Raw genomic sequence first — 72,089 nt, 5'->3', positions numbered from 1 at the left:
GAATAAGCATTACTACAGCTGGGGAATGACCATGGCACAGAAGGGTTTGATCAGTTCCCAGAAGCAACACTCAAAGCTCCAGTTCAAGGCCAGAAATCCTTTACTCTCATGCTTCTCAACTTTAAGAACAAAGCATAACTTGGTAATGGTAAAAAGCCACTTTATGGCTTAACTCTTCATGTTAACACAGTCACAAACTAGATGGTATCAAAAATCCAAAGAACCTATAGCCTCATGCTGTAAAGAAAAGTTCCTGGTTTACAGAGAATTGAGGACACTCTCTCCTGTCACATTAGGCATGAAAGAGAAGAATCAGGTACCTGCTGCATGACCAGCGAGTTTCTCAAGTTCCCGTGCATTGCGTGCTAAAGAAATGACCACAAAGGCAACACTGCAGTCTCACATCAGTGTGGGATTGCTCTGACATGAAAGCCAATTGAAAGGGCCCCTGGTTCCGATCTACCTACCCTGTTGTAAATCCAGAATTACTCTGGCTACGTCAGCAGAATTATGTTGGTATCAAAATAGCATAAAGGGAGAATGAACTTTTGAGGTTACAGACTAAAATTTGGGCCTACGTTTTGCTGAAGATCTACTTCCGTTTTACTCTGAGGGCTTTAGTAAAACTCAAGCCACACGATGGGCTTTTGCTGGCTCTCTGCACTAATGGAGAGCAGAGAGTTTTACAGCATGCAGAGCTGCAGAGCCAGATTTCCCTGAAGTTCTCAAAGCATTGCGTGCCTGTTAGATGCTGTGCTTTGTTAAAGGCTGTCCCATACTTAACTGCCAGTGAGTTGAGGACCAGTGAAAATCTTGCCATGACTGTGTATCCTGCGTGCTTTGAAATCCAGTCCTGTGGCATGTGGGATGGGGAAAAAAACCCTTGTCTTGGTTTTACTGTTATTTTCTGATTCCAAGCTCAAATAGAAGAGGGAAAGGTCACAGTTTTCATTTATCAGCAGTTTATATAAAAGTGTTTGGTTTTTCATTTAAATAACAGGGGAAGGTGTCTCCCAGCTGGGCCAAGAATAAAACAGTAGTAGGGCTGACAGCAGTGCCACAGACCACCTACACTAACACACCAGCAAACCCAGACTAACCTTGTCCTGGCTTTGGTATTGTCACTGTAGTCGTCCCACTCGGAAAGCTTTTGCCAGCTGAATTAAAAATAAGAGCTAAGTTTTGTGACTCCTCCTTGTGTTTTGCACCCTGAAGTTAGGAGGAGCAAACTGCTTGGTTTCAACAGGTAGTGGCTGCAAAATATGCTTGGAGTTGTGGTCCCACCTTTGTGCTATGTTTGCTCTCTGGAAGGGTTATTAGGGCTGTTGGAGAGTCCTGCACTGGCCCCTCAGGGCTTGAGAGTTCAATTGCATGGGAAGAAGTGTTCGGCAGAAAGAACAGGCTTCAGCCTGGAGGCCGTTATCAAACTTGTGCCTAAAACATCCCCAGGATCTGAAATACGGAAACTCCCTGGTCAAACGAGTGCCTCAGACTACCTGCAGACCCCTCGCAAAGAGGGCTATGGGTGTGCGAATCAAAGAAAGAGTGGTCTTTCAAAGACTGCGCTGAGCTTTGAAAGGGGCCCTTGGTGAGAAGTGAAATCTGTCAGGCTGGTCAGCAACCGCTTTTGTGAGACTTCAGGAAAAGCTGGTTTTGATGACATTTTGTGAATGCTTGTGTGTGAGATGTAGGGATAACCTCACTCATTCCCCACAGCCATCAGTTAGGAACAACTTTTACTTGTAGTCGTGGGTTGGATTTGAGCTGGTATGCTAGAGGTCAGACGCTGTCACTGCGATCCCTTTAAGTCATCCTCTGTCCCTCTGTTCCCAGCCATCGTGAGGCTGCCTGTCAGCAGGGAGCATAAAACAGATTGTGACACAGGGCAGTGATTTTTTTAACAATCCTATTATGAAAGACAGAGTGCTCCCATTTCCTTTGCAGCTTTTATCAAGACTTAAATTGCTGCCAAGGGAGAAGGGGGGGAAAAAACATCACTGCTTTTATTTTATTTTTAATTTTTTTAGGAAAAGATTTTGCTTAGTTACTAAATTCCTCCCTAAGACTCCTCCAAGCAGAGATCCAACAGTATCCCTATTAAATTATATAGAGCGAGTCCAGTCCTTGGCTGTCAGCGGGACCCATCAGTCCTAATTTATCGCCCCAGGAAACACAGTACAATTATGGTAATAAATAATAATAGGATTCAGTACATGACAACATGAATGATGGAGCCTCTCAGAACTCATTTACATTGCTTTGTGTTGCAATCACCCTGCTTCTAATGTAATGCCAAGCAAATGAGCCTTTTTGAATATTGTGCAATCTATTGCAAGTCAACTGGCACAAAACTCACTCAATAAATCATGTTCAAACACATGCCTCTAATGACAGGTAAATCAACAATGAAGTAATTGCATTTAATGTATTGAAATACTGGACAAAAACAGTGACCTCAAAGTGACTTTTTGTAGAAGGTTTGATATAGTTGCAATGGCAAATGGGTCTTTTTTTATCAGGCACTTCTTGCTCAGATGCACATGTGAGAATTAATGATACTATTTCCTTCACACACCTTGATTTACTGGCTGCTTTCTGTACCAGCCCTGCGCCTGGTGCTAGCAGCGCTGGCTGCTGGGAGTTTGCTGGTGCAACCATTGCGTTGCAGGTCTGGGGACTAAATCCTGGGCTCAGTTACATACTCTCTGAGGATCAATTTACTTGATAATCAGTGACGCATTAGGTTCTCTGATGCTGCAGAGTGGTGTGACTCCATCAAAGGCAATTCAGCTCTACCAATGTATAGCGGTGGGGTTCTGGTCTGTTGCTCTCAATTGACTTTGTTCAGTTTCCCCAGTTTCCGTGTTCCATTTATTTCAATAGAAAAGGAGAAAGACAGGTTGGACTGTGGAGCAGAGGCTTCTGTGGTACCTCCTATCAGCCCATCATGTGGTTTCAGATGTGGTGGGGTGGGTTTTTTCTTGTGTTTTTGGTTTTGTTTGGGTTTGTTTTTTTTTTCTGGGTGGCTGGAGGATGGAGGAATATGTGTATTCAGGTTCTGCTTAAACCAGAAGGTTGTTTTTGCTTTGGTGGCAAGGACGTTAGACTTACATTTCCGATCCTTAATGGGATGTTTCAGTAAAGAATTTAGACTTGATTCCCAAGTGCCTCATGCAGACATTTACACCTCTGCAGACCTTGCTGGGACCATTTTCTACCGTGCTACACTGAGGGAAATGTGAGGGTATTTTCTGCTTCTTTGCAAGGTTGTTACTGACTGTAAGGATCATGGCAAAGATCAGTTGGGCTCAAAGGGTATTCTACATGTGCAACTAAAAGTACTCTAATGAAATAATATTGTTTCAGAGGACATTGCTCCAGAAAAACGTCAGTGCTCTAGCAGAGGTGTTTCTATTTTTGCTGCCGTTCCCACACCATGTTGCCTGCTCACATCCCAGCCGCTGACCTGGCGGGTTGCAACAGATCCTGAACTTCCACACGCTTGGCTCTTCAGCAGCCATCCGCGAACAAGCCGAGGGGCCAGGTGGCCAGGCTAGACTACGGGTGACTAGTGTGCAAGAAACCGAGCCAACAGTATGAAAAGAAGTGGTCTTAGCAAAACAGTTCCTCAGTTGTTGCCCCATAAAAACATGGTATCAGCAGAGGAAAGTTTTAAGACTATATTTGAAGGCTAATGAAGAAAAGACTTTGCAGATTTTGGCACTGACTTTACTCCCTTACCCGTCCCTTGCAAGGGAATTTTGGCAAGTGTCAAAGGTCTCCTTGGATTCTTCAGGCAATGGAAAGGTTTTACATATCCCCAGGCTTGACTGTCTCTGCTGATAGCTCCCATATGATATAAACTGATTAGCAAAATGTCTAGAGTCAGGACAAAAGAACTATTAACTAAGAAAAATACAAAAGAACAAGAAATTTCTGCAATTTTAGAAAATTGTTACCAGTTGTACTTACCATCCAGTTTGTTCCTCAGCAGTAGGAATGTCAGGATGCAATCACCCAGTTTTCCTAGACACAAGGACTCTAGGAGCTCAGTTATAAATACTTCTAGTGTTGATCTTGTGGTAGTTGTGTGGGGCTTTGTTTTGTTTTTTTCCTAACTGTTAGGATGGATTCCTGTCATCCTTAGAAGCATGGCAGGTATTTGGAAACAAGGCTTTCTGCAGCCGCAGTTCATTGCCAAGAGAGGTAAACCCCTCACACGCTGGTAGTCTGAAGTCAACATGGGTGTGGTGGTAGTTATTTTGTTTGGAGTTTTCTTAGATTGGGCTACAGTCTGGGAATCTGAGCTAAAGTTGTCCTGTAAACTTTTTTAAGTGTCAACCTAATTTTCTTGCTGTTTTTAAGGGCTACCACTGAAAAAAACCTGAGCTTTTTAGATGTAGTAGTGTGAGTATCAGTCTAGATCAAGCAGCTACGGACCAGATCTGGACCTCTGAAGTAATGGAGGATCGAGAGTTGGATCCTGGTTTTGGTCCAAGATTTTGCCCAGTATTTTGAAAAACTGGGTTTTTCACCAAACTGCTATACTCCGCTACATAGGACAGTTAGTGCATATGTGAACACATCTGTGCCGTTACATGTCTGTTCACACACACGCACGCAGCAGCTGGGTAGCGGCACGCAGATCCTGCAGTGTTTAGTTGCACAGATAGATTCTCTTTCCCTGCTCTCCCCCTCCCGCTGCCTTCCCCAAGCCCCCCAGTGTGAATTAATGTCAGCAGTTTGGCGGCAGGAAATAGACTCACTCCCCTTGTCATTTTATTACGCAGCTCCCAAGAGCCAATAATCAGGCTCTGGCTGTGAAAAGGCCCCAGCTTAGGCAGCTTGATTAATGACTGGGGGTCACTGCGCACCACCTTTCCCACTGGATCTCTGAAGCACACATACAGCCCAGCTGGAAATGAACAAGAGTCTGAAAGTGAGGAATAAAGAGTCTGAACAATCAGGAACTGAAAACAGCCCCAGCCAAGACAAAAGGGAGGAAATGCTGCTTTTGCAGGCGTCCTTCATCCAAGAGTTGGGGTTTTTTTCCCCCTGCAGTGAATTCAGCGGAGTTGCTGCATTAACTGCTCTGGAGACACGGAAGGGTGCAGCAGGATTTGGGAAATTTGGGATTTTGGCATAGGAATTGGGAAATGTGAATGCTCCTTTTCCTTTGCCGTCCCTCTACCATCCATTCTGTTTATACCCGCCTGCTAAAAAGGACTGTGTGTAGCTGGCAAACTGAAGTCCAGTGTTTATGAAACACCAGGAAATGGGGAGGACTAAAATGGGAAATGAAACTTGAAAAGGAATGAGTGCTGCGAGCAGTTGTCTCTTCTGCATCTCCAGACTCAGGCCCAGCCCACGCTGCCTTCCCTGGTTCCTGGGAACAGACAAGGAGGGAGGCTTGGATCCACACCTTGTTTTCCAGGAGCAGAGAGGCATTCCTCCTGCAGTACCTTTTCTTCCTAGGTCCCACTGTCACCCTTGGGAAAGGCTCTCCCCTGCAGTGCTTTCATAGCAGTGGCTGCTTCAAGCCAAGTTTGTCAGGTAGTTAAGCTCCCCTCTCTGCTCCATGCCAGCACCAGTCAGGAGGAGGCAAGACGTCCAGCCCCATGTTATTAATTCCGCTCCCCCCCGAGCAATGAAGTAACAAGCAAGCGCGTACTGTTCAGGGGTGATGTCATTGGTCTTCACAAGAGGCCCAGGGAGATGTTCTGCCTTGAGACATATTAACCCCCAAGCTTTTCACTTCACTTGGTCAATAATTACTCTCTGCTTTCTTCCCATGCATGGCTCTGCCTTGAAACCCAGCTGTGGTGCTCAGTACAGACGCCTTTCTGGTAAATAACCTTTAGGCATGGACCTAAGGTTGGGGCTATTTGCTCTCTTGCTTTTACATACTTCGTCCTCCAACATGAAGCCATAGGCCAGAAACTTCGTATCAGGCAGTGTGGTTGCTCAGGTGCAGCCCACGGAGAAGTGCATGCTGCAGCAAGCCTGCCCTGCAGAGGCAATCTGAAAGTGAAGAACAGAGGTGATTTGCAAAATGCAGAGACACTTCAGCATCCTCCAAAGTGTAAAATACTATTTTTGTCCTGTGAGTGCAAACTTGGAGCAGTTCCATAGAGATGAATTAAGTTCTTGGTGTCCCTGGAGTTACTACACGTGCACCAGGGTACCTGCAAGCAAAGTCTTGGACTCAAAGATCCTTTCTCTTACAATATACACATGCTTTGGTTCACCTCTAGGGCCTTGTCTGTGCCCAGAAGTTTTGTCTTTTTAAGAATAGTGGTCTTGAAACCACTCTAAATGCAGTAAACCATTGTGTGAACGTGAGGTTCAATTTCAGGCTATTTTAGGCTGAATTAAGAGATTAAGAGCACCACCACAGCCTTTGTACTGGTTTACTAAATCAGTTAAAAATTATCCTTTGACATGTCAGATGCATCATCGTCTTACTGTGACTTCAGCAGTTGCTCTTCTTCATATGCACAAATGCAAGTTAACATGCTTGAACTAGAACACTTTTCATTGAGATTTAACTTAATACAATTTAACTTTTCTTTGCTCTAATGACTTACAGTGGCTCTACTCGCAGTGAGGGTGTTGCTTGCACTGCATTTCAGTCTTTGCAAAAGAGATGTGAAATGTTGTTTTTGCCCTACTTTGCAGAATGAGGAGATACAGTGGAAGTGGGAGAAATCAGTCCAATAGCACTCAAGAAACTGGCAATAAAGAAGGCATGTCAGTCACTTGTAGGAACAGAGGGAGATTTTGCATTTAATTCACCTCAAATTTCAGTTGATTCTGTACAAGTGAGTAGTGATTTTTGATTCACTGCAGACAAGAAAAAACGCTGATTTTGCTGGCTGAGTCAGCTCCAAGAATCTGATTTGGGTATGGCAAATGTTATTCTTTTGTTGTTAAAATAAATAACAAAAACATGTTCATCAGAAGAAAAGGTGAAATTTTGCCCTTGACTGAACTGATCTTTCTATTTTGTGGGTATGTAATTTCCCACTGTGATAGGTGCTTCTATGTAAAACAAGGTGGGTTTGAGATGGCATGGGAGAGGAAAGGAGAATTGAACTGATGCAGTTGAAGTTTCCAAGACCTTACGGACTAGTAATAGAAAATCTGCTTCTATGAGCTCACCTTGTTCACACTCGCTCTCCTACCCCAAGTGCCTGCCTTTCCCAGCACTCTGTACTGCAGTGCTTTGTCCAGCCAGTTTTAAATGACTCGAGCAAAGTGGTTTGCACTGCTTCCCTTGAGAGAGTATTTTGCAGTCTAACAGAGCTCACCAATAGGAAAGATTTCCTGGTAATCAGTCTAAATTTTCCTTTGCTCGCTTTCATCCCGTTGCTAATTAGCTATAACCCATCGGCCCATTTCTCCTCAGTGAAATGGCCCTAGAAACCCACTTCCAGCATCTCACAGTTTCCCATTTCCTCGCCAGTTACCCATCCCTCTCTCTCCCCATCACTCACCATTTCCCTGGACAGGCTGGGCCAGTGCGTTCTTGGTGTTATCCAACTGGGACAAAAGGCACCCTGATTTCCAAAGCCAGCACCCACAGAGCAGGGAGGTCAGTCTCAGAATTTGCTGGAGCTTCAAAGAACTCGGGTCAAGATCCAGCAAACTCAATACCCGAGGAAATTAGGTTGCTAGGATCCAAAGATTGTTTATTATGCTCTCAACTTTAATTAGCTGTAAGTAACATCATGTCAGTGTTCTGCCACAAATGCTAAAGCTGTCAAGGCAATTTTACCGAGTCTGGCAGCTTAAATCAGAAACAAGAAAGTCAACATGTCAATAATGGATCTAGACATGATGGATATATTAAAGGGGAAACCTAAAAGTTCTGGACTTCATTATACTGACTTCAGCTCTGAAAATGTATGCCAGAGAAATCTGCACCTCATTGGAAAAGCCCCTTGGAGATATTGTTTTCAATTATGGGGCACTTCTCCTCACCTCCGTGCAGTTGGTTTCTGCAGCATATACCTTACAAAATAAATTAAGGAAAAGGGCAGGGGTGGAAATAACCCATTCAGGTTCAATTTCTACAAATATATCTATGGAGGTAGAGAGGCTATGGTGAATCTAAGGATGGGACTGTTACTCCTCTTTAAGAAGGAACTTTAAAACCCCCAAAGAAAATGCAATCATCCTTAACATAGACACATTCAGAGACAGGAGATGTTGGTCCTGGTGCGCGAAGCCCCTTTCCCCCATTCTGACATGGCAAAAGAGCTTTAAAGCGAGCCTAGGTTCCAGTCCCCGCCATTTAAGCTTTCTTAGCATAACTACTACAAACAGCACAACTGAAAATCAGGCCTCTTAATGCCTCCTCCAGCCCGTGCGTCCGAAGTGGTGCTCTGGTGTCTCTGAGCCAGAACTGCTCTGTAAGTGTTTTGGTGAGGCTTATTTTTCACGTGGATGTCATGCTTTTTTTAAAGCTTCCTTAGAAAGGGGCTGACATCTTGACCATTAGAGCAGTGCTGCTCTGATGCTGAAAACACAAAGGCAGGCAGAGGCCTCGCCTTTTCTCTGCGCTCCCTCCCATGCTATCTCAGCACACTGAGAAGAGGCGTCTATTTTCCTATAGAAGTTCTTGGGTGTGAGGCTGCAGTGGGGAGTCACGAGGATGAGATGACTGAACTGTGGCTGCAGGGGATGTGTGTGGGAGAGAGAGAAAGTGCAAGAACTAACTTCCTTTATATTTCATTAGTTAATAGTTGTTTATTTTCTGACATGTCCCATTTTAAGTGTATTTTGGCTTGTGTATTATACATATGTCTATTAAAATTAAGCAGATTTGCCACGGTCTGACAATGTTAATACTGCTCTGAAAATATAAACAGATGTTTTACGAGCTCTCAGGTTGTGGGTTAACCACAGCTGGCGTGTGTGCGTGTCAGGGGGCCTGCGCTCTCCAGTACCTGGTGGGAAAGTGTCCATGTGTCCTTAGGTGGGGCTGTCAGCAGAGAAGCAGAGAATGTCTTATTTTACACTAGCAGTGGTAATGGTTGATTCAATATTTGTTTTAAAATCTGGAAGTGTATAAGTTCTATAGAGTAAAAGACTGAAGAAATCCAAGCTTTTAGTAAAGCTGAACTGGCCTCTCAGTTCAGCAAAATATATGTGCACCTGCCAAATTTTGAGTAGCTGGATACCCTGTTTGCTCACATAATGATCGCGGCTCCTCTTCACACCCATGTGCTGGCATCAGGCACAGAGCATGGTGCTTTCAGAGCTGACCAGGGCAGTGTGTCTGCAGCCACCTCGGGCAGGGTGACAAGTGAATGACCTAAACTGGTTATACAAACAGGAGCAGCAGTCAAAGTAACCAGTGATGCCGCTCCCATGCTGACACGTGGCTTGTGGAGGCCCACTGATGCTTTAAATACTCTGTTCACAATTCCTCTTTCCATGCAACTGTAAACCAACTTGCACATACCTGTTTGTTACCTATCACGGACTCACTTGCTTTTGATCAGCCTTCTGTGAATTGTTGGTTTATTTTGTTACAGTTCCAAACTGGTAACCACACTTGATAAAGCTTTCTGGACCTAGTTACAGAACTGTCTATTCTACATTCCCATCACTAGAGATCTGGTCATTTTTCAAATGTTTTACATTTTTAAAATCTATTTTGCTTTTTGTTCTTTCATTGAAATACTTTGCTATTGTTTTTCTGATGGATTTCTGTTCTTACTCACTGCATTTGGTTTGGGGTTTGGTCTGAACTTTCTTCTCTCTCTATTGCCTGTTTTCCATCGGTTGATTTACAGCACGTTAACATCGTGTAGCTGAAGTGCTGCAGGAATCTGCTGGCCAGCTCGGCTGCGTGCGCGTGGTGCCATTTAGTGCTGTGTGGAGAAACTGGTTCGGGCCCTCAGTGTGACACAGCTCTAGTCTGTCTTTAACAGCCATCATTTTTTGAGGCTCAGCATCGTGCTTGTACAACTCCAGTGCTTCTAGTTTTAAGGCTGTCACTCCACATCATACTCCATGTGTGGTACAGAATTGCTTCTTGTTGTGTAACTCCCCCTTGCTCTGTTGGCCACTGCGCTACTGGACCTTTCTTTCTGCTGTCTTACAGAGGCTGCTCAAACTGACTTTGCAGCTGCTTTTCTTGAAGTTTAGCAGTACGCTAAGGCCATCACGGAATCAAAAATTTGGCCCCTTTGCTCAAGCTTGCTTTCTTTTCCATGTTTGGCTCTCCCAGATGTTGTTGGTCATTTCTGGGTTGTAATTAATAATAATAAATCAATGGAGTCTGTCAGGGCTGGTTATTTCCTGCCACCACTTGGATTAGAGGGCTATGTTTTTTTCCAGATTTTCTAACTGTTGGTCAAGGGAAGCTGTCATATGGGGACTGTTGGTTAATAATAAACCCCACCACATTTCCTCCCTGGGAAAGTAACATCTTCACATCTGCTTTTGGGTGGAAACATCTGTTCTATCCAAGCCTTGTCTGTCTTGAGAAGAGACAGGCATTCTGGGAAAGTGTTCCAGCTGGGCGGGTTTTTTCTTCTTTTTTTTTTTCTTCTTTTTCTTTTTTTTCCCCAGAAATCTTTCTGACATTGATATGCGCCAAGCAGCCAGCAGTATCCAAACATTTGCCAGGCATTTGTCTCTTACACAAAACTGTATGAGCAACCTAGGGAAAATCATGAAAGATGCAATATGACTGAAAAAAATAAAAGGCTGCTTCTTAAGGATGCAAATATTTAAGAAAGGTGTTATCAACAGTGTGAATACGCAGGAGCAAAGCAATCAGAGCTAATGGAGGCTTATCCTTAGCCTCTAACAACGAGTAATAATGAGTGAGTCCTGTTCTATAGCTGAGTTTCTATTAACATAGCAGCAAAATTAGGTAGGGAAGGGAAAACTACACAATACTTCTGAGCTACCCCTACTTCAGTAAGTAAATGACTATCAGATTATAGTGGCAGACATTACTGAGCTGGATATGCACATTCAGGTGACCGCAGCAAATATTTTGCTTTATCTTAATGGAGAAGCCAATGACTTTCTCATTGCAACATCCCTGAGACAGCTGCAGAGCATGTTGTGCATTGCAAGCAAGGAGGAGTGATGCTCCGCCTAAGCCGGGTTGCCGTACCACCTCTGTTTCAAGACACTAGCAACCCATTTATTTGAAATGCATAAATCTGAATTAATTCTCTCTGCTTCAGTGGGTTGACCCCATACCCTACGGTAGTCACAACAGTATTTGGCCCTGAGGCATCTAACCACAGAATAAAAATTGCCATTGCCAATGTTTGCAACCTGCTGTGGACTTCGATTTCTTCAGGAAAAGGAATGTATCTTGCATTGTGGTTGTAGAGTATCCACTGTAGTGGAGTCTCCAGCATGATTGAATCTCTGTGTGCCACGCCAATGCAAACAGGCGAAGTTTGACAGCAGTGTTGTGCCACAGCTGCCTCTTGAGTCCTTATCTTCTCAGTCCATAAACAGCACCTCTAGTGAGATGAGACAGGAGAGCTAACAGCTTGCTGGAGCACAGCTCACGCTGCCTGTCAGATTTTGCTTCGCTGGTGCTCCCACTTCTGGTTTCACTTCACAACCACTTCTACTTCCAAGCTCCACTTTTACAACTCGGGTTCAAAATATCACTTGCATGTGCTACTATCCCATTTGAGAGGCTTTCAGGTAATGACTAGAGCTATCAGGACTATGCAGAGCTCCTTCCTGCTGCCAGATGCTCTGCCCAGATCTTGCATTCCTTATCATCCTTGGAGGCCCTTGGGTTGTCAGCAGCAAAGCCTGTCTGTCCTTTCTCTCAGCTGGTGTTGGTGTGAGCCAGGGTGATGGTGGAGGAGAGGAACCTCTGGTGAGCCAAGACACTGTCCGTGGCTGCTGCTTCCTGGTCCTCTCACCCTGCTTGGAGTGGGAAGATAGCCAGTGGTGAAAGCAAGCAGCCGCAGATGTTTTCAGTAAGTCTTAGGCTCTCCTTCCTCACCCCATGGGCGCTTTCTGTGTTGCATGAACATTTGTTCCTTGTCGCTTGAGGGGAAGAGCACAGTGTGTATCAAAGCCAACAGTGCTCCAGCAGTGAAAATGTGAGGAGAGATGCTAAACAGCTCAGGAAAGGATTGCAAGCCTCAGAGTGATGAAACAGAGAACCACAGCAGTGTGGCTGCAGAGGATCTAGGCCAATTATTTATTTTCTTGTGGTCACTGTCACTCCTAAAAAAGCCAGCAGCAGGCTTGTCTGTGCCCCCAGTGTCACCCTGACTGGCTGGTGCGATCCTGAGTATGTGTCAGGCTCTGCGTTTGCTGAGAGAAATGTCACTGGGAGCTCCATGCCCTCAGGCCCAGTGCGAAGTGTGAGAAGTCAGCAGAAGCCCTGCCAGGCAATTGCCTGACTTTTTATTTTCTTTCCTCACCCATTTTTTTTTCCTGTTTGGATTGCAAAGGATTCCGGGTGACAGATTTTGTGCAAAGAAGGAAGAGCATAAATCGGGCAAGACTGGCAGTCTATGCCACCGCCCCTTGTGCACATAATGTCTGAATCTGGCCCAGCTGACGCTGGTCAAAAAGTCCTGCCAGCACAGATCCACGTTCAGAGCAGAGATGCTGTTGTACGCACAATTACCAAGGGCTGGACATAATGGGAAAGGAGAGCAGGGAGTAGCTGCTGTGCTAGGTTAGCTACGCAACACCGGCAGAGCAAGCAATTGCCTAGGGCAGCAAAATAGCAAAGCAGTGGCTGACTCATGGTAGATATTTTCGTTTGTACAATGCTTCACTTGAGCTGGGAGCCTGTGCTGCTGTTAGGATGTAAGACGCAAAAGTGACCAGCACAGGTAAAGATAATCACTTACCCAGAGTGGAAGGGAGGGAAAGGAGGGATGTACAGGATTTTAAGAAATGAATCCTGGAAGCTGTGGGGGAGAAACACCCTCGGTGCATCTCTGCAAGGCTTGTCTTGTTCACATGGTATGTAATCCTCTCACCTTTTCCTCTGGCTGCCCCAGGATGCTTCCCAACCCTGACAGATTAAACTTCATGCAGTGGCAAACTGCCGCATCGGTGTAGTCACCTGCACTGCAAACCAAGGGAAACTGAGGCATATTGAGATGGTCTGCTTTGTCGCAGCCATCCTGTGCGTCAAAGGCTATGCTGGAGGAGAGAGCTTGAACACCTTTCACCCTGTTCCTCTTCCTTCATCCCCAGCTCAAGCCATCATGTAGGTGCCGTGAAAAGGCTTACAGACCATTGCTATTTGTGAGGTTGTCTTTGAAACTGCAAAAAGATCATAGATTATGACAATGTTTTATGCATAACATCTATGTAAAATCCTTTCTGGGAGCTCTGGAAGGCCAGTCTGAGCGTTGCAGGTTTTGTACATCCCTTATTTGAAATTTTTGCAACCGTGTGAATTGTTCTCCTTCCAGCATGAAGCTCCGGGATGCAGTTTGTAACTAACACCTCTGGTGGGACCCACCGTCGCTCAGTGGAGGCAAGTGAGGCTGTGGTAGCTGGCACCTGCACTGGCCTGGCTCGCCTGCTGCGTCGCAGGAGGTAGAGGTGGAGAGCAGAATTGCTCCCATTGACCTCTGCCTGTCCAGTAAATGGTTTCTTCCTAATGCTTGCACACCAGGAGCTATGGACCTTGCTATTTACGGCCTCCACCGAGGTAGCCCGGCAGGGGCCGGGCAGAGTGGCCCAGCTGTGACACTCTGCAAACCCTTCCCTGCTCACGGCTCTCCATGGTGTGGTCAGAGGGGTCTTGTGGACCCCAGCCCGGCAGCGTGAGATGCGGCTGGACGGGTGCCGGGGCAGGGAGCACTGCCCCAGCCTGCAGCTGCCTCTGCTGCTTCTGACAGGGCTGCAAACCTTCTTGCGAGGTGGAAGACTGAGGAAGTGGTTTTGCCAGCTGGATAGGGATTTATGACTGCAGCGGCACTTTCCTCTTTCACTCTCCCCTCCTGTGCTCAGGCGGAATTAGTCAAGCCACGCGCACCCACTGCCAGGCCTTATGTGGATGAATTCACACATTAGAGAAGGATTTGTCTCCCTCTGCTCCCCCTCCGGCATCCTGCCACCTCCAGCCGCCCGTGTTACTGTTTACAAAGGAGTACAGCCCTGCGAATGAAGCCTGCCTTGGTCTCCGGCTCTCTCCAGCCATGTGTTGTACCCCATGAGCTGGCTTGTGGCATTTATTAGCAGGAGCAGGAAAGTGCTTGCCTCATCACAGAGAGCAGCTGGAGACAGAAAGGTTTTCAAAGGCATGTGACTGACCTCTACCTCGGCTGCCGGGGGCCTGGGTATTGCCGACTCAGTGGAATTTTTTTCTTCTTCTCTCCGTCTCTCTCTCCCTCTCTCGTTCCTTTCCGCAGTGTCCTGACCTTGTGAGGCCTTGGTCTCCCCCCTATCCATCTCCCAGCGTTCAGTCTCTCCTGTGAACTCATGCTGGGAGATTAATTGCCACTATCGCCCCTAATCCATCACACTTCCCAAAGATTGTTTTGACATCTAGTTAATTTTTGGCTGATGATTTATCAAATTCTTATTACCGTGCTCTGAAGGGGCTCATTTATTGTGTTGATTCATGGTAATGATAAAGGGGAACCTTTTTGAATTTTAACTACATTCCCTCATGTTCTTCCCAGCACAGCTAAAGAGGAAAAAGGGAAAAAATATAGCCGGGGACTCTTAATTCAGAGAGTAAAAGGGGAGGGGGGGAAAAAAGCCCTCTATCCTCCATTATTTGTTTGAGAGCCAAAAGTCCTAAAAGAGGTTAATATATATTAAGACATATTTTTAGAGTTCTGGTCTGGACTGTGTTTCAAGAGCATCTCCCCAAGGCTCTTTAAAACATTTATTGCCCTGTAATATTACCTAAATGTCTACTACCATTTTATTCAAATAGAAGTTAATGCTAAATGATGTCAGTCATGTACCAGTGGAAATGTAAAACATGTCTCTCTGCCAGTCCATATGGCAATTCCAGCTTTTAAAAGTACACAGAGAATTTTCTGCAACCCTTTATGTCATTCCCCCATCTTTGTTCCCACCTATTTTTAATTTGCTGCGCAGTTTTTAATAAGCCCAGATGGTAAAGGAAACACAGTAAATGGCCATTCTTTCTTTTTCTTTCCAGGCAGCTCTGGGAGTTAGAGTCCTTATATTGAGGGGAAGAAACACAGCAGGGGGTATATGTGGATTCGTGCATGGTTTTGGGAGATGCAGAGCTGTGGTAGTGGGCAGTGAGACAGTGTTACAGGAACTGCAGTGATCCTAGAAGGGTGTGTGCTAAAATGGGATTCATGCAGTTTCGGGCTGAGGACAGAGACAGGAAGAGTCACTTGGAAGACACTCCAAGGACCTAACAAACAGCCATTTCCGTCTGCCCATGCAGTAACCTCCTGCGTGGCCCAGTTTAAGTGGCCATTAGAAGAGGAAGGATGCTCTTGTGTTTAAAGCCCCGAGAGCCTGAGGCTTAGCTCCTGGTTCTGCTCTGGCCTTTCCCTTGTGACTGCAAGCGGTGATGTACGCTCTATGTGCTTTAGTTTCCTACTTCTGAACAGCAATAATAATCTTGCCTTTTATCCGTCTGTCTTCACTATTAAGCTTGCAAGTTCTTTGGGGTGGAGACTGTCTCTTCTCTGTACAGACACACTGGCTGACAACAGTCCTGGGCACTAATCCAGGATAACTGAAACAATGAACGAGAGATAAGGAAAGTAGAATCAAAATAGCAGGGAGAAAGCAAACAGTTCCTTTTTATCAATTCAGTTTTTAACTTTAGCAGACCTTTGGGGACCCTGTAGGATTCATTACCGCAGCGCAGAATTCATCACAGAAGAAGCCGTGAGCATCCAGCTAAGGGCTGAAGGAAGGGAGATGGCTGATATATTCTGTGCTGTAGTCAGGTTTAGCTGCAGGCCAAGGTTGTGCTGCATGTGGCAGAGCAGGCTCGCTGGGCTCTGCGCTGGGTTCTGCCGTCAATTTCCTGAGACAAATCAGTTTAGAGCTCTTGGGTATGTTGTTTTATCTGTCTGGGTATCTTTCTTACCAACAAATGAATATAGTAGTTTCCATCAAAAAGTGGTATTGTTAGATGTGAAAGTATGACAAAATGCCGTAAAAATACCTGGGTTTCTGTTTTCCTTAAAGAAGTTCCTGGAAGCTTAAAAAAACAAAACAAAAAAACAAACAAAAAAACCCACATTCTTCTGATGATCCATACGGGGTTCTTCTGGAAGCCAGGTCCCAGCAGTCAGTGTGGAGCACCTGAAGTCCTGCTGGAGCACCTGCGTCCTGCCACTGGTAGTCGTCTCCCAAGCTAATAAGACGTAGTGGGGTTTGGAGTAAAATTCCTCCAGGTTAGGCACACTGATGTGGCTGCAATAACCTTTGTAAACAGGCAGGGGCCTCAGACCAGCATTTTAACAGTCCTTCCCAATCATCCTGAGAGAAAGCAAAATGTTGTTCCAGCTCTGCCCAGAGAGTCACATTTTCCTTCCCTCCTCCTCCTCCGTCCTGGAGTGCACTGAGCAAAACCCAGCCCTTTTCTGTGCCGGTCAGCAGGTGCTCTGGCTTCGATCAGTCCTTGTGAGCTTTGCCAGGTGGCTGTGCCATATCTGTAACGTGTTTGACAGCACTGTGTGCTATGCTTTGTGGCTAAGTTTGAATGCTGCACTTAAAAACAAATCTGATCCATTTTAAAAATTCACGGTGGGGTTCTGTTTTAATTTGTTTCAATTTTTTTAGGGCTACTGCCATTTATTAATTTTGATCCCACTTGCATATTTTACATTTATTGTACGTTTGGGATTTTTCAGGTGTTCCATATTGCTTGCTCAGTTTCCCCTGCCTCTGCTTGGAAGAGGAGGTTGGTGGCTGAGTGTCAGAGGGAGGGAAGAACAGATGGAGGGAGAGCTGCTGAAGAGGAGATGGGGGTACCAGTGCAAAGGTGGAGGGCCTTAATAAGGGGACTAGACGCCTCTCTCAGAATCTGTTTGTTGCCTGTTATCATGCAACAAAGAATCAGGCCTGCCACAAGATTGAATATGGTACTAGTTTGGGGTTATTTTGTTGCCCTAGGCTGAAGACTGCTGATGGGCAGGAGCTCTTTCACAGACCTTCCTAGCTCTGGGGACAGTTTCGGGCAGAGAGACCAGGTGGGCACCTTGCAGCAATAACCACTGCACCCATCGCTTACCAGATCGCAGGAGGTATGTGGGTGCTGCACGGCCAGCACTGGAGCCAGGAGTAACACACCACGTCCCAAGAAGCAGGGTCTGCTGGCCCAGTCTGAGCTCTGGGAGCCTGAGCAAGGCTACAACTTGTACCACAGGGGCCTTACTGTGCTCTCAGTAGCACTTGTGTAAATCAGGAGTAACCGTGGCCAAACAGGAGCAGAATCCACAACTGGTGCAGAGCAGAATCAGTCCCATAACAACCAGTGCCACTGCAGTGCTGGAGTGAGCCTGAAGCAGGGTAGAAGCTCATGAGAGATTGTTCATTTACATCACGCCCTCTCCTTATCTTTTATTTTTCTTATTCTCTCTTCTTCTCCTCCCCTCTCTCCCCCTTCTTCCCTCCCCCTCGTACTCTGCGCCTCTCATTTTCCATCCCTTTAAATGAGGTCACCCTGACTGAATGAAGGACGCAGGGAGCGGGAGAGGTCACGCATTAGCACTGCTATAACTGCGCTGCTACTGAAACTAGGCAAGTCATCCATCACGGCCTCCGCTACTCCATTAGGCCCCGCATGAAATATGCCCTGCTCTGAATCGCACGGCCATACATCTCCCAGTCTAGACACCTTCCTGTTGTGTGAAGATCAATGCTGCGCGGTCATGCATCATGTGTCATCCAGTAGCCCTCACTCTAATAATCGTGTCTATTCTCTAGTCTGCAGTATAAATTATGGGTACTGTGAAAGTACTATATTATTCAGCAACCTTGGTCACTAATGGATTATTGGTTTAATGGCTGATAATGTGAGCTCCTTTTTTGGCTGGATCCTACCTTTATTTATTTATCTTTTTTCATGATTATTATTCTGAGTGATGACTGATGTGGATTCTTATCCAGAGGCTTTCACCCTTGCAAAGCAATTATAATAATAAAGCCCTTTGACCATGGGCCTATTGCCCTGGCTCTCGCTTAATAGAGATAGCTTTTACTAAAATAAAAGTCAAATATCTGTCTCTCTTTAGCAGCTGTCTCCCCTTCCTATCTTGTTTTAGCTACTTGAGCCCTTGTCCTGGATAGGGCCTCAAGCAAGAGACTGGCAGTAAAGACCCCAGGATCTTTATGGGTGATACTGCAAGAAACTGATTTCTGAAAGACATCTAATGCAAAGAACCTTCTCTGCCGGACTGCCACAATCCTTCCTCCCAGGCTCAGACACATTCCCATTTGGAGAATAAAGGCAATCCCACAGGGTCAAGCTGAGGGTCCCACCAGCTCAGCGTCCTGTCTCTGATAGCAGCCCACACTGGGTGCTCAGGGAAGTCACAACAACACATGCAGCATACCCTGCCGGCTCCTTGCAGTCAGCGGCCACAGTATTGAGGTCATTTTTCCCAGTTCTACCAGTAGCTTCTTATGTTGCACCTGACCATACCCTATATCGCACCCAATTGCCGACAGGGTGCTCAGATGGCAGAGGAGGAAGAAATCCCATGAGGAAAAGGCAGATGGAGAATGGCCAGTAAAGCCACAGGGCTGGGGCAGGGAGCGTGGGATAAGACCTGGCTGGCACATGAGCAGTCAGCACAGGCAGCCTTAATTGCCTGTAAAGAGTGCCGCATGTTGCTGTGCCGTGGCTTCCTCACGTGTCAGCTGCTAATTTGTTGCTGTTTGTTTGTACATGACAGTAATGTGTTTACCTCATTAGGGGATGTCAAAGTTCCCCAAATCTGTAGCTGGGAGATTACGGATTTCCTTTGCTGACACGCGGAGGAAGCGCAGCAGACGAACGAGCAGGGTTTTTGGCAGTGGGACTAAAGGCAAGCAAAGCGGAAGGATGCGTTAACCCTTAGAGCACTCAGTCCGACAGAAAAAGCACACCCTTCCCTGAGAAGGGTTCACTGCTATTTGTTCCCAAATCCAGAGCCTATGTATCAAACTGTGGCAGTTAAATACCCTTGGATACCATAGCAGGGACCATGATGTAAAACCTGTAAAACTTCTTAAAGCAAGGACATGAGAAAGAATGGGCATATAAAGAGAGGGGATTAGAAAACAGCCACTATATATCACACTTGGCTGCTCGAACCACAACCAGGCCCGCATGCAGCTACTCATTGAGCAGTGTCTTCCCATTAATTATGATTAAACTACCCTACAGTTAGTTGTTCCTTCATTTGTAAAATGCTCTATTTTCCAACCAGTTCTAATCTTGGCTGTAATTATCCTGACGGTAGAGGAGTCACTCCGGAGAGCCTTTTCTTCTCTCTCTGATGTATTTGAATCTAAACAGGATTTGTAGCTCTGTAGCTGTAGTTCCTGCCACTAAAAGGAGGTACAGCTGGGCTTGAGCACATCCAGCACCCCGTTGCTGTGGGAGGCTCTGGTGTCAAGACCAGCTGAGGCCCTGGATCTTGGTGACCTTGGCCTTCCCCTATTCGATGGCATTCATGCCTATCTAATTTACAGGATGGCTCTGAGAATTAATTAGTTAAATTTTTGCAGATTATTCTGAAAGTACTAGAGGCTACTGCTGCCTATGTTTTCTGCCAACGCATCACATTTACCACCTTCCATGTGAATGAATTCCTAGGATGCTGTCCAAACTGACAAGAGGAGCAGGAAATGCCTCCTGCGAGGGCAGAAGGAAGGTGTTAGGAAATTAAAGGAGCAATTCAAGAGCTGCAGCTTTTTCTTTCACTGTAAGAGAAAGCAATAGTCATGTCCCCCTCCCGCATCTCTACTCACCAAGATAAGCCAGGCCGTGTTTTCTCAGGCCCTGACGTGCTACGAAAGCCCAGCGTGCACATCAGTGCCACTGAGGCTGTCCCCCTTTCCGCGGTGTGGCTGCAGCCCCTAGGAGAAGGCTGGAGGGAGGGAGAGGAGCCCGAGGGATGGGGACAGGAGAAGGGTCTGCATTAGCTCGGTTGGGGTCACTTGCAGCACATGCTGGGAATTCCTCAGCAGCTGGTATCTCTGACAGACAGAAGGAGTATCTCAGGGAAGATCTCGGCAATCACTTTGACGGGGGCGGCTGGTTCCACTTCCTATGAGACATAACTCCGGCACCACATTTGACTCTGCTGATCAGATAGGAGCTGCATTACAAGGCAATATTGTGGTTTCCCTTAATGTCCTGCCAAACTACATTTATCTTCTCATTCCTTCCCCACCCTCCCTGAGAAACCCTGCTCAGGTCACAGCGTGGAGAGAAAGCCTTCCTTGTGAGGAGGAGGATGGAGCATTAATGCACAATCTGGGTTGATAAGCATGTTTTATATTAGTCAGGAATGAGGCAGAATAACTTAATTAGAGGTACTCTAACTGGTTCACTGTACAGAGGTCTTGACCTACAAGAGTGCATGTAAGAACACTAGAAGGCTGAAGCAGTGGTTGTAAAATCCTGGAAGACTTCTGACTACTATTTCCAAAAACATCAAAAATGTGGCTAAAAAAAGGTAATCTTTGGAATATGTAAATCCATAGTGAGGAGCAGGACAGTGTGATTGAATTGGCTGAGTGCTGTGTTTGAGTGTGGGAACGACATTTTAATTCCAGCTCTGCTGACAGAGGGTTCTCCAGCAGCTCATGACTGGCGAGTTGGGGTAGCTGAGTAGTGTAAGACAGAGCAGAAAACTCTTAGGCTCAACCTTGCTGGTGAAATGTGGAAGGAGGGCTTCCATCAGCTTGTAGACTAGAGGAATGGTTGTGCTTGGGACTTGGGAAAGGCACTGCAAGGAACAGCCCTGTGCAGGCAAAGGACATGATAGGAATAGCTGAGTCTGTCTTTTTTATCTCTTAAAATCAGTGAGGAATTGCAGCACTTTGTTCATGTGCCTAAGTAGTGCTATGAAGGTCTGCTCACAGTTATCCTGAATCATCTTGGTGTAGAGGAGAAACTACGTAAACAGCAACAGCCACATCAGACCCTGAGCAGCACCAGCCAAAAAATATTCCTGTGGCAGTTCCAAGTGCCATCAAGCATATGGCTAGCGAGGGCACTTTGTCATTTCTGCCTCGCAGGACTGAAATACTGTGCCGTCAGCTTCCATCTGCACCTCTGTCAATGGAGGAAGGCTTCCATCATACAACCTCTGTAGGCACCAAGGGAAAAAAAGTACCCATTTTCTCTCAAAATTGGTAAAAAAGCTGGGCTGTGGTTTTGATCAAAGCATCAAGCTACAAGCAGTAACAGCAGGTTTATAATGCACTTGCAGCCAGAAAGTGTTGTGACCATGGAGAGGTAGACTCAGCTCTGAAGGATTGCATACAGGCTTATGCTGATTTTAATTACACATAAAATCAGGTACCAACACATACATACCTCTGGATATGTGGAGGCACAAACACACACACAGTCATTATTACCACTCGATACCTTTATATAGCTGCATACCTGCCTAATAACCTTTGTCAGGCGTATTCATGGGTATAAATCGTACCGGTACAGGTGTGTGTGGAGAGGAGAGGAAAAAAAGCTGAAAAAGGAAATGTATTGACACCTCCCAGCTTTCTTCTATCTGCTGCTCCAGAGGTCTCTTTCTCTTGAAGTTGCTTCTTGCCACAGTGATATAGGGCTTGCAAGGCTTGTTGGGATCCTCTATCCATCTTCAGGAGGCCACAGTCAGAGAGAGAGAAAAGAAAGGAGGAACCCCAAAATTCCTAAGTGTATTTTTCCATTCACTTCATCCATAGCTGAGGCCCTCCACCTGCAGAAATCCTCAACCATCACATTTCTACTGCTCTGGCCGATAACGAAGATAATTGTTTCATCCACTTTGTCAAGCTGAAATGAAAAGAGGGCAAAGCAAAATGATGCCATCATAAATCATCAGGCTGAGACAGCAAAAAAAGGACAAGATAGTGACTTCATTAAGGGTTATGTATTGTGTCATTAAGTTGGCAGGGGTCACCTTTCATGTCACACAGCAGCCCCATGATGCATTGCTGGCTCCTCTTTCCAATAAAATTAAACGTAGATGTAAAACTGATTAGGCCGTGTTTGCTTCAGCCCAAGGCAAAGGAACTGTGCAGGGAATAATTGATACAAGATCGCGACTGATTTGTAATGGCAGCGATTTCTCTTCCTGGTCATTTCTTTGCTGACCTTGCCCATTAAAATAAGCCCAGCTGCCTTGAAAAGAGAGATGCTCATTCCACCCTTTCCCTCCCCCTGCCTGAGCCGCTTGCCTGGAATTCATTTCCTCACTTGCTTTCCTTGGGATTTCTCATTCAGCGTTACTGCAGGCTGACGACCACATGCTGCCTCTGGCTTAGTGTAAGAGTGGGGATAGCCCTTCGTATCTTCTTGGTGTCACTGGTGACACCATCCTCATGTGTCGGTGACACCCCCTGTTCCTGGTTTTGCCCTCCTGACTGACAGCGGATCATTACCTGCCTCTCAGCCTCCGCTCCCTTTTCTGTGTCCTGCTGCAGAGCAGGCAATGCTCTCCTGAGACCTTGGTTATAGAAACATCCCAGTGCACAGGGTTTTGGGGGTGTTTTGTGGAAAGATTTTGTGAGGGCTATCAAAACGTCTTCAAGACAGAACTGTGTTAGCTTCTGAAGGCCCGAAACGTAAGACCAAGTATCTTCTGACAGCACCAAATTGCAGTTCTGCGCTGCTCTGCGGTCCCTCTTTGCTACCCCCCATGCTCCTGGATGTGCTATACAGCTCTGAAATAGGGGGCTGTCAGATGGATGAGATAGGAGGGAAAATGTGGGCTGATGTAAATCCCTGTTAGAGGTTATTGCAAACCACAGGGCCACTTACCGTCTGAGATCGGGGCACCCTCGTGCTGTGTAGCAGGAGTATGTAAATGTGTGCCCTCAGAAACTTACATGCAGTGTCTCGGTGATGTTCTCATTCTGGAGAGACGCAGAGACCAATGCTGGGTCCATCATGCAGCTGTTTGGTCCTCGGATGCCCTTTATTTCTCCTTTCCTTCTCCTGCAGCATCTATCTAATAACACGGGGCCCACAACGGTGCTCTGCGTTTCAGAGGAGGCCTCCCTGGTGCACCATATATTACTGTGCCCGAGTAACCTCAGCAGATTTACGCTCCCGCTGTTTACAGTACTTTCCCAGGTAAGGTTAGAGAATATGAGATCAGGCCAGGGATGAAAGTGGAGGCAGTCACTGGGATTTTAACTTCGGCTTGCACTTTCCTTCAGGGAGTTTGAAAGAGGAAAAATACGATGCTCACCCAAAACACAGCGCCAGAACTAGGAAAGTGTTTGATGTGGGTGGCTTTCAGAGGGATTATTTATCCACTTAGAGCTAAATATGTGTTTACATGGTCTGATGGAGTGGAACTCTTACTTGCAACAACTGTGCCTCATTCTTGATGCCTTTTGGCCAAGACTTTCTTAAGTGGCTACTGGATTTGGGGCACTCCGCTTAAGAGAGGCCCTGAAAGGGCCCGAGTTTCTGAGCACAGTCACTAAACTTTGCTGGAAAACTGAGTGGCTGCTAAGATGCCTCAAGGTAGATGATTAAGAGAGTGGATTCCTCCCTCTGATCACAAGCTACTCCTGGAAATCCCAGCCCTGGTCCAGGATAAATCTTAGCCTGCGAGGCCACGTCCTCAGCTGCGGGATGTGCAGCTGCTCTGCGTATCGCGCCGTGGAGTGACGCCAGGTGATTCCAGCTGAGGACCTGGCCCACAGCACAGATAAGTGTGTGAGCTTTCAAAGAGCTGAGCCTCTACAAACATCTCTGAGATGAGCCCAGGCAGGGTTTCAAAGCTCTCCCTGCTCCTGTTTCCTTCACACTCAAATAGGTCAGGGAACCTCATAGCTATCAGGCAATTGGATTGATTGAACCGAGCGCTCGCAATAACGGCACTGGAAGAAAGCAGAGTAAATAACGAACATTGGATCCGCTTTGCAATGAAAAACTATTAGAGAGACAGAACCAGTAAAACAAACACAATTCCATGTGTCAATCCAAGACATATGGACTAAAAATACATATAGGGAGAGAGCGAGCATGCACAAGAGAGAGAATGCAAAAGCTTTATAAATGGCGAAGTGAAAAACACTCATTTCCCGTGCAATGACTAGTATGATGGAACAAAGGAGCTGAGACCTTCTCGCCATAAACAACCAATGAAAATATAAACATTTTCTGGGGTGCAGATGGCTGATGCTTTGATTTTATTTTTCTTTTCTGTACGTTTGACAGCTAAATTCAGTCATTTGTGAACAACGTGGCCATAAAATTGAGTAATAATGATTGGAGGTATCTTACTTTTGTTTTAATGGGCTCTAGAGTGATTCTGAGGAGCTGCTCCAGCCCTTGGAGGGGAGAGGGGGTAAGATGCTATGGCCAGATCCTCAGTTGCTGCTCACAAGCCTCACAGCAGCAGCATTACACCAGCTTACGCCAGCTGTGAATTGGGCCTGTAGGTTTTCTGCAGTACTGGCTCCAAACTCTAAATTAATGCTGTCCTCAGCTGCACTGCTTCAAATTTGATTGCAAAACCCTGTTGCTGACACAGACAGCTATCGGCGTAACATGACCCAGGACAGGCGGAGGGGTGGGCTTTCAGAGATTTTATCGGCTTTTCAACTTTTTTCCCTTGTTAATTATTTCAGCTATGTCAAACTTGAGCAGAGGATTTTTTCGGCAACCAGAAAGAGTTAGGCACTCCTTGCCAACCTTAATTATTTGTATAAAACTCTTACTGAGAAATTTTCAGAGGGGTAAAGCTACATCTGCAGCGATACACACTGCCAGTAACTGGAAGGGGCTCCAGCCATCTCTGCAGCAGAGTTTCAGTCTGTTTTCATCCACAGACTCACTATGAAACCTGGGTGAATCCAACAAATTCCCTGTACTTCACTTTACCTTTCTGTAGAAGATACTTATTTTACCTACATGAGCTGTTTTGAGATCCTCAGATTAAGGAAACACAAGGTGATATTGTTTGTTTTCTGAGCTTTTGCACACTGAGCAAAAAGTAAGTGTGTGTGTGTGTGTACCTCGTTATTGTTAAGGATACTAATTCTGGCTATAGAGGAGCTGAGTGGCAACAGCAACGTGGAATCTAAATATAGAGAACACATAACAGAAATACAAACTCCATTCTCAGAAATGTAAATTTTAATGAGATTATGTGTAATCCTTCTATTGACACTTCTGCCAGGGTAGCACAAAAGAATGAGGTTTGTCTGTATCCACCTCCCATATAGCTGAGGATTTTGGCCTCACGTTTAGGAATCTCCCCAAAATCACCTGGCCAAAGATTGCTCTGGCTGGAGGAGAGTGGATCCAAGGACTTTGCCTGGTATCGAAGGATTAGGTGGCTTGGAACTTGTTTAGGGATACAGCCTAAAATACACAGGCCAGTGTTGCACATCAGCTATTCAATGATGTGATATTAGATGATATTTAAAACTAAAGCTGGTTCTGGCAGTGAGATTTACTAGGCTGGAAAACTGAGTAAAGCATCATGAGCAGGAGTTTCAGCTGCTTTGCTGAAGATGGAAATTAACTGCTTTGCAAAAAAGGCAGGGGAAAAACCAAACATACAGTGTCATCCTATTTTGAGGGCTTGAACTGCTCCCAGGCTCCAGCCAGTCTCTACTAGGGTGAATGCTGTCCTAATACTGCAAATTGCTGCACGCTTTGATTAAGGCCTTTGCTTCATTCAACAGGAAAGTCTTGTGCTGAGCCCCAGGACAGGATCTGTACCCTCCCTCTAAGTGTTCAAAACCACCAAGCACCAAACCCAGTGGTTTCCCAGTGATAAGGCCTTGACCCACACTCCTGCGGTCCTTTCCAGTGCCCTCCATGAGCCATGCCAGGGCTTTGTGTAGTCCTTGCGGAAATCTCTCTCTGCCACTGAATAAGTGCTCCTTCGACTGAGCCAAGCACACTGATGCACAGAATTATGTTCCGTCCACACCTCTGACCTTCCAGCATTTAGAAAAGACATCTTCATAGATGAATACAAGCCCGGAGGGAGGCTGGGAACAGTGAGAAAGAGCAAAGTACATTTCTGCCACATTCTCACTAGTGTTTCTTCGCGGTCTCTTCTGCCGGTCGTACTCTTTTACTACCATTTGTAACAGAGCCAGAAGACAAGGAGGAGAAAAAATGGGGGGCTTATTAAGTAGATCAAATGTTAAGGTAACATTATGTGCCACACTACATTCTGCAAGCTGGTGAGAATAAAGTATTATTCAAGCGGTAGCTAGAGATGGCTTTGATGAGTTCTAATTACTGCTTTTTTCCATGGGCCTGTAAGATCCAGGTCTGTGTGGTTCAGGAGAGGTTGTTGCAACAGGGCTTTTCTACCATCCTTCCCTGAACAGGTAAAAGAAAAGACAAAAGCTCCACTTCTGAGTCCTGGTAAGACTTGCCCAGCCCAGAAAAGCTGGCAGCTCCTCTTCTCTGCCTCTTTGGGATGTGAGAATCTTCGGGTGCTGTGACATGATGTGATGTGACAGCTTCACCAGCAGCATATTCCTCTCGTTTACTGCCCAGCCGTAACCTAACTGCAGTTTGAAAAACATCTTCAGCAGCCCCTGCTCTGCAGCTGAGCTGCACGGTGTTTCTTCCCCTGTCTCACCGTACACCCTTCTCTAACTGGCCCTTACAGGCTGTTTTGAAGTGATGCTCTCTGCTGAAGATGCCCTGTCTGCAAGCGGTTTGGCCACTTGCTGCAAACTGCTGACAGCAGTTGGCTGGGAGCCGACCAGAGCTGGCGAGCCCCTGCCTTGTGTGCTCAGCGCACCCAGCTTGCCTTCCCACCCCTTTGTGTCTCTTTTTTTCTCACACTCACTGCATCTTGTTGTTTTTCTGCACCGTGTTCTGCTGGGGCTGGGTTGCCACGTTGCCCTCAGCTCGCTGTTTGTGAGATGGGGCTCGGGCTTAGCCAGTCTCCTCTCTGCCTCTGCTGTATTCCCAGCTAGCGATGCAAAGAGCAAACCTGCGAGCCTGTGCAATGAGTTGCCTGGGCTTAGCGGTGCAATGCTCGTGCATGGGGTGTTTTGCCAACAGTTCTTAGAAATTGCAGGGTATTTAATTTTAAAGGTGCCAGGGAGCACTAGGCACCAGCTTATCAAAAGCAGGAGGGGAAGATTAAATGATCCCTGCTCCCCATGTCAGGAAGTAGATATCCCCACAGAGAGGTCCACTGGATGCCACAACTCCTCCATTTACTTCTCCCCAGTTCATGCCACAGAGTCAGGATGGTGAGCTCTGATCCCGGGGTGATTTTTCTTAATGTCTTTATATAGATGAGTTAACTCAAAACCTTTCCAACATAAGCATGTTTTTCTGTTCCTTCATCCTGACCTTGGCATTTTCTTTCTCCACTCCAAGTTCTCTGCTGTCCTCTGGCCAGCTTTGCCTCTCATTTGTCAATGTTATTATTGAATTTTCAAATGCCAGTAGTGCACATAAATCAATGGCTGGCTTCTCCCCAGTGGCATATCCCTGCCACATGTGGTCATTCATTTTTTTTAATAAGTCCTCCTCTCCTTTCACCCATTTATAAAAATGCATCTTGTTCGCCTGCTGCCGTCCATCATTCGGTGAGTCCAGCTATTTGTTGCCCCTGAGTGCTTATTCATCAACGTTTTCAAAAGCAAAATCACTCTTCGCCTCCTGCTCTTATTGTGCCATCAATCTCGACTGGAGATCAATAAACCTCGCTTTTGCAATTTTTCCCCCCATCGTCCTGTGCTAGCTTTCCCAAAGTCTAGCCTTTGTATTTACATTTTTAACTGATCATCAGAAGTAGGACAATGACAGTGTCGACAAGCAGGATGCTTTCATTTGCTCCCAGTGTGGCAATAACTGGCCCAGTATCACGCATCTCACTTGGGGACCCCGAGAATTGAGTACTCATCTCTTTCTCTTTTTGCTTTGGCCTCAGGAGTTGTAAATGGGGAGAAGATGACCCCTGGCCACACAGTTCTTGCAGACATTAGCCCTGGGGACTAGAACTGGGTGAGTATTTTTCTTCTAGACATCATTTGAATGAAAAACAGCTTTTCACTGAGAACTGAAATTTCCATTGAAAAGTCTTTTTTGTTGTTGTTTTTCAGTAACAACAAACAAAACTAAAAAACTTTCTAAAAAAGTTTCCTCTTTCAAATATACACTTAAAAGGCTGACATTTATTTTTGAAACTGTTTCCAAGAAAACAGACTATTTTATTTTTTGACCAGAAATGTTTTCCAAAGCTGAGTATTTTCACGACTTTTGAAAAAGCTAAATGTTTCAGTTATCAGTTTTATCTTTTCATTGAAATTCTAAAAAAACCACCTCTCTGAAGCTGAAAAGACTTCCAGCAAAACTGATCAGCTTCTAAAATTTTCCGAGCTCTCCTGTGCCAGTAACGGGACTTTCTGACTTGCTGTAATCATAACAACCCATACCGAGCACAGAAGGACTTAGGATTCAGGCTCAGGCACCACAGAATGGTTGAGGTTGGAAGGGACCTCTGGAGGTCACCTTGTCCAACCCGCCTGCTCAAGCAGGGCCACCTAGAGCTGGTTGCACGGACCCTGTCCAGACGGCTTTTGAATATCACCAAGGAGGGAGACTCCACAACCTCTGTGGGCATCCTGTGCCAGTGCTTGGTCATGCTCACAGTCAAAAAAGTGTTTCCTAATGTTCAGACGGTGCCTCCTGTGTTTAGTTGGTGCCCATTGCCTCTTGTCCTGGAACTGGGCACCACTGAAAAGAGCCTGGCTCCATCTTCTTTGCACCCTCCCTTCAGATGTTTATACATGTTAATAAGATCCCCCCCGAGCCTTCTCTTCTCTAGGCTGAACAGTCCCGGCTCTCTCAGCCTTTCCTCATCGATGAGATGCTCCAGTCCCTTAATCATCTTCGTGGTGCTTTGTTGGACTCTCTCCAGTATGTCCGTGTCTGTCTTGTCATGGGGAGCCCAGAACTGGACACACTACTCCAGATGTGGCCTCACCAGTGCTGAGCCGAGGGGACGGATCACCTCCCTCGACCTGCTGGCAGTGCTTTGCTTAATGCCGTCCAGGATACCGTTAGCCGCCTTTGTGGCAAGGGCACCTTGCTGGCTCGTTGCTGGTTCAGCTTGGTGTCCACCAGGACCCCCAGCTCCTTTCCTGCCAAGCTGCTTTCCAGCTGGGTGGCCCCCAGCATATCCTAGTGCATGGGGTTATTCCTCCCTAGGTGCAGGACTTTGCATTTCCAACCCATTTCTTTCTGGGGCAGGGTAGCCTGGCCTCATTAACCCTTCCCTAATGAGACGGGGGAAGCGCCTGCCCCAAAGTTTTCCAACAGCAGAACCTGAGCAAAGGAGAGAGGCAGCAGATGGAAGCGTGTGCCAAGGCAATAAATTCAGGCCACAATCACTAACATTTTGTGGTTTGACACTTAATTGATTAACTAATTTGAGGCAACAAGATTTAGTGTAGCTGTAGATTAGTGTCGAAGGGATAATTACAGCTAAGCTCTCATTTCCAAACAGTGTGTCAGCTGCAGTTTCGAGCCAGCAGGACCAGCATTAAGGCTCTCGCCTTGCAGCCGATAGCAAAGGTTCCTGGAAGAGGTTCTCTATGGCTCAGCACCCAGGGATTGCAACGGAAAGGTCAGGCACTGACTTATCAGCATAGACAAAATCCCTTCCTATAATGTATGTGTTTATTCTCAAATTAAATATATTAATGTATTATTTGTTCTTAAAATGTCATTCAATAGATAGTAGGCTTACGTTTCCTGGCAGACCTTTGAAGCTTAAAGAGTAATGTAATAATAGTACATTAATCCATAAGCTACACAGTCTTCTCCCAGCAGACCTCGAACTCCAGAACTGGCTCTAAAGCACTGAATTTGCTGCATCTGTTTCTAGGAATTTCTGTGTAACAATAGTGGACTTGTTGGAGCCTGCTCTGCCAGTTCCAGCATGAAATGCAGCTTTTCTCCCACCCATCTGTTCAGCATTAACATTTGGGCACCTGTAAATGGTGTTTCTGGGGGCAAAGGCAGGTGTCCGTTCCTCTAATGATGCATATCTCTGTTCTGCTAACACAGGGGTGGGCTAGAGGCACCAAATCCTGTTCTCTGTGTCCCTGCTGAGAGCAGGTCTTTGGAGCCAAAGTTTGGTTTGGGCCAAGCCCCAGTTTAAGCTAAAGGAAATGCTGCATTTGGACTTTTCCCCAGGCTGAATTCTTGGCACAAGCAAATCATCTCTTGGGGAAAAAAAAAGTCTTGAAAGAATGTCTCCATCTTTTTCTCCAAATCATCCATCCATCTATCTGTTTGTCTGTCTAGAGATGATAGCTTGATAGCTATCTAAATGCCAAACCTGATGTTTTGGAGAGCTTGGAATCCATCTCTGAACTGCACTGATTTTAATTCTGCGAGTCTTAATACTTGATTGACAAATACAGCTAAACAATCCATCACAGTTGCCTTATCTAAAAAATGTAACCTTTTTTCTGTTTATGGAACATGCACATGTGGAACATGTTTTTCTTTTACTGTCTAGTTTTTCCAGTTTATTCAGTGCACTTTTTTTTTTTTATTTTGCACTGGTTTTGCTGGCTCTTCCCACCTTCACATGACATACCTTTCACCTCTGATTCCTGGAAAATATGGATTGCTTGCAAACAAGCTGCGACTGTGCGTGAAAGCAGATTTGAGAAAAGAGATCTTGGAAATATCCCAGCTGAAGGAAAGGTTGCACTTTCTGCCCGTATCTCCCTGAACATCAGAGACTGCACACGGAGCTAGGCGCTAACCACGCTAAAGTCTTCCTTTGAAGCCTGCATTCAGCCATGGCACAAGGGATGGAGAAACTGAGTGCTCGCTCCGGTGTCCTCAGGAGGGATTGTAGCATTTTATATTTATGCCATGTGGACAGTCTGGGTTTAGTCTGTGACTGGAGCTTCTAGGTGCTGCCAAAGTGACAGTAATAATTATTATGCGCGTCTTCTACCCTTTTAAGATAAATGTGAATCTTCTGTTGTTTCAGGCAACCTTGGTGGGCTGCTGACACAAGAATATCCAACAAAAATTGATGTTGATATATGCTCACCACTGTGAATGTTATCACTAACGGTGTTGGCAATTATTAAATTATAGTTATTGCTATAATGATAGTAAATGTAATGTTTGTTAATTACTAAGGCAAATTAACATCTTTTGCAATTTCACATTTGGGGAGAAGCTTAACAGACTGGTGATGCTGAAAGAGTCAATGGCACCGCAGGGAGCTGAGCTGGGAAGGATCCACGCAATTTCACTCGACTGCAACCCTATTTTCATCCCAACCCCACCCAAAACAACTCCTCTGCTCTTTAGAGGAGAGATTCAGCTCTGCTCGCAAATGGCAAATATGAAAATAAATAACTGCATAAATGAGTGAGCTTGGCAGGAGGGAAATTCCTCCCCCCTCAGCTTCCAGAACTTCCTTTCCTTCCCATCCTGCTGGCGAGGCGGAGCAGACCCAGGGCTCTGCGTGGCAGATAAGTGCCTCCCAAGCTGTTTGCTCCTCACAAGGGAAGAAGGCAACGTGGCACCATTCCCCTCCGAGAGCAGGGGAGGATTTCCTGGTGTAACCCTGGATCACAGAGCCATAAAGGTCACTGAGAGAACATGCTGGGATCCTTCTCTGCAGCTCTTGTAATGGTATTAGCAATGACTGTTTCTTACTCAATCATACTCCCAAAGGATTTTCAATAAACTTTTTATGTGCCATAACTGTTACATTAAATAAAGCTGAAAGTATTGAGTAAACTGACTGTAAATCACTTTAGATGCCTTGGAATTACATTAAGTGTGAGAATTATGGATCTTTTGCTGCTTGCAGAAACAGAGAGATGACAGAGCCAGAAATTTTTATGCTGCCAACCCTTCTGAAGGTTTTTTTAATTATTTTTTTATGCCATACAACAGGCTTCTCCTCCTGTAAATGGCTTGTTCAGGGACATGTTGGGAGCGAGTACCATCCCTGTGGTGCAGGATCCTATGGTGCTGGTGGATATTTTCCCTTCCTATCAAGCTGGGTTGGTTTTCTTAGTCTGGAAATGGTAATTAAATGCTGGGGTAGGGTTACTGTTAGCAGAGCTGAACAGGCTGCAAGTTTTATTGCATCAAGAGTGATTTTCTGTTGGTAGCCTGACAGCCAATACTTCATCAATACAAATATATATTTTGATATAAATAAATGCTGAGGAAACATCTTCTGTTCTCTACTCTTTAGGCACCCCAGATTTAGCTTAAATGTATGTTACATTTAATACCCTACAGAGAGACACACAATTTAATAAAAGCAGCCACAAGTGCTGTGCACTACAGAATAAATGAACTTCTCTCCTCCTTTTCCCATGTTTCCCCCCTCACACAATGTCCCGCTTACGTTTCACTGTCAATGACTGGGACCTAAGACAAGCTTTGGAACACGCACCAGATGCTTTGGAGCAAAGGCGGAGCAGAGGAGGGAGAACGGTCAGCCAGGTCTCAGCAGCTTCTCCATGGCCTGGCCTGGATCTTTCTTGCGGGGTGCGTCCTGCCATCGAGAGGCACTGGCTTTAGTCTCCGAAGGTGAGAAGACCGGCCCTGACATCCCTCCAGGTCGAGGATACTTCTCCACTGCTCTGTCGGTTGGACACCAGTGGGCGTGTGACAAGGACATGTAGGAAAGCAGACCCCTCAGGAGCTTTGCTCTACCAGCCCAGACTGCGTCAAGTGTGGCAAACGAAAGGCAACACATCTGCCCAGAGCAGAGCTTAGCACTGAATTAATTTGGTGATAGCAAATGCAACTCGTCTGGTGATAAACAAAGACAGAAGAAAGCTGACTGGACAGTGAACTTGGCGGAGGCTGGATCCAAGAATGTGAAACTTCTCTAATGATATTGCATTTATGGATAGGGACCATGGGAAAGCTCTAGAATTCTGCGGATCTTCCACATTTTAAACGGAGCTTTACTTTCCCCACCTACATTTGTGCCCATTGCTAGGGCTGATAGTGAGGATGTAAAGATGAACCCAGGGGCTCAACCTAGTCCAACAAAAGGTGCTTTTCCTAGCTGGGGACCCATGGTACGCAACATAAGAGCAGGTTTATGCTTGAGGGCCTGAACCTGAAATGTCCTAGCTCCCCAGAAAAGAGTGGGCTGGGACTCTCTTCTTGTAACCTCCTCTTCACATCCAGCAGTATGGCAGGGGTTTGAGATGTTCCTCTCGAGTTCAGAGCAATCAGGCAAGGCTCATATGTCCTCACCCCACTCACCCTCCATCTCCTGAAGTCAGAGGAGGGCTCAGCCCGGCAGTAACAGTGGCAGCCCCAGCTTATCCCAGGCAGGCCGGAATGGATGTCCCGTGTTATGTATGGGAGGTGGGAAGTGGAGGGCAACGGTGCGGCGAGATTTTGTTTTTCTGTGCTATCACCACTGCTGCATTAGGAATCTAGCTGTCCAGCCGAAGCGAGGGGGATGGCAGGCTGGCTGGCGGCACGGGGCACTACGGAGTGTGCTAGCCTGCCTGTGCGCGAGAGAGGGCGAGGGGAGGGATGTGCGCCTGGCTGGAAACGCTGCTCCGCGCTCCTAGCAGATGCATGGCAAATCAGACTCCTGCACGCCAACATCCTGATGAGGAAATAGTTAGAAAAAGGCTCCCAGTGGGAAAACCTTCTGTTTTGCTGATCTTGTAAATCAGCTGAATTCAGCATGTCACAAGCACGTCTTACAATACACAAGACAATGCCCAGATTTTTGTAGTGCAAAAGCATATTAACCTTTGTGTACTCTTGCCGGGTTTCGACAAAAGATGTCTGTTAAGAACTGCAGGGCTCATTGTAATTGCTTGCCATGTGGGTAAATGATCCGGAGCTGTGTGAAGATAAGAAGAAATTGCTGAAGGCAAATCACCTGGGTTTTATTATGCTTGCCCTAAAAATAATTAGCATGGCCTATGAAATCATACTGTGAGGGGGTTTGTTTTAGCAGGAAACTGTAACCTATATATTGTAGCTTTCTTTCTGGAGAGCTGATCTTTGTAGTTGTGTTGATGTGTCTTTTTTTTTTTTTCTTTATTATTTTCTTTTTTAACTACAGTGAAAGACAAATGAACAAGCTCATACTGCTCTGAATAGCAACAAGGTGATTGCTTGCCAGCCTGTAAAATCTGGTATTGTCCCTCCTGGAGTCAGAGCCTGACCTTAAGAAAATTCCTGCCAGTTTCTCTGAGGGAACGTGTCCCTGTGCTGCTGCAGAAGCCTGTTTGCCACAGGTAATGCTTTTTACTTGGGATTATGGGTTGTGTATTTGCCACCAGGCATAAAAATTCACCACCTCTTCTGAGATGAAACAGCTTTGCATGGGAGCAAAATGGTGGGTTTTTTCCATTTGGTGTATCTATCTGGGACCACAAAAATATCAAGGTCAGAACAGAAAGTAGGAAATAAAACAGCAACTGCATATAAAATTACAGGCTTGCTGTTTTAAGTGCTAGCTACCCACAATTTGGTGTGAATTGCAGGTGATCAGAACCTCTGAAAAGCATTTGTGCACATACAGTGTTGGCAACCCCAAGCATTAAAAGCCCTGAGTCAGCTTTCTTAAAATCATGTGTTTTGACTTAAATAATGGAATACTACAGAAATAGTAATATGGGGCTGTGTTTGCTTGAAGACTTTAGGGATTTTTCAAGCTTTGTTCCACCAGTTTCTTCTCTGTGACAGTCCTCAGTTTATTTTTACCTGAGTGCATTGAAGGCGTCTGTGGCCCAGGTCTCTGGCCGCAGATGAGAGGCTGCAGAGACCCTTAGGTGTGTCTGGTGCTCCCCAGGCTCTCCCTGCAGCCGAAGGAGGGAGGGAGGGTCCTCCACCGCCTGCTGTGGCTTCCTTGCATCATTCTCCAGACAGAAAACCTCTCCCACCATGAGCAGCATGTGCCTGAGAAGCAACTGCCCTAACTTCAATGTCCAAGCTGGGTGGTGAGCATCTCCTAGAGTGCCATGCATCCGGTGCAGAGGAACCTCAAACTACACAAAGCCAGTATAAACCCCTCTGTTTAAGCCCTTTCCAGAGTGATAAATGGGGCTTCTGGTGGCAAGTGGCTCAAGGATTAGCACCGCTCTGTCTGACCACCTGTATCTCATCGATACCGATTCCTCATCTTCTTCATCTTGATGCAATTGTATTTCTCCAGCACAGTTTCATTTCCTAGTGTTTGCTGTAATCCTTGCATAATCTTGGGAAGATGCTTTTCTGTGGCTCAGCTGATATTTATGTAGTTTTGCTATGTGTTTTCTCTGTGGAGAAGAGGAAGGGAAGAAGGGCTGCTGCCTTAGAAAAGCTGATTCACAAATGTTCTGTTATATCCCTTTTTGCAGGCTGAATGTTTAAGTGTAGACCTTTTGTGTGCTTAAGCAGCTTTCCCAGCCAAAAAGTAATAATGCTCAGAGCATCTCCCAGGTCCTGGGAACTGCAACATTTTCTTTGTGATGACAGTGCATAGATATTAATGCTGGTCTTCTCTTTTGGTAATGCATTTGAAGGCTGGATAGTCCAAATACTGTTCCTCACTTGATTCTTCATAGCATTTAAGGTAAAGGAAATGAAAAACCACATTGACGTATTCTTTCAGTGGCTCTCCACAAAAGCATTTAGTGGTTTCTACACTGGGTGGTTAATACCACTTTGCAATGTGACAACCATTTTTTGCTTTATTTACTTTTGTTTAGTTGTGGCAATAAGTACCCAGTTGGCTGTCAAGCAGCATGAACTCCTTGCTGGGGGTAAAGTTCATCCCCATAGCAAAAGCAAACAGAAGGTTTAGGGATCTCTGTACTGGTTCTGGAGGGCTCAAGTGAGAGTTGTGTGGTGCCTCAGTTGTGTTAATTTTACCCAGTGTCAGTTAGTTAACTCCTGTGTCTAAGGACTTCAGTGCCCTGTTATTGGAGCCCTGGTGCCACAATGGCAGCTGTAAATGTCAGCAGTTGCTGCTGTGCTTTTGGGGAGGAACAGACCGATTCCTGAACTTGCACCAGTGGGGCTGAGGTGGTGGATTGCAACACAGTGAGGATATTCCTTGGCAGAGGATTGGCTTTGGGGACAACGGAGTCTTGCTTGCAGGCACCTTCAAACACCATGTGCGTGCTTGGCAATAGTAATGGCAGGGAAGTGGCTCTGGAACATAGAGATTCCCTGCCATTCACTCGGAGCATTCACAGAAAGCTTCTGATGAATGGGGTACGCTTGTCTATTGCCAGCACTCAATGTGAAGGGGTATAACTTCAATGATTTCATCACTTGCTGGGAGCGTTTGTATTCTCTTATTTATTACCCTTGAATTTGGGTGAGCTATGTGCAATGCCTGGTCTGGGCCTTCGTCTGCAGCCAGCAGCAGGCTTTCTGAGGTAGGTGGTCCATATCTGGTGGCTCCTGGCCATTGGAAAATGTTGGTAGGCAGCCTGCAGGCTCAGGAAGGCTGGCCTCCCTTCCCGAGGTGCAGGGACCTTGTCAGAAGGGCAGCACCTTGCTGTGACCACAGGACTCCAAATGGCATGTTTTTAGGTATTCTTTGCTGAGCCAGGTCAGGGATTTCTAACTTCTAGTGCTAGCTGCAGTCTGGTTGCCTAAACAGGCTGTTCAGATGCGGTGTGAACTCCTGGGGTTATTGGATGCTAAGAAGTTCTAAATGTCTGGCCATTTGTAAGCCTTTTGGGTCCTGCTTTAGATGTCGGTTCTGACCCACCCATATTTGTTACTCCCCCCAAACTAACCCCACGTGTGGATCAATACTGAATGAGTGGGGTTCGTCTGTTGGGCTCTGTTTCCTACTGACAGTACTATAAGTCTTGAGGATGGGTTAAGGAAGGGAAACTGAATCCGTCACTTCTTCTCCAAAACAAAGTCAAATCATATTGATTTGACTTGTCGTTCATTCTATATTTAATTTGTAGTTAAACCAAAGCTACTATTATCAGCCTGCAGCAACCAGTAAACACACTTTCTTTTGAAATGGCTACTCCTCCATCTGCCCCCATTGGGATGTTTCCCATGTAGTGGACATGAGAATCTACCTGATTTTTAAAAAAATCCATCTCATGGAAAGGCATGCACTACAGACAGCTTCTTCCTAGGAATATGTGCTGGTTTTGGCTGGGATAGAGTTAATTTTCTTCACAGTAGCTAGTATGAGGCTATGTTTTGGATTTGTGCTGAAAACAGTGTTGATAATACAGGGATGTTTTCATTATTGCTGAGCAGGGCTTACCCAGCATCAAGGCCTTTTCTGCTTCTCACCCCACCCCACCAGCGAGCAGGCTGGGGGTGCACGAGAAGCTGGGAGGGGACACAGCCGGGACAGCTGACCCCAGCTGCCCAAAGGGAGAGTCCATACCGTATGACATCATGCCCAGTATATAAATAAATATAAAATCTGGGGGAAGAAGGAAGGGGGCACGTTCGGAGTGATGGCGTTTGTCTTCCCAAGTCACCGTTAGGTGTGATGGAGCCCTGCTTTCCTGGAGATGGCTGAGCACCTGCCTGCCGATGGGACGTGGTGAATGAATTCCTTGTCTCGCTTTGCTTGCGTGCGCAGCTTTTGCTTTACCTATTAAACCGTCTTTACCTCAACCCACGAGGTTTCTCACTTTTACTCTTCTGATTCTCTCCCCCATCCCAACTGGGGGGAGCGAGCGAGCGGCTGCACGGGGCTTAGTTGCTGGCTGGGGTTAAACCACAACAGAATTCTTCTGTTTGCTTTGTCCAGCCACTTTCTGAGCTTCCCTTTAAAGGTCATGGAGAGTCATAAAAACCCTTTCCCCCATTATTACACATTTAAAACAATAGATTCCTTTCTGCATTCACTTGGGCTGGGTTTATTAGACTAAGAGGTGAATTCCTGTAGCAATTAGTCATTACAACAGTATTCACTAGAAAAACAGAAATATGCTACTCTGTAATTTGGTTTGCATTTAAAATAAAATACAAAAAGCATTTAAAATAAAATACAAAAAGAACGTGCAGAAAAAAGTAGGCAGCAACCCACAAGGCATGAACATAGGCTGTTGTTTTACATTTCCCTAATCCCAGGGTAACTGGAAATAAAGCCTCTGCCTGGGTCTAGGGCAGAACATGCTCTTCTCAGCAAATTTTGTGGGGTAGCAGAGACTGCAATAAACACCTGATATGATGATTTGACCTTAAACCCCCACTTCTTAGTTCTACAAAATCAGGCCAGAATCTCTCGAGGATCCAGACTTTCCTGAAGGACACTGGTGTATCCTGTGCATTAAAAGATGATTCAAGGAAGATCTCAGTAGTGAGAGCACCCAGCATGCCGGGGCGAGTCTAACCAAACTGCTGGTCACTCAGGGAAGTGCTGCTCCCTAGAAGTTTCAGAGACCCATTAAGGACCAACAAGCTGAAATAAAAATTGGACTGAATCTAGACCCAAAGTCCCCAGCTCAGGTTCATTGCTACAATAATAGGAAAAAGAAAAACAGAAATCTCTTCTGCTGAGCTGCTGACCATCAGTTTTTAGGCTTTTTGCAGTGGAGGCTCAGTATTGTTACTGTCTTCCCCGGTGGGATGAAGTAGGGAACTTGCATAACTGAGCATCCCCTCCTCCATCCAGTGCCAGCCCATGTGCCATTTGCGGTTCTGCACGGCTGGATTGCTGGTGAGATGCCGCCACACAGTGAGAAAATACTCGGTGCTGCTAACTTGAGTCAGATTTACTTTAAAGCTGAGAAGTTTTGGGGATGTAACTTTCAACATGGAGATAGAAAGATTGATTGGGAGCTGGTAGGCTTTCTCTGACATGAGTTCCCCTGCGCTATTCAATGCTTCTCTGAGCTCCAAAGCTTCAGAAACAACGCTAGCCTAGAAACTAGCAGGGGAATCCCTTTCCCTGCTGATTATGTATTTTTCTGCAGTAAAACATTGTAAGAAAGGCATTGAATTATATAAACCACAACAGTGCTTTGTCCTCATAGCCCTCAGTGACTTGGAGGCACTAAAGACAATGTGATGTAGCAGTATAGTAGTTTCCACACTCTGGATTTGTATTATTAAATACCAGAATAAATACTCATTTCAAACCCACATCATTTGTCAGCTCTTGAGTTATGGCTGCTTTGGTAACTTAGACACCCTCTCCTTCTGCCAAGTTCCCATGCTTTTTGTTTTGAATATGTGTAATTTTATGTGTTTGGACTTATAAATAACTTCTGCTGTTTCTCCCAGGTTCCTCCTGTGCTAGAACCTGCCAGACCCCTTCTGGGGAGGAACAAAGGCAGGGGCACTTCCAAACAGGATGAAAAGGAAGGGGGGGAGGAGGACTATGTTCTTGAGAAACACATTGTTCTTTTTTTTTTTTTTTTTTTTTAAGGAATTGGAAAGTCATGCAGAAATTGAATCAACTTTGCTGTTAACTTTGGTCATGGATCTTGAAAATGTCTCTTTCCCATGAAATCCCAGTGGTTTTCTGGAGTTTAGCACCTGCAGGCTGTGTTTACAAAGCAGCTGTGGACATAAGAGGTGACTGGATGCTAGAGGGCTATACAAAAACTCCGAAACACATTATGCGTCTGACTTACATTTAAAAACAGTTCATGCTGGGTGATTCTATCACCTAGATGCTTTTTTAAAATCCCTGTACAAGTCTATAAGCCTCTCTAAGTATTGAATGCCAGTGTCTATCTAGACCGGTTTTGCATGCCTGAGTTTGGCAACATCACTTGAACAAGTTCATTGTATAAATGGATGTAAAAAAAAAAAAAAAAAGTCCCAAAAGAAAGACTTGAACATTCTGTCAGTGCTCAAGGCAGGTCTCCAGGAGTGTCTGCTAGATACTGAGCTAGCATAAATCAGCATAGTTTGTAGTCTCTACCTGGAGCTCTGCTGGTTTATACCAGGGGACACCAAAAATGATGTCTCTTGTGCTTAGAGCAGGAGCTAGAAGGGCTAGATGAGAAGTGATTTCCCTGATGCCGTTTGAGACTGGTGTGGTTTGTCTCACAAGTGGAATGAGTTTGGCATGTCTTAACTACCATTCATCAGCTCCTAAACACATGACAGAAAGGTCATGGACATGTGGAGATAACAAGGGACCCTGTGAATTAGGAGTAAGAAATAACAGCATTTAGGGCTGGCTAGAGACTTAAATGTTTCAAAATCAGACTTGGGGAAAAGTAGAAGTGATATTTCCTTTTGACCTTTTAGAAACACTCTGAAAGACTCCAGACTGCACAGAGGCTGGAAGTAAGGGCCTTGGGGGCTCCTTGTGCCGACATACCCTGGTCTAGGGCTGTCCTCTTGCCGAGAGACCTTGGAGCCAGGCAGCCCGGGCTCCTGGGGCAGCCAAGCCAGGCTGAAGAACTGGCAGGCTCTGCTCAGTCCCTGGCCACTGCTGTGTCAGCACTTCTCTGAAACCAGCCCGGCCCAGGGAGCACTGCAGTGTGCCAGGCTGGCATTTTCCTACAGAAGAGTGTTGTCTGGGAAAATTTCAGGCTAATTTCACTGCAGAGCTGCCCAGTGAAGGCGGTGACACTAACGGATGGCAGAGCAGCAGGGCAAGGCTGGGATGCTGGGGAAAACTCTGAGATAACTTGGTCTAGATGAATTTTGTCTTGGGAGAGCTGGAGAAATGCTTCTCTTGCTGAGAACCTATTTGCAGCATGTCCCAGGCACTCTGAGCACAGCAGTTGTCACTGTACGCTTTAATTTCCTTTTCTGCTGTCTGGGGTTCCCAGCAGGAATTGGGGAGCTGACATATGATGGGTCTGCCCTTGCAGGACCCAAGAACAAGGCAAGGAGGTTAGAGGCAGGCACAAAAGGAACTTAGGGTGTTGAAAAAAAGGCCAGAAGAGTCTCGCAGGAGACTGAGGTAGTGTCTAGGGTGTGAGCTGCTCCCGTCCTCCAGAGATGCATGTCAGCTGTGGCTTCCTGCGTGCGTAGCTGGTAGCTGCTTTGCTCTGCAGCAGAGGTCACTGTACAGCCAGGATAGCAGCGCGATGCAGGGCCGCACGCTGCTCCGGGTACAACCTGGCCTTCCCTGGGCAATGTACAAGGCTCAGTCCGGCTCCCGTTCTTTCTCTCATCACCCACATACTGTCCAGGGACATATTCCCAGGGGGATATGGTGGGACAACGGGAGCCAACTAGGGAGACAACGTCCATCCACCCCCTGGGGAAACGTGAGCAAAAGGGGTAGCTCTGCCAGGGAAAGCAGGGCACCTGACAAGTGCTGTCAGCCATGTGTTGATAAACTGCCAGGGCTGGGATGAAAGCACAGGGCAACGCTTGAGGCATTGCAGTAAGGGCTTCTCAGAGCTGTACTGCATATTCAAAAAAAATGCAGGGTGGGGACAGGGAGCTGGCAAGCCAGGCATACCACCCTGTCACCCTGAGAGGCAGGACAAGTCTTCCTCTCTCTCTTCACCTCTGTTTCTTCCTTTGTAACCTGGACTATAATGTTGTTTGTATCTGGAGGATCACCAAGTACTTCAGTTTTCTTAAAATGTAAATGTAAGCTCCACTTGGTACCAGTAACCCCACCTGCCACCATCCAAGTAACAAGCCAAGTCAGCCAGCAAAGAGCTTTCCATCACGAGTCCATCCACTTGGAGCCCAGCCTGGGCACAGGAGGTGGGACTGGGTGAGTTACTTTGCTGCCTCACTTTAATGCAGCCATCCTGGAGTCCTGACTTTAAGAAACACTTCCAAAAGCTGCGTGCTAAATAATAGGGCCAGCTGGAGTGAGGTTTACAAAATAACCCAGTCTTTAAAATGAGTGCAGCCTGTGGGGTATGTCTTAGAGATTGAGCGCTTCTGGCTGTCTGGCAGGAGATGGTGAAAGTCCTGGATCCTCTGGAAATCTAATGCTGTCGCTCTGGAGCAGCTCATGTGTGAGGGACCACAGCAGATAAAGGCCATCTGATAACCACAGGAAGGGCAGTAGAAACCTTTGCTGCTTCTATGTTAAGAGTGGTCTAAAACAACTAGTTCTCTGGGTAACAGAACTGAAAAAAATTGTCATGTTGACTTTTCTGTTGATTAGGGGGTTTTGGATGTTTTACAAGCTTCATCTGAACCTTTTGCCCTGACTGGGACTCTTTTTGTACTGAGCCTTTGGTGTCTATTAATACATGGGCTCACACTACTACCCTTTCTGCCAGTTCATTCATACCTTGTCTGTCTTCTCCTCATCTGTTACTTTCCTGAAAACTTAATGATCTTTGAGGCCTGTAGCTCTGCTGACCCCCTACATTTCCATTATCAAAGTTAATCCAAACTTCCCAAAACTGGCAGAAGTCCCGACAGATTTACCCCTCCCTGCCCCAAGCATGGCCATGTAAAACCTCTCCCTTTTTTAGGGAACAAGGGTGAGGGGAAGGCTTTTTGGTGCCAAAAATAGATGCATATGAAGTGCTCTGATCTGGAAAGCCTGTGTCGGCTGAACACTGAAGGAGGATGTAGGAACACGGCATGTACCTTTCTCATCTGACACGGTGCTGGCTACAGAGGTGGGAGATGTGCAGCACAGCCCAAGCTGGAAGCTGAAGCTACGCAACCTTCCGCCAGCAGACCTGGAGGGGCTCAGAGGCTTTAGTCTCTGCTTTAGTCTCTGCTTGGAGTAAGCAGCATCCTATAGGCATCCAAAGCTTCCGTTATTTGTTATTATTGTTTATTTACCTATTTATTGGGAAAACACTGAAGACAGATGGATAATGGAAAGGTTAAGCGGTGAATTGCTGTGCTTCTGCCTGGTCAGAGAACATGGGGCACAGCCTTCCTAACCTGTAATATGAGTCCTAATGGGCAAGGAAAATTATTTTGCCTTCCACTAAAGGGCAATTTTCTGATCAGCTCTCATTTTGAAGCATGCAGAGAAGAGAGCAAAAGGAGAGAAATATATATTTATATATGTATAAAAAAAGAAGAAAGGGAGGAAGAAAGAAAGAAACACTTATGCTTTAATGGAAGCTCATTTTTGTAAAGTACCCTCGTGGCCCCTGTGGGCCCAGAGAATTAAACGCTGTCATTCATAGCTTGAAAGCGGAGCCATCCAGTTTGCAGACTCCTGTCATAATTAAACTAATGGCTCTGAAAATGTGCCTTGATATTAAATCTATCTTCCGCCGAGGAGCAGGGCTGATTAAAACCGCTGTTTGACAGTTAATGATGAACCTCTCGCTTGCTGAGCTCCGTAACTGGAACAGACCGGTTCATCCCTCCCTCCCCTTGGCGAGCCCTTTCCCGTATCCTTCCTCCCCACCTTCCACCCTGAACTGCACGGCTTCTCCCCAGGTCCTATCCTACAGGCGCTGGAGACGGAGAGTCCTAAGGCTCTCAGTAAGTTCCTGGGATGGTCGATGTTTGCCACAATCTTGGGCTGTGACTCCAGCGTGCAATGAGTGGTAGGAGAGACATCCGCACAAGTACCGAATTTGCAGGGGGTTGACTTGCCATAGTACTTGTGGTACTGTAGAGCTACTGATGATGGGCGAAATGCTGAATCGCATTTTTCTGCCCAGAAGCTGTGCCCTGTCTGGGGCTGTGCATCTGGGAGAGCTCAGAGAGCTCTTTCCAGTGCTGATCCTAGGTAGTTGGCATCAAAATATGAATCTTTCTTGTTCCAGGGTTCATCAGCTGCTCCTGCTTATTCCCCTGAAGATGTCAGAACCAACTTCTTCTGACATCACAGCTTGTTGCCAGGGCAATGGGTTTGCTGTTGCAAAACCAGGATTATGATTAAACAGAGAAAGGAGAGTCCTTAAGGAACAAAATCAGTGTTTACTTGGAAATGTGTCCAATAACTACTTGGTACTTCTAAATACATATCTCTAAATAGACTGGTCCAGCCGCGCCTCTGAAACCCATCGAGCCAGTTGTCTCCCTTTTTCAGTTGCTGCTGACCTCATCAAGGACAAAAACTAGACAAGCCGTGAGGATTGAAGTCCCACTTGCCCCACAGGTGGTCGGTTTTGACACTCAAACCACAGCAGTGATCTGAGTGTGGGATGCCCAGATAGGCACAATAATCTTGAAGTGAATGCAGAACTAATCAGAGACAGCCCCAGTAATTAGTGTGACACAAACTCTGCAAAGTTCAGATAAGCATCAGCAGTTCCAAGTAGCATTATTATTATTTGCTGGGTCTCTTAGTCTCTAGGTACTCTAATTCCCCAGCTCTACAATGGAGATAATAAAGCTTCCTTGTCTGCTTTGTTTTAATTGATGATGAGCTCCATGGGGCATAGGCTGTCTCCCTCTGAAGGCATGCACAGTGCCCAGCACTGAGACCTGTATTTGGGGCATCAGCGTATTGCCACTGTACAAATAACTAATCATATTCATGAGTGAGGATGCTGCTGAAATGGTGTGGGGGTCCTTTGATAAATATATATAGAGGAAAAGACCCACTTGCTGGAGCCACCTGATGACAGAAGCCTGCTCTCCACCCCGCCTCGCACTGACACCCAGCCAGGCTCCTATCTGACTATCATTAGCTTTCTTACCCGGCTCTAATGCCATCCGCTGCCACAACAGTAATTACCAGGAGATTAGGCAGCATTAAGCACTCTTTAATTTGACACATTGCAATGATCTCCATTCAGCCTTTCTGCTCGAATAACTCTCCATAAATATTTTGTGAGGCTACCAAAATAAACAGAGGCTTGGCTGTTTGCACAGCTGAGATCTTTGCAGCTTTTTGAGAACCCAGGTAGCAAAGCTGAGGGTGGCACCAGGGGCATGGATGGGGACTGAGTGGTCAGTTGGGTATGCGAGAGCGTCAGGGAGTGGGAAAATATCTTTGTATAGCAAAAGTAAAAATAATAACGATAATATATGCCTCACACCGATGGCAATTTAATAGGAAACATTTTTTAAACAACCACCCAATAAAGAGAGATGGGTATTTATGTAAGAAGTGGCTGCATTAGAAGAAATAATTATTACACTGGAGTTGTGTTCTCTCTTTTTTTTTCCTTTTTTTTTTTTTTTTTGGGTGTGCTATTAGCCTAGACATTATTCATTAAGTAATGCAATGGAAAACCACTGTTAATACAGCAATAAATCCCATGGGGCCCCATTGCTTCTGAGATAGGATCATTTGGTAATTACAGTGCATTAGAAGTTCAATATTCTTTCATTTTTTTCCCCTCGGCTCCTCGCCTGGATGAGTGGTGGGCTCTGAAGGCATGTGCCAGGAGGATTTACTGTAAACACACCGTGCGCTGCTCCACGTGGCACTCCGGCACCTGGCGCTGGCGCTGAGATGTGCAAGAGCAAAGCAAACAGAGCGGAGCGGCAGGGAGAGCTCGGGGAGGCTGGGGGGTCCCTGCGCCTCCCAGGGTGCCAGCGTCTCTCTGCTGACTGGAGAAGGAGCCCGGGACAATGATACTTTTAGGGTGGTTGTCTGGGGGAGATGGTGCGAATCCGGGCTCTCAAGCTTTCGTCCTACTTTGTGGGCAGTGTCTCCTCTCACTGCATGAGTGACGGAGAACCAAGGGCTTGCAGGCACTTGGGAGTGAAGGAGAGATGGCTTGGTCAGAGCACGGATGAGCCAGGGACAGAGGAGAGAGTTCTGGGTGGGTTATTGACAAGATCTTGACAAAAATAATTGCTACTTTCGGGAAGATATTGCAGAGGCCCATGAACAGAGCCAGGACGGGATTGCCCGTCTCCACTCACCAGGGCTGTGGAGCCCCTGCTCATCAAAGCACGGAGGCCGGGGCCTGGCGAGCCGCTGTGTGTTTGTTATGGGGTAACGCTGCCGCCGTGCAAAGGGAACTCCCCTTCCTCGATAAGGCAGCTGCTGTTAAACAATAGGGAAATCTATTGGCTGCCTTAACAGATGCATCTTCCCTGCGTGCTAAGTAAACTGTCTCCATTTACGGTGTCAATACTGGCTCAGAGTTGTCCCTGTTCCTGAAGCAGCCCTTGCCAGCTCGTGGCCGGCTGCTGCCCCGGCTCTCCTGCACAGGGAGAGCTGTCAATAGACCTGTCAATAAGATAGTGGGGACTATTGATCGGCATAGGCATTTAGGGGTCACTGGTCGATAGAAACTCTCATCAGGAGATGTAGGAAATGAGCGCTTTCAAATACAGGCAGGAAAGTGAGACTCCCCAAGGGGGAATGATACAACTCAATTTTCCCTATCCTGTTGCTTTGTCAATTTGCCCAAGTCTGGAGAAGGTGGTGGCTGCAGGAGCAAGGAGAAAGGGGGAGGAGAGGGAACAACGCATCCGAGTGTTTGACTGAAAACATCTCAGAGGCTGAAAAACAGCTAGCCGCAACCCAACCGCAGGCTAGCATCGGGCTTGGTGCTGGGGAAGGGCAGGGAGACGAGCAGGCTCAGTGTGAGCGGCTCTGCCCGGTGCCCAGCCGGCTCACCTCGGGGTGCACAGCTGGATCCACGCTGTGTGGGATGCAGTTTCTGTTTAGCCTGTGTTGGGTAAGATTGTGCTGTGGCTGAGCGGGCTGCAAGGGCTGAATGGCCCATGTATTGCTTGGCACCGAGTCCAGCGTGGAAACATTGCATGGCACAAATACACACATACATAGCATGTACTTCACTTATTAAAAATAGCGAGCTGATGGTCAGGGCGTTGAGAATCCCAGGGTTGCTGTGAGCCCTTGAGCAGTTAATATCTCTTTGCTGACGCCCCAACAGCCTTCCTCGTGTTTCTCCTGCTCTCTCTTACTTTGACTTTAAAGGACCCATGAGCAGCCGCTGAACCTGGACAATGCTGGAACATCTGAATCTTAATCACTGTGCTGCAGATACGAAGTGTTTGCTGCTGTTACTTGGTTTCTGAGGCTGCTGACAGCAGGAACCAGGCAGAGCTGGGAGCAGTGGGTAGCAGAAGCTTGTAAGAGTCTTTCTGTGCTCTGAGGTCTTTAATTCTGATTTTGTTCATGATTTCTTGCAAAGTTTTATTTTGAAACAGAAGACAAGCCCATGCATGTTTCCATCCTGGAAGCGGGAGTGTAGAGACCCACCCTGCAGACAGCGTAGAAGTTCTTGCTAGACTCATCGTTTGCTTTACTCTGAGGCCTTTTTATCCATTGGATTTGGTGCAGCTGAGTCAGGCAATGGGCAGCCACTGCAGCCTTGCCAGGCAAGGGTGAGTCACGCGGGGACTTGTCCCCGGGAGCCTGCCATCCTGCACCGCGAGGCTTTGCCTGGCTGCTGGGGAGTTGCATCGGGGCAGCTGCTCTAATTGCAGTCTGCTGACACCGAACCCTGTCCTTGGGGTTATCACAGGCCTGTAATATCTTGTTTGCAACCTGTGCACTTGTGGGGGAGCAGACGGAAATCACAACATTGAAGAGGACAGGTCTGATGGAGTTGTCATTTTGAATGGAGCAGAGTGGCGTTTTCTTTGTTTTCATTTTCTGCACTTTTTTATCCCCTTGTGAGGCAGGCACAGAGCACAGAATAAGGGGGTTTCCTCCTTTGAAGCAGTGACAGTAGATTAAAGTAGAAAGGTACAGCCTAAACTAAAGGGAGCTAAACCTCAGCTGAGAGATGAGCCTCCCTCAGCTGGGTTCTTGGGTGCTTCATGCGGAAGGAGCAGAGGTATTACAAGAAATCTCATCCTGGCTAGATGCAGCGTAGGGGAGTCCCTTAAACCCCATGCCTTGTGTCGTGGTGACACCGTGCCGCCATGACGCAGAAGTATTTGTGTTTTCCATCCTGCATGACATGTCCTCGCTGGATTCCAGCTTCCAGCACCAAAATATGGTATGTGACGGGGGGAAGCTGCAGCTATGCAGCATTACTCCCAATAGCTCAGTGATCTGAGTTTTTCCTTAAGTGCCATTGGATTGCATGCATTGCAAAAAATCTTTTTCTCTATACCTTTCCACTTGGCATTATTTTTCATCTTGTGGTATTGTTTTCCCCTTTCCAGATAGTTTCCCAGCTCCAAATACCTCTCCGACTTGCTTGATTGTGATGATTTTTTGGGGCTTGGGGTTTTATTTTTTTTCCTGTTCTCAATTGCTCAGGGCCAGTGCTTGAAATTAAACTGTCTCTCTATGTGATGCAAATCAGATAAGAGAAACCAAATGAGCCCCATGTGTTCATCTGCAGAATCCTATTCTGCTAAAACTCGTTCTTTTTCATTCTGATCTTAGACAGATGTAAATCAAGAGGAACTTATTTTAAACCAATGTCAGCAGGAAAAAGCTCAGCAGAAATAACAAAAACACCATGCCTTGTGTGTTTATCACTCTTCAAGGTAAGATAAACTTTTAGCCTGATTGTGATTCATGCTTTTGACTTTCCCTGGAGGGTTTCTCCAACGTTGTGCAGGCTGTAGTGCAACTCCCAGTAACACATTTGCAACAGGAATTGGCGTGTGCTGCTGGGTAGCGTAATGCAGGCTAGGAGGAAAGGGATGCAAGGCATGCCGGAAGTTTAAGGAAAGGGATATACAAAGCATAAAAAAATGCAGCTTTGGGGAGATGTCAAAACTATGGCTCAGAGCTCAGCGAATGCATTTCATCCAAGGCAGCCTGAGAGGCCTCTTGCCACCTTTGACGTGGAGGGCTGGCTGCTGGTCGTACCTGTGGGGTCTGCCAGCTCCACCCGGGCTAAGCTCAACTGCTCAGCACGATGTAGGCGAGTTACTGGGTCCCAAAGACAGGACCCAGACAGGCCTTCACCACTGGAAATGTTGGACTGTCCTAGTTTAGGAAGACCAGCTCACAGGCTAACTCTAAAAAAGGAAACTGGGGAGTAGAGCCTCAGATTATGGAGCAACAAAAATAAAAACTGCAGCAAGAACCAACCCATCTCCTGCATGGTGAGCTCCCCATCCTGCCCCCATGAGCCGTTTCAGCAGAGGGGCTGGGAGGACATGAGTACTTTGGCATATTGGTGGCACAGAGATGCGGTCATGGCAGTGCTTCCACAGCACAAGTGGCACCAGCACAAAAGAGAAGCAGAAAAAAGAAAATTGCAAGTAAATAAAAAGAAGCCCATTTGCAAATACTGTAAGGAATGCATGTTCTCATACGTGCTGCTATTAAGTCCGTTCGTATCATATCAGCAAACATCATGTCAGCTTGGAGAGGTTCCTACTTATTTCTTTTTCCCTGTGAAATGTTTTTCAATGCCTGAGCGAATCAAAATGAATGTAAATGAGGTTTATTAAGTCAACCCCACACGGTGCTGTATTGTCAGCGTTTGTAGGCTGTGACAGGTTAGTTATTGCAGTTTGAAGGGAATGTCACCAGCACAGCAGTCTTCAGAAGTAACTTTAAAAAAGAATAATAATAATAATAATAACAACAATAACAACAACATCTCAGGACTATCTGTGATTTTTTGAGAAGTCATTTCACAGAAAGGTGGTGTGTCTAGAGGGCATTGCCAGGCAGCCCCTGGAGTTTGCAAAGGCAACGTGCTTTGTGTACAGTCTGTGTGCACAATCTGTGTTGGGGCCAGATACGGGCTCCAAAGTTATTTTCTCTCCTCTCCTGGTTCGCGTACACTACCAATCACCATGACATCTGGAAGATATCCGTTTGTAAATATAACCCCGTTGAGCTGTCTCACGAGTCTTGCTGGTCTTCAGTGAGCCAGTCTCATTATTTTTAGTAAATTACTTTGGCCTTGGCTATGCTACAAAAAACAACTAGTAAAGGTAGCGTTGATTTAGTTATTTATTTAGATTTAAAATAATAGAGACACCCATCCAAGGCTCTAGGTGCCTTAACATTATTAATTGTACAATAAATTCCATTCAATTACAAACTCTGCTTCATTAATATCCTCATTTCCATAGGCACTCAGCCAGCAAGCCACCACCCTGCTGTCATCTAGAAAGCTCACTCTCCAGCCTTTCTAAACACTCTCTCCAGTCTTTTGCAGCGTATTTGACAAGCAATCAAATCCAGATTATTTCTGACCACGTGGGAAATAGACTTGAGGAGCGTGGAGGCCTCAAGGGAGATGCCCAGGGATCTGCTCATTGATCCCATCTGTGTGATCTTTCCGAGCATGCACGGTCATGACGGCACGGGGAGAGGTGACGCCCAGAGGAAGGCTGGTCCCAAGTCATTCCCTGGGGTCCTTTGGTGGAACCTGGGATCTCTGGATTGTCTACTGCTGTTCTTCTCATGAACTCCTCATAACATCGGCTGGAGGACTTTAGTAATCTTGACTCCTAAAAATCTGAAAATGGCCTTCTTTAGAAACACGCACACTTTTTGCCATCTGCAGCTAAGTTTGCCCACAGTCAGAGGTACTTTCTGGGTGAACTGTTCCTTACACTGTTCCCCTTATCTCCTGTAAACTGGATTCTCCATCGTTAGATTCTCCTCCAGTTTATTCTGCAGGAAGGTCTCTTCCCTTGGATCCGCAAGGAATGTGGGATGTTTTAGCCAGCTTTTAAAACATGTAGGTGAAACCTGTGAGTCAGTATGGATGTGTGCAATCATACTCATTCGTTAGGTGTCTCTACTAACTGAAAAATAGTAGCGAAAATTAAGACAGCTTTGTTCTTGAAGCCAGCAGACAGAATCCAACCCTCCCCTATATGAGTTTCTAGCAGCACTGGCCTGAATTTGATCTAACAAAACACCCACAACACTTAATATACTTTGGCTAGGTTAGTGTTAGATCAGAAATGTTCTGAGGATGTCACATAAGCTAGACGAAATTATTTGTTCCCTGAAGGTATCGATCTGTGCAAGGTGCCTTGCAGTCCATCTGCAGAAAAAGGAGTTGCAGCCTGACGGAAACGTGCTCTGGTTTTGCATATTTATTCCTCCTTTAAATCATTTCCAAACCACTAAACCATTTTACAAGGACGAAGGAAAACATCAATTACAATTATAGTGAAAAACTCTTTCAAGGCAGAGCCTGGTAGATAGAAAATGTAGCCATCCATTTGTAGTTTTTCACCAGGTGCTTCATAATATTATGGTCTATTTCCTCCCCACCCATCATCTCTTCTCCCATCCCACCGTGTCTCCAAGATCTTGGTGTTTCCTGGCAGCAGGTGGAGTGAAGGGGGCTGAAACCTCCTGCCCTGCCTCAGGTGCTCACCGGTCACGCTTTGGCCCCCGCACCCCCAGCTCCCCGGGCGTGAGCCAAGGCTGGCCCTTGGGCAGGGCGTGCTACAACAGCAGCCTGATCCAAAGCCTGCTCCTGGTCTCCGTAACGCTGCTCAGGGAGCGTATGCGGTATTCACAGCATCTCAGAAGAGAGCTGCTTCCTGGGAGAATCCTAGCTCCGTTCTGCTGACGCAAATGACAGAGGTGGCGCTGAGGATTTCCCAGGTTTTGTGGACTTACTCCAACCTCCAGCCCCTGTTGCTCAACTCCAACACTTGTGTTTCCTGCTGGGCAGAGGGATGAGGGAAAAGGATGCTGATCCAAAGCGCTAAGCCGGTGGCTGCTTTCCTCAGGGTCTAGTCCAGCTTGGCTTTGAGCCTTGTCTGGTTACTGGTGTTCGCACAAGGGGCTGCAGAGCTCCATTGCTGAAGAACAGCGGTATTCGGTACCATCAGTTAGATTCAAACCAGGACAGAAAACAGATTTTCTTTTCTCGAAAATTCGTGAAATGGTTTGCACACAGATATGTGTATCTGTGTCTCTGCCTGTCTATCCTGTATTACTCAGAAAGTAAAATCCAGAATGTTTCTTTCTTTTCCCTATATTAAAATGGACAGCAGATAAACTTGTATAAAATATAATGAAATCAATAGCCTAAAAATTGGAATTAAATGAAGGAAAATGACTCAAAAAGTGTTATCATACCTATATGAAATATTTTATCACTGTGCAAGATTAAATGAAAAACTCAGATGATGCCACTTCCAGCTCTCTTCCAAAAAAAAAAAAAATCGAAATAGCCATCCTCCAGCCCCGTTCAGGCTGGACCAGGTTTTGCTGCCTAATGGACGTTTGTGAATTGTCTCTGCGTGCAGCATCTCCCTGAGATACGAGGCAAGGGCGGCTGGAGGTGCTGGATGTGGGAGACAGGTGTTCAGTGTCTTGCCTGAGAGCTAAGGCGAGCATTTGTCTCAGCCTTTCGGGGAAGGACATGGAAGGTGGTTGGAATTTGGGTTGCATCACTTTTGAACGTGACCCACTTTCTGTGCCTGGCTCTGCAGCGGGCTAGACCCGGCACTGGCGGTTGGCAAGCAGAGCCAGCGCTTACTATGTGCATCCACCATGGCACTCAGTGGGCTGCAGTCCTGATAGAGCAAATTAAATTAGCTACTAATTGGTTAATTGGTGAGGGGTTCTGTAAAGCAGCTAGGAGCAAATTAAGCAGGAATGAGAGAAGTGCACATTTGTGAGCCGTGATTGCTCTCTCTGAGGGCTGCCAGTCAGTAACGTCATGGCTGGAAAGCAAATGGGGAGGAGAATGGCTATTGCCTACGCCGAGGTCTCATCCTGCGTGCCCGTGGGGTGCATGGCATTATCCTCCACACTGGACCGAGGGAGCCTTGACTCGCAATGAACCGCTGAGATGTATGGGCAGCCAACGGGGTCTTGAGCATGCTGGCACACCAGAAAATCTCTTTGCTTCGATGGCAAGCTGGATTGTAGTGATTAATCTGGGTCTAGGGAGGACAGCCCGGCAGGCACGAGCATGTGAGAGCACGTGTCCACATGTAGGAGTGTATGACCTGCCACGTGTCCTCCCACGTGTACGTGTATATACCCTGTGCATGGCTGTGAATCTCGGGGAGCCCTTGTACGAATGAGACTGCACGGAGGCTGCAAATATACAGGGGTGTGTGTTTGGAAACGCTGGTGTCCTCGCACAGCCCTGGTGCAATACAGGCTGCGTGGAGCCGTGTCCTGCCCGCTCGGCAGCCGCGCTCGCACTGGGGCTGTGAGCGGGGCAGACGGGTGACCAGAGTGGGGCCTCCCCGCGTCGCCCACCTCCTTCCCCAAGCGTGCTCGCACTTGCTCAAGCTTGGTAGCATCCCCAGATGGATCTCTAGTCAGCAAGCTTCTGCCTCCAAAAGATGAAGAATTACTGTTCATCTTCCTTGTCAAAAACAGAAAGGGGAGGGGGGAGGAAAAGCCTTTCAGAAGTAAATAGGGGGACTTCTACCTGCAAAGAAATACATCCCTGCCCTATTCGAGCAGCATTGCCCAGGCCGTGGGCAAGGCCAGCAGAGCAGCCACAGGTGTCTGAGGGCAAAGGTGGCTTTGGATTTTCCAGCCTTGTGCATTTGCCTTTAAATTCCAGCCAGATGCCACATTAACTTGCGTGACTTCTTGTCTGTAACAGCACATAATGCAACACGAATGATGTAACTCAATGTGATGCCAAAATTTATGGGAAAAGACACTGCTTTCTGAGGTCAGGCTGGTATCTGATTTAAGCTGGCAGCGGGAGCATCAGTGTTTCTGCAAACCTATACCATGGCTCTCCAGCAAATCACATTACTCTGAAAGACTTTGGCGGGCCCTTAATCTAGACAGCTCTTCAAAACTGGGGACATCAATTAGGCTGGAGTGCATCAAACCCACGCAGGGCTTTTTGGGATCCGACTCAGACAAACTCCTAAAAGCACTTTCAATAAGAGATTTTTTTGGGTGGGTTTTTTTTTTTCTTTTAAATGAGCAGAAGGATTCTAGATAAACTCGATAAGGGCTGGAATCAAAACAGGATCCTACAGCCAAAACTGGAGTGACAGCTATTCTGGGTAGTGAAAATGATGACAGATTCTCAGCAGACAGAAACGAACATGATAAAACAAGCAGGGCTATTATCCTTCCATTTGCATTGCCGTAGCACGTACAGGACCCATCTCGGGCGAGGGCTGCGGTTGTGCCAGGTGCTGGGAAATACACGCCAAGGGCCGGTCCTGGAGGGAACGCGGTGCTCAGCGTGTCACTAGACAAGCGAGCTGCAGGGCTGGGGAAAGGCAGAATTATCTTCTACACGATTGGAAGACTTCGAGTCAGTCCAAGTTCTGCACCAGATTGTTTCTTCTGGTGCAGAATGACTCCTGAGATGACATGGGGAAAGTAGTCAAGCCAAAAAAGTCTAGTTTTGGAGAAAAAGATCAAAAAGCCCCTAACCAGAGAGAAATATTTCTTGACCAGCCTATGAGGAAACTGAGGCACTGAAAGAGTAAAAGCCACGTGCTCAAAGCTGAACGGCCTGGCCATTCTCATTTAGCTCCGTTTATTTGGCATATAGATATTACCTGTGGTTTTCTTGGGAGCTGAAAACTTTAAAAATCTGGTTGCAAGGTACTTGCCCAAGGCAAGTAGCAATTCAGGATTGCAACAGATACAGGAGTTTCAGCTCCTCTAAATTTCCGAGACCTTGTCTAGTGCCTAACCTAAATTCTTGATTCCACTGAAAGCTATCCACACACTAACAGGAGGGCCTTCAAGAAAGGAGATGGGGCTCGAGTTCAGCAAAGCCTTTAGGTTAGCTTATAGGTATGACTTAGGGCAACATGATCAGGAGCCAAAAATTGCTCTCTGGAAGGAAAGCAAGGCTGGCTCTCTAAGTGCTGTGGTTTGAGCTTCAGTCAGTCTCTGAAACCAGTAGTGGAGGCTCTCAGTCTGGCGCACGTATAGCTCTTGAAGCCATTTGCAAAATGTTACCTTTAAATAAGTGCTTATTTTTAAGCAGTGGTTAAAGTCTCACCAAAGAGTTTAAAATAATAATTTATAGCAATAATATGCTAGGACATGAAATAAAGCTGCTGATGGTAACATAAATAATGTATAGAATAATAAAAACTGCTGCTGTTGTTGAAATCCTGTGGTCAGCTCGCAGCGTGGAGCATGCCACAGTCGGAGAGCTGATGGCTTTCGGCATGGCAGGGGGAGGCAGGAAGGAGTGAGAAGCCTCGTGAAGGTTTTCCAATCACTCCAGCCACCATCTCTAATTCTTTTCTTAAAGTATAAAATCATTCTTCCCCTGATCTCACTTGTGGTCAGAGCTCAGTACAGGCCCATCACTCACCGCGGTGATTTGGTTCAGCAGGTGTTGGTTGTGCAATCGTTCATTTCGGGCTAATCTGCTCGCGGCTGTCAGGGGTTATGGAGTATTTATTGAGTTTGTGTCAGGTCCAGATGACCAATAGCCGGCAGCCGCTGGATACCCATTGACACTGATGATATTGCTGAATTAAACTAGGTGATGTATACAGAACTTGCTTAGAGCTAGTAATGAAGCTGGGAACCATTTGAAACACAATACAGAGGGCCCCAGTGCTTGGGGCTTTGCTCTCTACCTTTTAAATAAAAAATTATTATTATTTTCTTTTAACGCCAAAGGAGAAGCCATGAATCGAGCTCCCCTGAAATATTTAGAGAGAAAAATAGAGTAGCCCAATGGAAATGAAAATCATCTTTATATTCTGCAGATTTACTGCCTGCTAGTTGGCCAGTGACTGAGGAATTTCTCAGCTGCTTTTTAGAAAGGCATCATGGGGGAAAGAGAAGTAGGGAGGATGATGAACTGGTTATTGATTACGCTTCAAGGACCTGATCCTTTAAAAGGCTTTGCTGAGCACCTTCAAATCTCATTGACTTCAGCTCAGCGCGGGACAGAATCTGGATGTATTTGTGTCTGGGCTGTTCTGTCGTGTGCGATGCTCCATGAATTACACTTTGTGGAGACTGCATCTCCCTGTACCTGTGAACACAGTCGTCCTCCCTGGGAGACGGAGTCCTAGGAGAGAAACTGAGGCGTGAGAGAAAAGGCAGGATGTGCCCTGGATCACAGCCCCTGTTACTGGCAGGGGTGGCATTGCTCCACACCGCAGCTTCTTGCAGAGGCTGGAAGGGGAAGGCAGCAAACGCCCGGGCAAAGCTGTGAGTGCAGTAACCCGGGGTGCTTGTGAGAGATGTGTGCTGGGCACCACCAGCTCCAGCAGCGCAGGAGGTCAGGATGGGCACAGCGCCTCTTCCAGGCAGCTCACGGGCAGAGGGAGCCTTGCACCAAGGGCTCCGTGCACCTCCAGGAGCTCGCTCTTAGCACCGCGTGGGAGGGGAAAGTTATTTTTAAAAGATTGGGGTCGGCCATCCAAGACAACAGCTCCTTCTGTCTGGAGGTAGAGGGGGAAGCAGAGGGCTGCAGTTTGGTCACTTGCTGACAGGGTTAGGATCAGGGACCAGGAATAGGGTTTGGGATGGCTGTGTCAGGCAGGCCCGAAGGTCCCCGCCAGACTAGCAGAGCCCACAGCAGATCTGGAGGATGTCCTGTCCTAACCGTGGAGGCTGAACACCTCTGAGCAACCACAGCTTTCCCATGAGGCTCCCCTTCTGCTGTGGGGATGTAGACAGGTTGCAGGTTGGTGATTAGACCCTGTTGCTACTGAATTATTCTGCACAGAGCATCAGAGTTAATTTGGGGGACAGTCAGCTTGTCTGAGGCTGTCACTGCAGCCGGCTGAAACCTGCGGTGCTGGAGAAAGAGCAATCAGAGCTGTGACCTTGGCAAGGACTGGGGTTAGATTACAGGCATGATTAAATGCCAAGGAGAAGGCTCTGAAGCTGCTATTTGAATACCTGTTTACATGTAGGATAATAGATGGCCACCCGCTGCCTGCAAGGCTGTAATTCACTCTGGGGATTCTGGGACTCGGATGACACCATAAACCATGCGAGGCAGAGTGCAGGATGCTTGCAAAGCAGCGCCGAGGCCCTGTGAGTGATTTACAACCACGGGCTCACTCTATGGCTATCTAATCTATTGTCTTTTTATTGCAGACACTGCACAGAGAAATTATTATTGTAAAAATTTGTTTAAAGGAGCTCTGTAAACTCACTTTGATCTGACAATTTCACCTTAAAATCCTCCTGTTTCTGTGGCTGGAGGAGAGGATGTTTGGCATCTAAATTATCTGTAGGTACAACTCCAAGTCAGCAGCATAATAGCAGGAGAGAGTTGTCACTTAGGATTTTACTTCAGGGTATGTATCTGAGGGTAGAAAGAAGCGGGGGACAGCTGAGTAACCCCAGCGTGTGCAGCCTGTGTACCCTGCGGAGCCCCAAGGGGATACGGTTACCCGGTTAGACTCAGCCCGGGCTCGTGCTGTGCCTAACTCAAACGTGCCAGGCCGCAAAGGGGCCCGGGCTCTTCCATGAGCGCTTGAACCTACACGGGCAGGCTCTGAATCCCCCGAAGCCTTCCTGCCCGCTCATGGCTGAAGGTGGTCCTGCTGAGGGCCTCTGCCGAGCCAGTGGGCTCTAAATGAAGAGCACTGCAGTAGGGGAAGGTTTGGCAGAGGTGGGGAGGAAGGGCTCGGGGAAGGAAGCAGGCGTGAACTGAGCTGTAGAGCAGGTCACCTGTTTTTTCCCCTGTCAGAAGAATAGGTGTTAATGACTTCTCTGCGCTTCTACTCCTCCTGATGAATGATCTTTTTGCAGTCTTTTCTGAAAGCATGGTTTAGGATTAGGGCTGGAAGCTCAATTTGATTAAAAGAGTCAGGTGCAAATTAGGCGGCATTTGGTGCTTAGTCTTGCTGCTTTTTATAACAGGGCCCTAGATGAAAATATTTCAATTACTATTTACTCTTTAGTGTCTTTCATCAAGGGACTGTCAGGAAGTCTCCAAGCACAGCTCCCTGCTGTGTGAGTATCCGTTCAGGCGCGGGGCAGCTCTGAGCGCAGGAGGCACTATCAGCCAGGCTGCAAGAGCGGGGCTCAGGCAACTCGCCTTCAATTACTTTGTGCTACAGACTCACTCTGTGACCTTGGACAGGGTACTTAATCTCAGCTCGCAGTGGTAAACAGGAGATAATATTTCTCTATTTCCTGCAGTGCAATGTGAGAATAAATCAAGTGAAAACAGTAGGCTGTTCAGAGAGGTCTGGGAGCCAATGCCCTCCTGAGGTTTGTCTCTAGACCTGCTCTCATTGCCCATCTCCTCCCCTACGCAGCCTGCTTTCACGCTCCATGCTGCTCATTGGCATCCAACTTTCCTCTGAAGGTGCTATTGTGCTTTTGTCAAAGTCCTGACAATCTCAAACTGCTTTTTATGCAGGCTTCCTCAGGACCCTGCAGCAAATAATCAGTGCTGTTTTATACAAATGGTCAGCGCCTGTCTCCCACCTTACAATTTGCCATCCATTGTTGCATGATTGGCATCCGGACCTGCAAACTCCTGATTCCCTTAATGCTTTCCCTTTGCTGAAAACCGTGAGGGTACTCCTTAGCTTGTGACTAATTGTCCAAAGCCATCTCACACAGGGATAATCTATAAATGCTTAATCTATCCATGTCTGTGTGGCAAGCAAGGAAAAAAGCAGTTTAGAAAGATCAATCATCTAAAATCATCACGAAAGGCATTGGCACCGAGGTCCCTGCCCATCCTCAGCTGAGAAAATGATGGTTCTGAGAGATTAAGGCTTGAGAAGAGCTTTTCTGTGTCTCCATAGCTTTTTGATCCTAAGATAGATTACCCAGAGAGCGCTAACTGCTCCCTGCTTGTGCTAAACAAAGATAATAGCATTTGGAGTCACCTCCATGTAATGATGCAGCCACCAAATAAATTATCCTTTCTCCCTTCCCAGCCCCAGAGCGGGGAAGGTGGCTTGGGCACCCTGATGGCTGAGCGGGGAGGGGGGAGGCTGTGACTTGTACCCTGCTCTCTTGGGACTGCCTTAAAAAAATCAAGTTCCTAAACAGCTGAAAAAACATAAAATGCTCCATATACTCTCTATAAACAAGCAGTTAGAGAAATCCAGGCTGGAAAACACTTGGTGGAATAAGGTCAAGCTTCTCATATGAATCAAATTAGTGGCCACTCAACTAGCACCACAGTACATTAGGCTGAAGGGACTGGGGAAATGCAGCTATTTTCAAGGTTATGCTTTTGTTTCCTCTTTCAGCTGCTGGCTGCCAGGGGACCTTCGCCACTCCAAGTCACTTTGGGGGGGATGTTTTCTGTCCCCTTTCCAACATCTGCTCCAAAGGTGATAGAGAATCCCAATTTGCTGTAAGAAAAGGGAGATAGTGTTACAGACCAGTGTCGGCTCCCTCAGGTACCCTTTTTATTCATTGGTTTGGGAAAGATCCTTGGAAATAGCAAGGAAACGATGGGGGAGACTTAAACCCTGAAGGAAATTACGGACAGGAACTGCAGGAGGAAATTACCTGGAGTGGCTCCCATTGTTCTGGGTTAAAAGTGTGGCACGGGAAGCTCGCTGCAGGATAGCAATGGTGGAGTCCAGGCAAACATGCTCAAGTAGCTGAGCCCCGAGGGACTTGTCTGAGGCTCCAGAGGCAGTCTGGGCTGCAAGCAAGAACCGGGCTGTTGCGTCGCAGGCCCAGGGTGCAGGATCCGTCTGCTCACCATGACACCCCTCGAAAGCAGTTTTGTGTCTTACAAGCCTTCCCAGCCTGGCCATGCTCTTTGAAGGAACGGGGAGGCAGGGATTTGTTTAGCCATGCCCTGTGGTTGTGTTTTGGAGATGTCTCTTGCCAGCTATTAAACACAGCCAGGGTGCCTAGCTGTCATCCTTCTCTGCCTGGTTTCAGGCAGGAGGGCCTGGTGTTTGCTTCTCGCAGTAAAAGCGAGATTGAGCATTGCTCTGAATGCAGGGAGAGTTTCTTGAAACTGAAGCGTTCAATTTTACTCCACTGAGCATCCAGTATAATCCATTGAAAGGGCACTGTCCTTCAGGCCTTTCAGCTGGGCTGACAGCTGCCCACTGATTAATTGACAGGTTAAAAAGATTGATTCCACATGTCAGAGCTGTAACCCTGCCAGAACAATACGGCTGTCAATTGGGCTGTAAAACAGACGCTTACATTAACAGCCCTGACAGCAGCAGCACATGAACACATGCACCTGCCTTTATGGAGAGCCTAAACACACAGCCGGGCAAAGATTAATCATCTTGAAAGCAATGTTGTAGGATCAAATAAATGTTTCTGCAGTGGAAAAGTGGTGCAGCGCCGACTTGGCATGGAGTCCAGCTGCAGATGGTGCCCGGCGGGCAGCCGCGGAGGGCACGGGGACCTCAGGGGTGGGGTCTTGCAGTTGTCTTCAATGCTTGACTTATTATCTTGGCCACACGTCCTCCCTTTCTCAGCCTACTCAAAGACTCGCACAGACACTGCATCAATATCTGCCGTACACAGAGCACAGCTGTGTTCAGCGTTACTTGGCCTCCCCATGTACACGTGCAGACCCCTGCGGTGGCAGCGCCCTGACCTCTCTGCCCCTCTCCCATGCTTTCACCGCTCAGGTGCCCGCTCACCTCTGGGCGTATTTTGGCACAGGTAACCCAAAGCCCCCCCAAGCTCTCTGGGCTGCGGCGCTGCTCCCGGCTGGCCCAAGCAGATGGCACGGCTCAGGGCCACGAGTGTGTTTCGACATCAGAACGAGCATCACCCTGGATGGGAGTGTGCTCCAGAGATTAGCGTGGGCATGAGAAAGCAAAACGCTGAAGTAAATCACTTCTTCCTTTCTCTCTCGCTTACTTTCCTTATCAGCAAAATGTAACTCATTAATATCTATCATACAGGGCTGTTTCAAAAGATCCTCAGCTGGAGCACACTTCAGTAACCTAAAAGACTATTTATTTTTCTGACATCCTTTGAAGCTGGGCAAATTGCAGTGAGTTAGAGACATTCGCATTCATTCAGGGGGTCTAAACTGGGGCTGGGCGAAGGCTAGAGCTGGTACCGGTTCTCCGTCGGAGGGTGCATGACCCCAGCCCAGAGCATCTCGGGATGGAAAGTGTGCTGACGCTGGCCCGTGTGCTCCCCACCCAGTATGCTGAGGAATGAAAAAACCCTCTGCAATCTGGAGAGATAAGGAGAGGTTGAGTCACAAGTGAGCTCGGCTTTGCCAGAAGACATTTCAAAGCTTTTATGGTGAGATTCAATACAGATATACAGAGATCAATTATCTTAAAAGCAGCAAGGAGGTTCAGCAAATATTTCCAGCTTTAAACAGGTTTATTTCCATCTGCACTTATCTGTGCTATTTAAACTCCATTGCTTGCAGTTAATCTTTTGTAATGCAGCATAAGAGGGCTTATTTACTTTCTAATGACATCAATTGGCCATAAATATTAGACATCTAAGGTTCGCTGAAGCTGTAGGGACAGTTTTCCATTCCTACTTGACATTTGACTATTTGCAGTGCTTCCTTTCTGTTTGTTCTTGTGTGACTCACTTATCGGCTGTCATAGGCCCGTGTTCGATTTATTTAAATTGAATGAATAAGTACATTAGGCAAAGCTGTCAGGAGAAGAGAGAATGGGAACTCACGGGGATGAGTGATAAGTCAACAAGCTGCAAGGGAGATTCTTAGCAGAGCTGCACAAATCAAAGTGCTAAATAGGAGGAACAAAGACAGCACGGTGACACGATTCTGGTATGAGTGAAACTATAGATCTCAGGGTAAACAGGACCTACCGACCGTAATCTATGGGACACAGTGAGACATTTGTTCTGCATGCCATATCCTCGGAGTAGGCATTGCCGTAAGCCAAAGCCTGGGAGCATTTTAACAATACTAATAGTTCTAAGAGTTATTATAGGATCAAAGACTCCAGACTATTATCTGCCACTAAGGTGGGAGTTCTGCAAATACCCAGATATCTCTATACTTGGGAAGATAGTTTTTCTTTTTAATTTTCTTCATTGCTTAGTACTTAGCTGGACTAATTAATTGTGGAAAGCTCATATCACGGCCCTACTGGAACTGTTCACATTGAATATATTAGCAATGATCTGAGAGTGGGAAAGATACCTCAAGTTATTTTGTCATTTTTAGATTATGGAAGTAATCTGCTTTGTGTGAGAGTGACAAAGTTTAAAGACGCTTTTTTCAGGGGAACCATTTTGACTAGCTGGTCACCAATGCTGGTGCCGCAGCAAACTTGTTATGAAAGGAAACTTAGAGGTGCATCGCGAGCGTTGCACTCATTCTGCTTCTTCTGTCATTGAAGACCATCTCCCATTTAATCTCAGCAAATTTTAAATTCCTCTCCTCCTTTTACCAAGCCTTTCAGTTGTGTTTTGTACAAATTCAGGGGGTCTGGAAGATCCCAGGTTTGAGCTGGAGCCACCCCACTGCTCCAGATCCTTGGCAGCTGCCAGCTGTCTGCGGTGAGCCTGTGCAGACTAACCCTGGGTGAGGGGCTGTGCTGTGGGGGCTCACCCAGCCTCAGCCGGGGCGAACGCAGAAGCCTGTCAGGCCTGAAGCCTGAGCCTTGTGCCAGGATCACCCAAACCCACGTCAGCCCCGGGTGGGGCTGGGTGCCAGCCCCTTTGCCAGGCTGTGCGGGTGGTGAGTCTGATTCGACACCAATGGTTTATCTCAGGGAAGGGCTTGGAGAGCCCCTTTCCTGTTCTTGCTTCCGTGTTGCTCTCCTCCAACAAAATGCTTTTGTTTTTCGCCTCCTAACCGTTGAACTCCCCAAAAACCTTAATTGGCTGAACACAGTAAGTCAGAGCTGACAGTAGTTGAATAGCAGCTGATTAAAGTCTTTTGTTTTCAAACTCAGCCAACTGGGGACTCTTGCCTACATGACTTTTGTGGCATTCCCTGCATTGCCCTCCCTCTCTCTCCTTTCTTTTAAAGGAATTGCATCACGTTTTTCTAATTCTTTGAAAACCAGATCCTCTTCTCACCCCTCTTCCCTTCCCCACAGAACACCAGCCTCCATTTTACAAGCCCAGCCTTGTTTATCTCCACGGCCACTTGTGAGATTCCCGCAAAGCAGTGGAGCGCTCCCCGTTTTCAGTGCACAGGCCACATCTGGTTTGGTTTTGTTTGTGTTTGTTTTGCTTGTTTTTTCCCAAAAGAAAAGCAGGGAGGGAGGGAAAAGCATTTAAACTCATAATTCCACATAGCCTGCCTGCTAATCGCACACCTGGCCAAACCAGGTCATGAAATAGTTAGAAAATAGTTTAAAAATGCTGTTAAGGAAGCAGTGACCAACTGTGAACAGACAGGTACGTAAGAACTGAAATGAAGAACTGAAAGAATGAAAAGACAGGTCTCTTGAGAATGAAATTCTCTTGAAAGAATGAAAAGACCTGTCTCTTGAGAGCCTGAGAGAGGTGGGCATCCCTTAATGGATGCTGTACGTCCTCAAGTCTCAGATCTGCATGGGAGAAGCGTCAGGGTACCAGGCGATTGCACAGAGGAGGAAAAGCTCAGGGCCTGACTCTGAGAGGCGATGGCTCATTGAAGTGACGTGGTGGGGGACCTCCATTTGCCGGCAGAGTCCTGGGTGATGGGACGTGGTCAGTCCTTCCCCGGCGTGGGGTGGGCAGTGTGGTTGCAATGTGCTCTCCTTCTGCATTAGGCCACAAGCCATCCCCTGAAAAATGCGTCCTGGCTGAAAGTGCCATTCCCCAATCTCAGGCATCTACAGCCATATGCATCAAATTAAAACCAAATGCAAAATACAAATCTCCTTGCCATTCCTAGGAAAGGTTTCACATGACAACCACATTCCTGTGACACTTTCCATCCTATGTTTTACCGCACAGACTAACAGCTGTTTCCAAAACAAACCCTGAGTGATGAACAGACAAAATCTTGACTATTTGGACAAACTTGTTGTTATTGCACCGGGGTCGTGCGCGAGTGGACAGTCTGTGTCTGTTGGGCTTCCATTGCGACTGGCAGTGCACAGTGTGCATGCAAAGAGCTCACATGCCGACCCGGGGCCTCGCTAGGGCTGTGCCATCAGTCTTTTTTTTTTTTTTTCCTTTCTTTTTTCCCCCCACATAAACATATTATGAAGCCAAGTAGTATATGGTTTTAGAGAGGTAACTTGTCTTACAGAATAGGCCTTATTCTACCTTAAACTTTTCCAGGCTAAGAGAGAAATTTGGGTCACTACTTAATTAAGACTTCTGAAGCTTCCTTATTACTGTTGTCATTTTTGCTGTACTTGGAGTTGGCAAGCCCTTGGCAGCGGGAATTGTACAAGCACATACCAAAGAAGTGGCCCAACCCTTGATGGGTTTACAATCCTAAGTAATCTAGCCCTGTCTGAAATGAGAGTTTATACCGATGAATCCGTTTTCAGTAAGCTTACACACCTTGGCGCAGTTGTGCACACATCCTTCTGCAGATATCACTGCTCTTAGGGCCCGTCTGTCTAGGAATTAACCCCACACCGTGCCACGCGTGTCTTCCCACGCGTGCCACAGCTTACCCAGAGGAGGGTTTGCTCACCAGTGCCCCTGGGTGCCAGCTCCTGAACTCGCACATCCACCTTTCCCAGCGTGCAGACGAGCAACACGAGTTCCGAAAGTGATTACTTCTCTGGGAGGATGTTTACCTTCCACAGCCGCCTTTTCCTTACATTTAAACAGAAATGTTTCCTTTTCTAAACAGTTTACATTTCTGATTCCAGAGGTATCCAGCTTGCCAGAGCCACCAGTATTTGTCTCACTTTAAATGCGTTTGTATGCTAATGCAGACAGTCTCTCCTGCTTGCACACATACCACACACAACTGTATAGAAATTATTCTTTTCTTGCTAGATTTACAAAATGTGACCATCAAACATCTTTTGGATTTATCTACGTTAATCAAAATCTATATACTACCTAGTGCTCGTGTGATACAGACATTCCTGGTGATAAACCAGACGCGCACACCTCTGGATTATCTGTCCAGACTTGACAAATCGGTGCCACGTTTGTAGGAGGAGGAGAGGGGAGGAAGGAAATGTAATTTCAAGGATACAGTTCTGTGTATGGCTGGACAGCATTTCTCCCTTTTTTATTGCCTTTGGGATCATCTTACAACATTCTCTGTCCAAAGACTTCAGAGCACTTCACAGATATTACCTGATTACAATCTGCAGAGGTATGAAGTGCTTTTCCCAAGGTCAATCAGCCACTCATGGCAGAGTTTGTATCATCACTGCGATTTCCAGACTGCAGAGCCATTCAGTGTATAAAAGACTCATCTCCTTTTCCTGGGGGAAGCAAGGTGATGCTCTCATCGTGTCTAGACCTTTTCTGCAGAGGAGAAGGGAAGCAGCAGCTGCTTCTCCTGCAGATGCTGGGGAGCTCACGAGCTCTCTGGGAACCCTCCCAAAGACCAGGGTACCACTGACGCAGCAGCCCATGGTGAGCGTGCTGCCCTTGGACTACTAAAGGCAAGGGGAGGTTTGCTATTGATTCAGGCTTTTTATCTCGTGTCTCTGTTACCCATTTTGTCCTGTCTATTCTCTTCTGCCCCTAGTCACACCTTTTTCTGTTCCACACAATTCCTGTTTCCTCACTGCTGTCGAGAGAGTTGGAAAACACCGGCAGCCCTGCGCTTTGTTAGACAGTGCTTACAGGCAATGATGAAACCTGATTAAAAGGATGTACCTGGAATGCTTTTCTGTTGAAAACTGATGATTCAATGGCATAAAAATGTTCCATGCTAACATGTACGTTTTGTTTAACTTTTTCTTGAAAACTATGGAAACATCTTGCTTTTAAAATCCCCAAATCTTTCATTTTGACTTTACCATTCTGTATTAAGGTCATAGTGTAATTGATACACAAGAAAAGGATTAATTGTTTTGGTTATAATGTAGTAACAGACACTGGCTTTCTGTCTAGTTTTGGGACAATTACTCCTATTTGAAACCTCAGAACTTCTCATACAATGGAAACTCCATTTTTCAGCCAGCTATAATAGTAACACCATTGCACCAATATTAATCTTGAAAGGAGGCTAGAAAAAATCAAACCACTTCTGCCTAAGATTTAAAGAACAATGTCATCCCTAAACCACCTTTCTTCCTTTCAAGTTTTCAAGACTGAAAACTGACACTGGAAGGGAGAAAATTCAGACTCATAGCAGACAAGTTGGACAACTTGCCAAATCATCCAGGGCCCAGTAAAGTTCAGCCTTATTCTTCTGGAAAATAATGATGGAAAATTCATTTAAGTATCGTGTATAGCTTTGCTGGGGTGGAGGAGGGAAGGGGCAAATTTAATTCAGACCCAGAACTCCCCTCAAACGGATGCTGAATGTAAACTTTAGCTGCATTTCTGTCAGACTTAATGGATTTCACTTATGGGAACTATAATAAACAGCTCATTATGGAGTCAGCTGCGGGAGCATTTTGAGCCCAATAGGGTCATTTGTTTTCCAAGGCAGATTTAGTCTAAAGGGGGTGGACAGAATAATCCAGTGTTTGAAGTGTCTATATCAATACCTGAGGAACAGTGACAAAGTGGTATGTTGGGTCTCCAGCAAAGGCCACTGTCGGATGAAGGTGTGGCGTGGAGCTCCAGAGGCTAACTGGGCTGCGGTTCCAGTTAGGTGGTGGGTCACTGCTGGACACAGCGAAGCCCGTTCTCACAAAACAGATTTCAAGAAAATTGTTGTCATTAAAAATCCCAGCTCCCGGAGTCCTGCTATTGCATAAAAATCTGACCTCTTTTCTCTGTGTGTGAGGAAGTTTCCATCCTTCACGCTTGAAGGGAAATTATGAGTCCCAAAAGCCAAAGAAAGCAACAGCAGAAAGACACTGCTCTGTTTCCCATGGTTTTAAGCCACTACCTAGTTTGGGGGAAGAGGGATGACTCGCTGGGCAACGGGAGCCGAATTTGCCAGCCTCGCTGGTTGTGCCCCCTCGCCTCCCCTCCCCGGTGCAGGGCTGCTGCCAGGATTCACAGGGAGGGTAGGTTTACTCGCAGTAAATCAGGGACAAAAAAAGCAGGTGAGCAGTGTTGATGCCTTCTTTATTGCTCGTGGATAAGCTAAGCCGTGAGAGCCCATGCGCCCTCCACCGTCGTGGGGCAAAAGCCATTTTCCCAGTCCTGGGGGGAGCTGCAGGGCACAGCCAGCTGTGCCGGGGAGAGGAGAGCAACCACCGCAGATCTGCACTCTAATGAACTTCTTGAAAGACTGAATTTATAAGTCAATAAACATCTGCGGAGTAGAGGGCTTGGGATCCAAGTGCACCCTCTGGAGCAGATCTTCCCCTGCTCCACATCTGGCGGGGGGCTGGGAGGGGAGCAGGCATCTGCGGCCGAGGCAGCGGCTGGCTTTGTACCGCCATAAATCTCCTCCTCCCCCGCACCATTAATCTGAGCCATCCCCTCACCGGGATGAAGCCAGAGGACAGTGGTTTCAAACAGTATGACTGTCAAATTGCTCAGCACGCAATAAATCACACACAGCATCTTCCCTTTCATGTCTGCTCCGGCTGGGGGACTTGCAGACACTTCTTAAACACTTCCATACCCATGGAGATGCTCTCTGCTTGCCTGCGCGCTCTGCCTGGGCCACGCGCAGGGAAACTTTTTGCCTCTGCAGAGCAGAAGGTAAATCATTCACGGAGGGAGCAAGGGGCGATTGGCTTGTAAGCATGAAAGGGGCTTGGAGAGGCATTCGCAAGAGCTCGGTTTCGCTTGTCATTGGGTAATTTGTGCTTGCGTACACGCACACACGTAGCCTCTTGCTCTTTCATGCAGGCACAGAGTAAACTCACATGTTAATGTCTCGTGTTAGCACACATATGCACAAGTGTGTGTGCACACACATGTGCACTCACATGTCTGCAACTATTCTTGAAAGCTAAAAGCCTTTCTTTGTCCCCCCAGGTTAGGTAAAAAATACATTGCTTTTAGGAGCAGAGATGTGGGTTGTAGAGGATACCTAGGCCAAAGTGTGTGGTTGCTGGGCTGAAACACAAAATACGCTGTTTTATTTTCATCCTTGTTGATATTTTGGATTTGGAGAAATGGAGAGGAAACCCTGCCCTCCATTTTAGTGAAAGAAGAGGCAATTCTTGTGTCAAATCTGCTAGGTTTCACCCAGCAGCTTCTCTTATTTGCTGATGGCCTCTGGCTCCTGCAGTGGATTTTTAGCCGCATCTAGAGATGGTAAAGGACATGTTGGTAGAGGTACATAGGATTCTTCCTTCAATTTTTCCTGTTAGTAGTGCTAAGAAGAATAAAAATCCCTGTAAATTCAGTCTGGAAACCATACTGGTTAATAACCCTGTAATAAACCCCAAGACTGCAACTTGTAAATGCTGTTGTAGTTGTTGTTGTGAACGCTTTGAAAGCCTCTGTCTTCCTTGCTGGAAAAATGATCTCCACTGTGTGATGACCCTTAAAACTTACCCGTTCTAGGAGATGACAAAAGAATTGAGTGCTCGGGGAAAAATAATTAGCTGCAATAAGAATAGCCAGTCTTCGTTATAGATTAGTTTATTTTTGAGTTTTATTCCTGAAGATGCTATTGATGTTTGACCGGCTTTTTTGAGGTCAGCCTCGTAATTTCTCATCCCTTAATTATTATACCATTTGTTAAACCAATGAATGTTATTAATCAAAACTAACTAGGCAGTGGAATAGATACAGGTCACAGTATTGTTATAGCCTTTCCATAGGTGTTTCTGTGGCTGGCCTGTGCCAACGTGCTTGTGGAGTCTTTTGTAAGCATCTAAGAGAAGAAATAGGCCAAACTCGATAGAGCAACTTCGAGTCATCCGGTGGGAGCAAACTCCCTGGGATGGCCCTGGGACGCTGCTGGGGGCAGTGGGGATGCAGCATCCAGCCCTGGCTGTGCCAGGAGTAGGGGCAGAGGACATTTTCTCTGCCTCCTGGCCAGCTGCCTGTGATGGTCTTGTGCTGACTCTGGCTGTCTAGATCTGTGCCTGATTCAACATCAGTTTTACAGCACTCACTCCTTTTGAGAAATACTTTGAGTAATGATGCTTTGCTCTGCTGTGAGACTCAAAGCAATTTTCAATATTAATTAAGTCTCTCAGCTCCCTTCTAAAATGGCTGGTTGCTATTTGTGTTAAACAGATAAAAATGAAGCAGTGTTGACAAGAGCAGTGTGGTGAAGTGGTGCTAGAGGCAGGAACAGAGCCGGGCTCACAAGCTGGTAGCTTTGACCACGAGAGCTTCCCACCTCCTGCGCTGGGAGTGACGCGCAGGAGCGCAGCGGTCCCTTGCACCCCACCAGCCTCGGGGCCACGGCCGGGCTCGGTAAAGCAGCAGCTCCGTTCCCCTGGTTTCCAGCTCCATGATTTAGGAGCAGGGACTTTATTCAGATGAGATTTCTAAACTACTCACGATCACCCCACATTCCTGGAGAGGCAAATGTTCACATACCTACCCGAGCCGGGGCAGGACCTGGGTGCATTAAGCACCTGCATCCAAGCCGCTGCAGGACCCAGGCGCTGGCTTGCAGAGGCTGCCTCCCCGCAGCTCATGGCTATTCAGCGCAGGGCAGCCAGGGCTGGGCACCTCTGGGAAACCAGCTTCTAGCTGGGTGCTGCCACGGTGAGAGCCTGAGCCCGCTAGTGGCAGGACAAAGGAAGAAGCTGAGAGCGAAACAAACGCTGCTGAGCTCCACTCTCATACTCGGAAAGCAGCGGCGGCGAGCGAGAGCGCCCAGCTGGCTGTGATGTGAGCTCCGGAGTCTGATGTTCGAGGGCTCTCTCGGGCGGAATATATTTACCTTCTTTGTAGCTGGCTGTAACTCACATCCCTGCAAAGCACTCTGCCAATACAGCATTTGCTGATGTATAGCTACAGCCATTTTTGCTGTTTCCCTTACTCTGTCTCCGTATAGAATAATATGCGATTAATTGATTTTCTGTCGCTCTTTTAGTACGGAAAATTAATTTTGGAGCAACCTTGTTTTCTCAGGGTATGAATTCTCTACATGCAGAGTAATTCCACTCCTACATTATTCATGAGAGAAAATAGTGATGGAGTGTGTAACTGAGGCAGCCCCAAGGCCACAAACTGATAGTCTACGTTACTGATACAACAATATTCCACTGATGCTTCTAAATAATTCACGGCTACAACTCAATTTGGCACCAGGCACGCGGCTCGGGATGTGACTGGTGCGGAGGAGAGGAGAGGCATCTTGGCAGGATGCTCAGCTTCCCAGCCAGAGCGCAGGACGGGGGCTGCCGGTGAAAGCCCAGTGCCGCCAGGCAGCCGGAGCATCGCCCGTGCCTGGCCAGTCCCCAGGGACATGGGCCACCACACAGAGAGGGACCCAGCGCCGGAGCATCCGGCTGGAGCTCCTGCTGGCATTGGTGTTTCCAGGGACGTGGAATCACAGGAGAAAAAAAAGGCTGGTGGGAGCGTGGGGGAATGCCTGAAGGGCCCAGCCCCAGCAGTGCCGGGAGGCGCAGGCAGCAGACAGGGCGTGCAGGGCTGGAAAGCTCGGCCGGCGGGGGACAGGTAGCAGCAGCACCGTTTTCTGTAGCTGGGGAGATGTCTCCTGCTCTGACTCGAGGGCATCCCTGCGGCCACTAGCAGAGCTGCTGCAGCCACGCAGGGCTGGTGGGTGCCAGCCCCGAGGGCGCCGGCAGAGCTCTGCTTTTTGGGGGTGTGCTCGGAGCGCTCCCTGGGCTGTGCTGATTTACTTATGGCAGTACGTGCTTCGGGGTGTTACAGCAGGCACGTTAAATAGCAGGTGAGGGTGGGAGTGGCATATCCCCATGAAGAAATGGTTGGGCAAGGAGTTCTCCCAGGAGCAGGATCTACCGGGGAAGCCTGAAGTCTCCAGGGTGTGGGAGCTTCTTCATGCGAATTATTTAAAACTACACGGTGGAAAACAGAGGCCATGCAGGGAAAGTCTATTTTTGTGACAATTTGAGGATTGCACCCCCAGTTTCCAGGAGCTCCCCTGCTCCTCCGCAGCTCACGTCTGGGACCCCCTGCCCCACCCAGTGCCAGCCGCTATCCCTGCTCCATGTGTTGGGCCAATTGTGGCTGCTTCTGGTGAAACTGGAGCTGTGAAGGGGCACGGGACAAGAGTGGGCAGCTGGTGGCAGCCAGCCAAAGGCACGTCCCCTAGCTCTCCTCCCTTCCTCAGCCGAGCGGCAGGCTCCATTGCTCCCCTGCTGCCAAGTAGCCCAGGTCACAGGCACCAAACAGGGATTCTGTCCTCCTGCGAGTGCAAGGCAAGGGGAAGGTGCTGCTCCGAGGAGAGGAGCTGCGGCAGCCTTGCCGTGTGCCACGAAGGTGGCCTTTCCTTGCGGATGAAAGGGTTAACAGTGGCTGAGGGGCTGTGCGGGGCAGAGGCTGAGCATTGCCCACCACCGATAGCTTCTCTGGAGCTGATGCTCAAGCCTTGCCTCGGGTGACAAAGCCATGCGTGAGCTGGACGGGGCTTCAGGGCACAGTTCTGGGCTGCAGAGAGGGTTAATGGCCTGGAGAGCACTTTTCATGTGAGTGGAAAATGGCAGGGGCCTTCCCTTCCCTCCTTCCCTGCCTCTGGCAGCAGCCTTGCCGAGCAGGTCCAGATGACGATGGAGTGAGTGAGAGCCTTGTCCTGGCACTGGTCTCCTTTTAGATTAATGACTTGTGATGAGATGCCTAAGTCACATATTGGGATTTTTCAACATTGAACTGTACCTGGCACCCTGCAGCCATTTATCACAGGGCTGCAGATGGAAGGCAGCAGCAGCAGGACTTGTGGAGGGCCAAGAAACACAGCTTCCCAGCCGGCCTGCTGGTGGGTTGGGGGGGATTTTTCTGGTGCGTGTGCTTGTGTGGTTTTTTTAAATCTAAAATGATAAATCTGATTTCTTCAGGATATTGGAACAGCTGCAGCTGACCTGGCTATTTATCTGACAGATCTTCAGGGTGTACGATAACAGCTCTTAGAGGATGGATGTGGTGTTATAAACTGTCCAGGCACAGAACATGATTAATGAGATTCACAGAGATAAACAGATATGGGGGAGAGCTCATGATCTAAGAAAATCCCATCCCTGGACTGGGAAACTATTGGTGAGCTGAAGCTCTCCCAGAGATTGATGCTCTGTGGGTGCCAAGCCACCCACCTTGGCCTCTCCACCCGCTCCTACCCTGCGGCCGGCCGGGGCCTCAGCACGCCGGCGCGGCTGTCATGGCTTGTACTGCACGGTGCAGAGGATGTTTGTACCTAATCGTGCGGCTGCTCTGCACAGTGTGAGATGGAGGCAAGTGTGAGGTGTCCTGCAGCATCTCACAGCC

Source organism: Gymnogyps californianus, chromosome 23 (genome assembly GCF_018139145.2).
Source record: "Gymnogyps californianus isolate 813 chromosome 23, ASM1813914v2, whole genome shotgun sequence".
NCBI classification, from domain to species: domain Eukaryota; kingdom Metazoa; phylum Chordata; class Aves; order Accipitriformes; family Cathartidae; genus Gymnogyps; species Gymnogyps californianus.
This window is presented reverse-complemented; position numbering follows the sequence as displayed.